This window comes from Bufo bufo, chromosome 3 (genome assembly GCF_905171765.1).
Source record: "Bufo bufo chromosome 3, aBufBuf1.1, whole genome shotgun sequence".
Taxonomy (NCBI): Eukaryota; Metazoa; Chordata; class Amphibia; order Anura; family Bufonidae; genus Bufo; species Bufo bufo.
In genome coordinates, this window is record NC_053391.1 from 123,588,997 (window position 1) to 123,661,085 (window position 72,089).

The 72,089-nt window shown below is 44.1% G+C and overlaps 1 protein-coding gene across 2 annotated transcripts; it reads left to right on the forward strand.

Annotated features, from left to right (window-relative positions):
- Nucleotides 1-344: 344 nt before the first annotated feature.
- CRK (CRK proto-oncogene, adaptor protein) lies at nucleotides 345-21,845 on the forward strand. 2 transcript variants are annotated; one of them, XM_040423532.1, is made up of 3 exons: nucleotides 345-676; nucleotides 5,828-6,360; nucleotides 19,643-21,845. In XM_040423532.1, exons 1-3 carry the CDS (start codon nucleotides 463-465, stop codon nucleotides 19,778-19,780), a joined length of 885 nt encoding a protein of 294 aa, XP_040279466.1. In that variant the 5' UTR covers nucleotides 345-462; the 3' UTR covers nucleotides 19,781-21,845. The 2 variants fall into 2 exon arrangements, with proteins under 2 accessions (XP_040279466.1, XP_040279467.1); XM_040423533.1 differs by having other exon boundaries at nucleotides 5,828-6,190; nucleotides 19,643-19,776.
- The last annotated feature ends 50,244 nt before the right edge of the window (nucleotides 21,846-72,089 follow it).

Below are 72,089 nucleotides of genomic sequence, written 5' to 3' on the forward strand. Positions count from 1 at the left end.
CTTTTAGTGTTTCTATATTGTACAGCCAAGTCACACAAAGCTTTTCTAAAATGCTTAGGTTCTCATCTAAAATCTTCTGACAACCTATTTTGTTGTACGTGTTGACGGACTGGTTGTCATCATTACCCTTTATTTTAGTCATTGGGGTGTATTTACATTTGGCGGGGGAACCGCAGCGGTTCTTCGCAGTCTCATAAAGCGCCCTCTACAGGAGGAGGGGGTAACATCATCCTCTGGCCACAGCAGTCTGACCTTAGCGAAATGGCGGCGCGCGGTGACTACGGGCCGGTCGCGGACAGATGACGCACTTCCGGTAGGTGAGGTCAGACCTTTCCTGTGCCGCCATTTCGGGTTTGGTGAGGTCGGGATCGGGCTGAGGTGCTCGTTTGCCGTGTCTGTCGCTGGCGGCGTCGGTAGGCGCCTAAAAGGCGGGGAAAGCGCACCGGGGAGCGAGCAGAGGCCATGGCCGGCAACTTCGACTCTGAAGACCGAGCGAGCTGGTACTGGGGCAGGCAGAACCGACAGGAGGCGGTGAATCTGCTGCAGGGGCAGCGGCACGGAGTGTTCCTGGTGCGGGACTCCGCCACCATCCCCGGGGACTACGTGCTCTCCGTCAGCGAGAACTCCAAGGTCTCCCACTACATCATCAACAGCGTCAGCAACAACCGGCAGTCCGGTGAGTGTGGGGGCCCCTGGGAGCCGGTGCTGGAGGTCGCAGGCTGCACGTGCTCTGGGGGGGTAGAGGGGCTCACCCTGCTCAGGACTCCTCTGCAGTGCCCCAGTATGTGGGGGCCAGGCTTACATGTTACATACATGTCCGTTTTCGGTAGGATCAGAAGGGTCTGGGGGCAGCTCACCGCGGGTGTAATAGGGCATTACCGTTTCAGAAAGATTATTTATGACAGAAGTACTTTCTGCATCAGTGTGTCACCATTTTCAAGATCCCTGCTTGCTGTCAATTAGTAGGAAACTTCATTGTTCCAGTTAATGGCTCGTGCACACGTAGCTGTTTTTGCGATCCGCAAATTGTAGATCCGCAAATCGCGGATAACCGCCGCATGCATTTTGCACATCGGGACGTCCTGCCCTCTGTTAGAGCTGCCTGTTCTTGTCCTCAAAGTGGAGAATAGGACATGTTTGATTTATTTATATTTTTCCGGATTCGGACAGGAAACCTCTTTTGTGGCCCCATTGAAATGAAAGGGTCCGCATCTGATCTGCAAAAATACATGGATCGGATGCGGACGGAGACTATGGTCAGGTACATGGGGCCTAAGTCTGTTGGTCTTGGTGGGTCCCCGCACAGCGGCCATGGGGTAGGTATGTGCCATGCAGCTAAAGTGGGGCGGCACATAAGTTTCCCGCAGGACTGCAATGCAACCAAGACCCCCGCGCAGTGATGCCCACCGCGGTTGTTAGGCTGGGTTCACATATGACTGGACAGCTGTGGAGTCCGCTGGCTTTTCTGTGCAGAAAACTGCATTTAACACGAGGTTTTGTTACGTCTTGTGAACCCGGCCGTAGATTGGTGAGTGGTGCCTGGAGGAACCCGGGTTTCCCAGGGTCCGGCCACCGCCAAGCGCTCTCCCCATACAAGTGAATGAGAGCTACCTGCACTTGTGTAGCCACCGCTCCCATTCATGTCAATGGGGCCAACACAAATAGCTGAGACAACGCTCGGCTCTTTTCGGCGGCTCCATAGAAATTAATGGAGGGCTGCTGCACCCTCCACCACCTTTTCCTGCTCCGTTCTCGGCATGGGTCCCAGAGGTGGGACCTGCACCTATCAGACAGTGGAGGCATGCTCTAGTGATATGCCCCCGTTGTGATGGGAATACCCCTTTAAATGTTGATTGTCAGTAGCGCCTTTCAGCTGTACTGCGGCTTCGTGCACACATTCGTGTCCGTATTTCGGTCTGCAAAGAACACATGGACAGAATACGGATGGCTTCCACTCGACTATTCTGGTTTGCATCACGGGCCAGAATTGGGCATGTTCTATCATTTGTGAAATGGCCAGATGGATCCACAAAAGATACAGATGTGTGCATGGCCCCAAAGAACTGAGCGGGTCTGTGTGCTATCCGCCAGAGAATGCAGAACACGCGTGGATAAGGAACCTGGTCAAGTGCATGAGGCCTTAGGCTGGGTCTCCACGGTGCTACCATGATGCCATTCAGTGGCCGCGGGAATTTGCAGGTTTATCAGCTATTAAGCCTCATTTATTAAAACTATAAGGAAATCCGTCTTAGTTGCCCATAGCAACCAGTCAGAGCTCAGCTTTCACTTCTTACGATGTTCTGATAAAATGAAAGGTGAGCACTGATTGGTTGCTATAGGCAAAATGAGGGCCAAGATCTCGTGAGAGGTTCATTGCCTTCAAATTTGTGCAGCTAACAGCTGATTGTTAGGGTTGTGGCAGCCCCATGTAATAAAAATTTGATAAATGCATTGCAATACCGGATCAGTCTCTCTGGTATCATCCGGAAAAACGGATCCGGTATTACATTTTTTGCATTTTTAAAGGTAGGCGCAGACCGGAAATCTGGATTCGATTTGCCGGAACACTTAATGCCGGATCCAGCATTCTGGCATGTGATCAGTATTTTTGGCCGGAGAGAGGGCTGCATCATGCTGCGGTATTTTCTCCAGCCAAAAGACGTAAGAGGGACTGAACTGACGCATCCTGAACGGATTGCTCTCCATTCAGATTGCATTAGGATAAAACTGATCAGTTTTTTCCGGTATTGAGCTCCTAGGACGGAACTCAACACCGGAAAACAAAACCGCTAGTGTGAAAGTGCCCTTACCTGATAGATCCTGCGCCATTGCTCTGGTTCTCCTGGCTGAGCCAGTGACATCCCAAGTGACTGCTGCAGCCATCCCTGGCCTCTCCAGTGCACCCCTGAGGCCAGTGATTGGCTGCAGCAGTGACGTACCATTTACCTGCACGTCACCACTGCCTTGTATTCAAACAGTGGGAATTTTGAGAATGAAAAGTGATCTGATTGGTTACTGACGCTTTTCTTCATCATTGGTTTTTGTAATGTATTATGTGTCAGGTGTGTGTTTACTGCAGTTACTCGCCCTTCATTGTAATTCTGTCAGTGTAATGGGATATATATCTTGTATACCCCTGTCCAGATCAGTCAGGTCTTCTTGGTGTTTCAGATAGTCATTGGGTGCGGTTTGTTTCGGGTACATGCCAGATCCCCTACTTGTGTTACGTTTCTTGTTGGGGGTCCTAAAACTGAGCAGAACGTTGGTGTGAACCCAGCCTAAGCATGGCGCTAGTCCTTACCCTGTTACGCTCAGTTCACACTCATCAGGTTTTCATGGTCCTAAGGGAAACTGCCTCCCATGGGGCCTTTCTTGTCCCGGCCACGTGAACAGCAGTGCAGCCTCCCATTGAAAACGGTGTGAGGCGATTTTTGTCATGAAATCCTTGGACGATTCTTCTGCGAGAATACTCCCTTTGATTGGCCCAATCGCACCCAAAAAAAGGTGGGCCTGTTGAAAGTCTATGGTATTTCAGATGTTTCAGCTTCTGTGTTAGTTTATTTGCCTTAGACCCCATGCACACAACCTTATCCATCGATGCGCTCTGTAAAATAAGGATGTGGTCCGTGTGCGACCTGCATTTTATTTGTGGACCCCTTGTTTTCAATGGGTTCGTGGTCCACATTTTGCAGATATAGGGGGAGATTTATCTAACTGGTGTAAAGTAGAACTGGCTTAGTTGCCCATAGCAACCAATCAGATTCCTCCTTTCATTTTCCAAAGGAGCTGTGAGAAATGAAAGGTGGAATCTTATTGGCTGCTATGGGCACCTAAGCCAGTTCTACTTTACACCAGTTTGATAAATGACCCCATAGTCCGTCTTTCTGTGGAACAGATATACATACGCAGAAAGCACAGGGATAATCCGTGTGCTCTCTGCATTTGTATGCCCGTTTAGCAGAAAGACAGAATATGTACTATACTTTCACACTAGCGTTGTTTGAATTCGGCGTTCACTTCAGTCACCGGAACTGCCCGCCGCATCCGGAAAAACGTGTAAAAAAGGATTACATTTGAATCCTGATCAGGATTTTGATCACAATGAAAAAATGCATTGGAAAAAAACGGATCCGCCATTTATGGACTTTAACTTTTTTTCTCACATTTTTCGGGTTTAACATGCAAAAGCCGGATCCGGTTTGACTGAACACACGGCGCCGAATCCGGCGTTAATGCAAGTCAATGGGAAAAAGGCCGGATCCGGCGTTCAAAGTGTTCCGGATTTTTGGCCGAAGGTAAAAATACAACATGCTACGGTTTTCTGAAAAGCCTGATCAGTCAAAAAGACTGAACTGAAGACATCCTGATGCATCCTGAACGGATTGCTCTCCATTCAGAATGCATTAGGATAAGGCTGGTTTCACACTTGCATTGTCCGGATCCGGCGTGTACTCCATTTGCCGGAATTACACGCCGGATCCGGAAAAACGCAAGTGAACTGAAAGCATTTGAAGACGGATCCGTCTTCAAAATGCATTCAGTGTTACTATGGCACCCAGGACGCTATTAAAGTCCTGGCAGCCATGGTAAAGTGTAGTGGGGAGCGGGGGAGCAGTGTACTTACCGTCCGTGCGGCTCCCCGGGCGCTCCAGAGTGACGTCAGAGCGCCCCATGCGCATGGATGACGTGATCCATGCGATCACATGATCCATGCGCTTGGGGCGCCCTGACGTCACTCTGGGGAGCCGCACGGACGGTAAGTATACTGCTCCCCCGCTCCCCACTACACTTTACCATGGCTGCCAGGACTTTAGCGTCTTGGCAGCCATGGTAACTATTCAGAAAAAGCTAAACGTCGAATCCGGCAATGCGCCGAAACGACGTTTAGCTTAAGGCCGGATCCGGATTAATGTCTTTCAATGGGCATTAATTCCGGATCCGGCCTTGCGGCAAGTGTTCAGGATTTTTGGCCGGAGCAAAAAGCGCAGCATGCTGCGGTATTTTCTCCGGCCAAAAAACGTTCCGTTCCGGAACTGAAGACATCCTGATGCATCCTGAACGGATTTCTCTCCATTCAGAATGCATTAGGATAAAACTGATCAGGATTCTTCCGGCATAGAGCCCCGACGACGGAACTCTATGCCGGAAGAAAAGAACGCAAGTGTGAAAGAGCCCTTAAACTGATCAGTTCTTTTCCGGATTTGAGCCCCTAGGACGGGCCTCAGCGCCGGAAAAGAAAAACGCTAGTGTGAAAGTACTCTTATCCGCAAAGTTTTGACCAAGGACCCATTGAAATCAATAGGTTCGCAAAAAATACTGATGCAACATGGGCTGCATCCATATTATCTGATCCAGGATTTGCAGTGGTGTGCATGGGCCCTAAAGTTGTGCCTATCGGACCATATGAACTTGATAGACATGGGCCCCCTCCATGTGCTGGGACAGAAGCCGAGCGGCTCACGTTCTGGTGGACTCAAGCTGTCATTGAATTACAGGGATGGCCACTCATCTGAATGTCCGCTATGTAATGCCACATTAACCTGCCCATCTGCCTAAACATGGCTTCTTACAGCAAAATCAGCCGCTGGTTGAGGTTCTGTGAGACAAAAACCTTTTGGAAAGGGGATTTTCAGTCACAGATGGTTTATAATGTGGCTAAGCTTGAAGATTCAGCCATCATGTAATGCAGCTTGGGGTACACGAGGTTGGGCAGAGGTCTGGCCGTAGGAGGCAGGCCGCTCCAGGAGCCTTCTGGTAAAGCGTGCATGTTTTTTGATACATAAGGTGCTGTATAGAAATATGTTCATTATTTCTGCTTTCTTCCCAGGGGTGAGTCAGTCCCGGTTCAGGATAGGCGATCAGGAGTTTGAATCGTTACCCGCGCTATTGGAATTTTACAAAATCCATTATCTGGACACTACCACTTTAATAGAGCCCGTTTCCAAGTCTAAGCAATCCGGAGTGATCCACAGACAAGAAGAGGCAGAGTATGTGCGGGCCCTCTTTGACTTTAATGGTAATGATGATGAAGATCTTCCATTTAAGAAGGGAGACATCCTAAGAATTCGGGATAAACCTGAGGAGCAGTGGTGGAATGCTGAGGACAGCGACGGAAGGCGGGGCATGATACCTGTCCCTTATGTGGAAAAGTACAGGCCGCCCTCAACTGCCGGGTCTGCTATGATTGGAGGTAACCAGGAAAATTCGCATCCACAGCAGCTGGGCGGGCCGGAGCCAGGGCCCTATGCCCAGCCCAGTGTCAACACTCCGCTGCCTAACCTCCAGAATGGGCCCATTTTTGCCAGGGTTATCCAGAAGCGAGTGCCCAATGCCTACGACAAGACAGCCTTGGCTTTGGAGGTATATAATGGGTACAGCTGTGAAGGAAAATGATCTCCCAATTAATTTTCCTGTCTTTAGGCTAAATTATAATCTGTCCATTCAGTATTACGTGTAAGAACCACCGAGGCTCCACTCGTTATTAGTCAGTTCTTAATATTGTGTAATTATTTGCACTGTATAAATCTGTAAGGTCACCTGATTGACACAAGCACAATGCCAGGGATGGCCAACCTGAGGCTCTCCAGCTGTTGTAAAACTACAATTCCCACCATGCCCTGCTATAGGCTGATGGTTGTAGACAGTCTGGGCATGCTGGGAGTTGTAGTTTTACAACAGCTGGAGAGCCGCAGGTTGGCCATCCCAGCCCTAGAGCCTGAGTTTGGTGGGAGGGGGGTATACTCTGCCTGCCACCTGGCGGCAAAGGACATTTAGGAGAAGCAGTGTGAGCCTCCTGTCGGCAGCGACGGGGCTCCCAAGTCAATGAGAATAGCTGACGGCATAATACTATTCTCTCATATGTCCTTTTCAGTTGGATGCCAGCCATAGTGGATTGGGGCTGCTCGGATGCAGCTGTGGATTGGGGCTGCTCGGTTTATGCTTTGCCGCTATGTAATTCTATGTGCGACTATTGACTAGATTTTCTGGAAAGTAGCAAAGGATCCTATGAGAGACTATGGCAGAGTCCTTTGTGTCTTGCGTGTTAAGAAGCAAATAAGGAAGTCCCAAATGTTAACGAGTATGAGCGGGGAGCAGCAGCTCAGACTAGATTCCATGTTGACTCATGTTCATTTCTGAATAATTTCTGCTGGGCACATCTAGGTTTATCACTCTTTTTTTATACTGGTGATCAGCAGACTAATGTACACGGCCACTACCCGGTCTGTTATGTGCATTGGTGGACCGCAATTTGCGGCCTCCAATGCATGGGCAACACCGTGCGGTGTTCTATATTTTGTGGTGCGGAGGTACAGAGCGAAACCCCATGGAAGCATTCTGTACTTCTTCCGAGCTTCCTTCCGGATTGCGGACCCATTCAAGTGACGGGGGCCGCATCCGTGATGCAGTGCACAAATGGCCGGGGCCCGTGTATTGCGTACATTCGTGTGCATGAGCCCTAAGAAGATTGAGCAGGAGCTCATGAGATCCATTCTTTCCACATGTGGAGATGGGCAGAGTATTGTAGACATTGAGAGCTAGTCTGATGATTCAGGAGGCAACCTAACTATAGTCCTCCTGCTGCGATTTGATTTAAAGGTATATTCAGACATTGAGGTTTGGATGGTAACTAGAGATGAGCCTTTAGGGGCTTCCGTTATTCATTCTGTCCTAATAGAAGTCTATGGCCTGCATAACAGATCCGTCTGGTTTACGTTATGCAGGAGAAGACTGTATAAAAAATGCATTTGAAAAGGGAATGCTGTTTTACCACAATTTGCAAGGCTTTGTGGTTTTTGCAGGTGGAATACGTGCAAAATAAACAGGTTTCACTTGTAAAAACCAGTTACACGTCACAAAAATGCTGCAGATCACAGTCAAACTGCACTTCAACCACAACACCTAAATATACTCTTGTGGGAATTTCTTGGAGTTTTATCAACATGGCCTCCATCACCTTCTAGAGTGTGAGTAGGACTTGGATAGCTGCTCGAGGCCTCGCTATACTGTGCTCTGGCTGTTGTCATTTTACGGTGATGAGATGTGCCGTCTGGCTTCTCGGCCTGCCAGCTTATCGTATGGGATCGCTCAAGAACTACCTATTGTAGAGCAAGAACTCTGTCCACAGTAGATGGTGATGACGAAATTTGGCTGAGCAGCCTGACAGAGGTTTGTATTGTGACTATTGTAGCCAGTTTCTGCTCTACATGAGGTAGTTTTGGAGCGATTGTACATGATATGCTGGCAGGCTGAGCAGTCTAACTGGACATCTTATCCCCGTAAAGTGACTGCAGTGCTGGCAGGATAGAGGCCCCATCCCCAGCAATTGTAGAAGTGGAGGCAGCCCATCACAGTCACATTCTAGGACTGGTTGGAGCTCATGTTGAGAACCCCTTTATGGGTATGGTTGCATGCTGTGGATTTTGACATGATGCCGTTTTGGATTTGTAGAGATTCAAAAATCTGCAATGCAGGTCAAGTATGGAAAAAGGTTTGTGTTGAGAACAACCCCTTTTATTGAACCCCCGTAAATGACCATGGAGGTTGGATGTTACGTTGTCGTGACCAGGACTCTGTGACGCTCCCACATGAGACGGCTGATACTGCAGTGGATCCATAGAGCTAGCGGCAGAACAGTGGTGACATCCAGCTCCATACTACTGGCTTGTCGTTCTGGGAGTAGAAATGTTTGTAACCTGCCGGCATCAGTAAGTGGGCATTGGCAGATTGTTCAGACCTACCTGCAGTGTGTAATGCCCAGAAAACTGCTCCTGCTGGGATGTGCGATTCCACACTAGCTCAGACTAGGACTGGATGTACACCCCATGGCTGATGTATGCTAAAAATCCACCCACAACCAACAGGGTTTCCTGCATCTGGTGGCCCAGAATAGTCCTTCAGGGTCTGTAATGATGTTTGGTTGCATGGAGTTGGACGGCATAGGGGTTTATATATGAATCGGCTTTAGCCCCTTAACCCATAACGCGTTATATATACAGCATTATGTGCCCGCAGGTGTATGGAGCAGGCCTCTGCAGTGACCTTGCACCATACGTGCCGTATGCCGGCTGTTTCATACAGCCTGCACCAGGACGCACTAACAGGGAGCGGCGATGCGGTTCCCTCTGCCTTCCAATCGGAGCCCGCGCAGTGAAATTGCGGGGCTCCGATCTGTTGCCATGGCAGCTTCTGAAGCGATCCAAGCCTGCCATTGCATTCTCCATGCTGAGCTATGCACAAGGCATAGCTCAGAATGGAGGGAGTAAAAATCCTATTCACCCTAATAAATCTCTATTAGGGCTTATGCACACGGACGTATTTTGTTTCCGTGTCCGTTTCGTGTTTTTTAGCGAACCGTATGCGGAAACATTCATTTCAATGGGTCCGGGGGGGGGAAATGGAAGGTACTCCGTGTGCATTCAGTTTCCGTATTTCTGTTCCGCAAAAAAAAGAACATGTCCTTTTATTGTCCACATTACGGAGAAGGATAGTACAGTTCTATTAGGAGCCAACTGTTCAGTTCCGCAAAATACGGAATGCACACGGATGTCGTCCGTGTTTTTTGCAGACCGCAAAATACATACGGTTGTGTGCATGAGCCCTTAGGGTGAATAGGAGAGGACATCAAAATATCCCATGTACGAGGACCCCCTATGGAGGCTAATGGTTATTTAAAAAAAAAACTATATATTAAAAGCTTGAATCACCCCCCCTTCCCAATTTTACATGTAAAAATACATAAACAATAAAAAAATAAACATATTGGGTATCACTGCATCCAAAAATGTCGGAACTATTAAGATTAAAAAAAAAAATTCTTGTGCGGTGAACGCCGTAACAGGAAAAAAAATATGAAAAACGCAATTTGCCATTTAATTTTTTTAAATTTTGTCCTCCCAAAAAATTTTATAACTATAATCAAAACATATATACTACAAAAATGGTATTAATAAAAACTATTCATTACGCAAAAAACAAGCCCTTATAAAGCTCTGTAGAACGGAATATAAGAAAGTTTAGCGATGCAAAGAAAATGTAGATTTTTCAAAGATTTTTTATTTTTTAAATGGTAAAACAAAAAAAAAAAAACTGAAGTTTGGTATTGCTGCAGAATAAGAACGTCAGGTCATTTTTAGTGCATAGTGAACGCTGTGATGTCGAAACCCCAGAAATCTTAGTGGAATTCTTTGTGTTTTTGTTGTTGTTTTTTCAATTTTGCCACACAGAATTTCTTTTCCCCGTTTTCTAATACAAGACGAGGTAAATTAAATGGTGGCATTAAAAAATGCATCTTGTCCCGCCAAAAAGAAGCCCTCGTATAGCTATGTGAACAGGAGATTAAAAAAGTTTTATGGCTTTTGGAACATGAGGGAAAATAAAAAATGTAAAAATTAAAATAGGCCCGGTCTTTAAGGGGTTAATGACCAGCCTTTTTCTGACTAAGCGATTTATTTTCTTTTTTTTTCTTTTCTTTTTATCATGGTCAGCTTCCAAGAGCTTTAAGGGTCCGGCCACACTGAGCGACCATCATCCAGTCGGGTTGCGGACGCCCTGCAGTCATGAACCTCGCGTCCAATAAACCTGCAGCTTCCTTTCATTAATTAATGAAGACTGCACTGTATACTCGATCTTCGTTAGTACATGGCCGCGCGGCACCTTCAACACCGCATGGCCATTAACAATGATGACTAGCTAGACAGTGAGGTCTTTATTATTTAAATGAAAGGAAGATGTGGGCTTATTGGCCGCACAGTTCATGGCCACAGCTCGACTGGATCATGGCTGCTCTGTATGGCCGCACCCATTACTTTTTTATTTTCCGTATATTTAGCTATATGAGGGCTTTTTGGAGACATGCCTGGGGCCTACACTAGGCCCCAGCCTGTCTGCACTGACATTGGCACCCTGCAGTCTCATTTGCGTGGTGCCGTTTGGAGACGAATGGATTCCGCTCCCTCCGTAACTGCTTACATGTGGCGGGTACCACAGCCCAAACGGCACTCTTGCCGGTCCGGGCTGCTGAGGATAGCTCATCAGTATCTAGAACCCAGACAGCCCCTTTAAGGCTTGTTGCCTGTCTGACATGGTGTTTAGAGCTCTTCTCTTGATGGTATATTACCATAACCCCTGTGTGCCCGGTGGGTACAGTGCTGGTTAATTGTGCTAAAGACCTGCCTCTGTCATCTCACTACATTATGTCCCAACGAAGTTCACTGATTGCGGATTTAATTTTATTAAAATCTGCTTACATACATTGGTTTCTCTGCTCTGTTCCGGTGGGATTAGCAGTGTCCATGTGAACAGGATTAGTTTGGACCCCCCTTCCCTTTACAGTTAGGAAGCAGCTGGAGCTTTACATGAGTGTTTACTTACTAATCTTCTGATTCATCTTTTCTTGTTTGGCACATTCCTGTCTAAATGTAAAACAGTAAAGCTGTGTCATGTGGTCGGAAAAGCTGTAAATGTTAAAGGGGTTTTCCGGCAGTAGAATATTGATGACCTTTCCTCAACAGGTCATCAATAGTGAATTCATTAGGGTCGGAGATTGCCACTGATCAGCCCTCCGGTGAGTGTGGCGGCCCCCTCTAATCACAGTGCCGTACATTGTATAGTGGCTGTGCTTGGTATTGCAGTCCTGCCCCTTGAATAAGGCTGAGCTGCACATAGGCCATGTGACCGATGAACGTGATGTCACTGACCTAGGAAGAGCGCCATGGCCTCTTTGAAAAGCTGGTCAGCAGGGGTGTCGGGAGTCAGACCCCCACCGATCAGGGGCTGTGATATCCTCAGGATTGGTCATCAGTATTCTATTCCCAGGCAGATCAATGTGGCCCTTAGACAAGTTACAGTAGACCTGAGCTGACAGGTTTTTTTCTTAGTAGCCCAGTAGTTGGATCTTTAGTAGAAAACCACCTCCAGATAATATTGTATGTCTGGCTTCAAGGACTTGTCTAGCTCTGAATTAATGGACACTTCACTGTGCATTGATGGAAAGAAAGGCCCACTTGTATTTTTCTTATTGTACCTAAAATAAAAAAAATAAGCAGTTTATTTATCCCATAGCTTTGTGTCTACAGCTCCTATGCAGACCGGGGTGTCCGTATGGCAAAAAAAGTGTGTGCAGTCATTGCCATGTATCCTGTTCTTCTTGACAAGGCCTCTTTCACATATTAGTGAATCGGACGTGTTCTGTCCATGTTCTTCACGGACCGCCTTCCGTACCCATTGACTTTAATGTGTATAGTCACACATCAATGGTTTTCCACGGACTGTAGGTCTGTGGTGACACCATGGAAGCATACACTATTTTCTGTCCATAATTTTGCATTCCTCACACATTAAAGTCTATGGGGCTGTGAAAACCACGGACACATTGGCAGCATCCCTGTTTGCTCCGTGGTTGATGGGACATGCTCTAGAAATGAGTTTTAAGCCTAGCACTGGCGGTGGAATATGGATGACACACGGAGTATACATAGATTTTTCATAGACCTCTTCACGGATGGACCATTGACGGATGTCATCACAGACATGGGAATGAGGTCTTACCCGCCAAATAGAGATGAAAAATACTTTTGTGCCATCTGCCATGTTAGCTAAGAAATATAAAAAAAATGAGATTCCTCAGTTTATACTTTTTTTAATGGCTAACTGAAAAGAAGATGACAAAACTGCAAGCTTTCGAGACTACTCGGGTAGGGCTGAAACAATTACTCGACTTAATTGATTAACTCGAAACGCAAAAAATTATTGATGCAAATTATTTTCATCCATGATTCGTTTGTGCCATGTGACCACCGAGTGTGAGTGAAGAGCTTGCTATTACTCGCGCTCTGTGGTCACCCGCCTGCCCTCAGTGCTGCGCTTGATCCTGACATACACACATCGTCAGGACGTAGTGCACCTAAGTACCGTATGCACTATGACCCGATGCTGTGTGACGTCAGGTCCCAGTGCACCGCGTGAAGAAGGGGATGGAAGATCTCTGGAGTGTCGGCATCACCCCTACAGGAAAGGTAAGTATTTTAGTTCACTGGCGCTGTGACTGGGCACTGATGGCTAGGAGGGGGAGTGGGGGCAGCTGGTGGCATTGGAGGGGCAGCTGGTGGCACTGCTGGAGGAACTAATTGCATTGGAGTGGGGGAGCAACTGATGGCACTGAGGGGGAGCTGAGGGCACTAGAAGGGAGGAGACTAATGGCAGGGGGGCTGAGTTTTTTTTTTTTTTTTATATAGAAAATGTTCTTTTAATTTGTTTTTTCTTATTAGAGTACTCGATTAATCATTGGATTAATCAGTAGAATACATGATTACTAAAATAATCGATAGCTGCAGCCCTATACTCGGGTCTCTTCATCAGGCATGGTACCATACCTAATGATGGGTCTTAAATGCTCAGTTTTGTCATGTTTTCAGTTTGCTATTAAAAGTTATTAACTACTGAGATCTCATTTTAATATTTTCGTATAAAGATGGGAATGCACATGAAATAACGGCCAGCAGCTAACTACCGTAGTTCTTTTGACAGCTATTTGGATGTGACCATGCTTTGGCCAAGTTCTGAATGTAGGATATTTCTACATTACTTTTTTTTTTTTTTTAATGCATTTAGATAAAAAAAAAAAACAAAGGTGGATATAATCTTTAAATGAGTTTCTTATAGTTCAGTTTGTGAGCTTACAGCAATCCATCGGTTTCCAGACCTACATATGGATGTACTTATCATACTGCAGGGTGGTACTTCAACAGACACTGTACGGTAAAGCCTCTAAACCCGCGCCTAATACCGCAGTGCAGTAATTGATTGGATTAATGGGCACTCGAACATCCAAGGCTGTATCTGGAATATTGATATGGCTTAGTGCAAGTATTGTGCTGGTGGTGGGGAGGTGTAGTTGGGAGAACTGGTTTTGTGGTGACTACCTTAATATTTGGCGAGCCTCTAATAATGTGGTTGAAAATATGAATATTAATCATTAATATACAATTTATTTATAGTATAGCAAAATGTAGATTTGACTAAAACTAAAAAAGTCAGATAAAATTCACAATTAAAAAAATCGATCAGTGTTTGTGTATTGTCAATTAGTTCGGTATTTTTATAATAAATGAGCTTGAAAGAAATGTCTTCGGTGATTGTGCAATGAAGCTTGTGCCAGAATATATAAAAAAAATAAAGTAAAAAAGTGATAAATTATATAAATAAGTTGATGAGTCTTAAAGAATCATTATTTTTTAGTGCTGATATAAAGATTGCTAGCGATAGGTGATTGTGTCTTTTTTTAGTTTTTACTTATTTGTTCACTTGAGTCCATTTATACAGTGCAGTATTGTTGCTGAGCTCCGTAATTATTTCAATACTGTATATTGATGTTTGCTACTAAGTAGCTAGATTACCGTATTGGTGTTAGCGCTGGGAGCAGTTGCTGCTTTCGCCGGCCGTTTCTCTCCCTTCAGTCCGCGGTGTGGTAATTGTTTCCTGAAGTTGGCGTCCCATGTGTTGATGCGCGGGGCTGTAGGAATCTCACCCCAGCTGGATGTTCGCCCGTTTATTTCTGCAGCCAGCGATATTCTCTCATGTGTGGGTGATGATTTTTTATCCTTGATACTTTCGGCATATATATTACAAACAGCAGTTTCTTTAGATTGCATTCATATAATCCCCAAATGCGTTTCAGAGCTTACACGCTCCTTCAGTGGTACATGAATGCAATCTGGGCTGGAGGTCTTTAAATAATGGTTCCATCAGGTGGGAATCCTTTTATGGGGGTTACTTGGAAAATCTGGGATGGATCGGTAGTTGTTGTTTTCCATTGTACTTCTTATAGAAACAACGTGTCGATTATACATAAATTCTATCTAAAGATTGAACGATATATGATGTGTTTAATGTTATATATAGGGTGGCACATATGTTGTACAAGGTAATGGATGTAATATGCCTTATCTTTTGATTTCATGTAAAATCGCTATTTGTGGTTTTGATGCGTTTTTTGTTTGTATTTATCAATTAAGGAATTTTTTTCCCCACTCCTAGACATGTAAACTATATGTGACATCTGCAGTTTTTGATCAATTTTTTATTTTTAGAGTAGGTTTTTATATTTTCATTTTTTACACTTTTTTTTTTTTTTTCAGGTGTGAAATTGCAGATGAATTTGGGGGTGGTGGCCTCCCACAGGAGAGCCTGACCTCGATGTCTCGTCCATGAAGGGCACCCACCCCATGTCTACAGTATTTATCATTATCCTTCTGTCTGCAGACATAAATCACTGAAATCAGAATGACCAGACACCAAGTAAGGGTTCATTCACACATCCGTATGTGTTTTGCGGATCCGCAAAACAGACACCAGCAATGTGCGTTCCGCATTTTGTGGACCGCACATCGCCAGCACTATAATAGAAAATGCCTAATCTTGCCTGCAATTGCGGACAAGATAGGACATGTTCTATTTTTTTCGGGAACAGAAATGTGGATCCGGACAGCACATAGTGTGGCCCCATAGAAATGAATGGGTCCACAATTCCGTTCCGCAAAATGCGAAACATAATTGCGGACGTGTGAATGGCCCCTAAGGCTACTTTCACACTAGCGTTTTGGCTTTCTGTTTGTGAGATCCGTTTCGGACCGCTTTTGAGAGCCCATGACGGATCAGTTTTGCCCTAATGCATTCTGAATGCTAAGGGATCAGTTTGCCTCCGATCAGTCACCATTCCGCTCTGGAGGCGGACACCAAAACGCTGCCTGCAGTGTTTTGGTGTCCACATGACTAAGCAGAGCCAAATTCAATGGGGACGGATCAGTTTTCTGACACAATCTGGCACAATAGAAAACGGATCCGTCCTCCCTTGACTTTCAATGGTGTTCAAAACGGATCAGTCATTGCTATATAAGATATAATACAACCGGATCCGTTCATGACGGATGCATGCGGTTGTATTATTGTAACGGAAGCGTTTTTTCCAGATACATGACTGATCCGCAAAAAACGCTAATGTGAAAGTAGCCTAAGGAGTCTGAGCCCCACTATACACAGTGCATGTAGTCTTTACACATCACTGAAACACAAGGGGCCCATTTATGTTTTTGGTGAGGGGGGGTTTTTTTGATTTTTTTTTTGTATTTTGTTACTGAGCTGAGTCATTTCAGTATAATTATCAGAAAATACTATCTGGCATGTATAATTTACCGTTACCTTGTCCTCTGCTGATAATAACATTGCGACCTTGGAAACTGCTTACTGAAAAAAGCACTGTGTAAACGCGCCTTTATAGCAAGTAAAGTAGTACGGTGGATTTACAGCGCAGAAAGTTCTGGTACTTCTAATAGTTTCCTCTTTATTGGATTCCAGATCGATGAATTGCAGTATTTGTTTAAATTGAAGGGCAGTTTTTGGAGAATAAGTTCTCAGTCTTACACATGTTAGCAGTTTATCCGGTGGCTTTGGAATATGTAGTATATAATATATTAATAATTGTAATTCTCCCACTCAATACACAGTTCACGCCTTAAAGGGAACCTGCCACCGGGATTTTGCCTTTAGAGCTGAGGACATGGGTTGCTAGATGGCCGCTAGCACATCCGCAATACCCAGTCCCCATAGCTCGGTGTGCTTTTATTAAAAACCAATTTGATACATATGCAAATTAACTTGAGAGGAGTCAGGGATAGACTCATCTCAGGTTAATTTGCATGTGTATCAAATCACTTTTTTTTTACACAATAAAAGCACACAGAGCTATGGGGACTGGGTATTGCGGATGTGCTAGCGGCCATATAGCAACCCATGTCCTCAGCTCTATACCCAAAATCCCGGTGACAGGTTCCCTTTAAAGCAGATTTGTACCTATGACACCGGCTGACCTGTTACATGTGCACTTGGCAGCTGAAGGCATCTATGTTGGTCCCATGTTCATATGTGCCCGCATTGCTGAGAAAAATTCATATATGCAAATGAGCCTCTAGGAGCAACAGGGGCGTTGTCATTACACCTAGAGGCTCTGCACTTTCTGCAACTGCTGCTCCCTCTTGATTGACAGGACCAGACATTATGATGTTTTCACTGCCTGGCTCTGTCAAAGCGCAGAAGATTCGGCAGTTACAGAGAGAGCTGAGCCTCTAGGTGTAACGGTAACGCCCCTGTTGCTCCTAGAGGCTCATTTGCATATAATAAAACATCATTTTTCTCAGTAATCCGGGCACAACACAGATGCCTTCAGCTGCCAAGTTCACATGTAACGGGTCAGCCAGTGTCATAGGTACAAAACTGCTGACAGATGCCCTGTACTGATGGGTTCTGTCCGCTCTTAGCTGATTGGAGCGGGATCCTGCCTGTGCCCACACTCATCTCAGCTCAAGGCTCTCATACCAATGTGCTGTGCCAGAATTGGCTTGGGGGGAGCGCAGGCAGGACAGCGATCTGTGCTCCCTGCTATGCAGAATTCTCTACAGCAGCAAAAGTCCGTACAGCGCTGACAAGCCATCGCTGTACGGAAATTATGATTTTAAGGCTACATGCACACGAACGTTTTGTTTCCGTGTCTGTTCCGTTTTTGTTTTTTTTGTGGATAGGATGCAGACCCATTCATTTCAATGGGTCCGCAAAAAAATGCGGACAGCTGTCTGCGTCAGTTCTGTAGCCCCGCAAAAAAAATTGAATATGTCCTATATAGGGATCGACCGATATTGATTTTTTAGGGCCGATACCGATAATTTGTGAACTTTCAGGCCGATAGCCGATAATTTATACCGATATTCTGGGAATTTTCATTTTTGAGAAAAAAAAAATTCCTACACAAATCTGCTGAAATTTAATGTTTATTGTTAATGTGTATTTTTTTTGTTTATTGTTAATGTGTATTTATTTTTGTTTTTTTAAATCTTTTTCATTTATACTTAATATTTTTGTGTTTTTGTTTTTTTTTACTAACTTTTAGCCCCCTTAGGGACTAGAACCCTTGTCCTATTCCCCCTGATAGATCTCTATCAGGGTGAATAGGAGCTCACACTGTCCCTGCTGCTCTGTGCATAGTGCACACAGCAGCATGGAGCTTATCATGGCAGCCAGGGCTTCAATAGCGTCCTGGCTGCCATGGTAACCGATCGGAGCCCCAGGCTTACACTGCTGGGGCTTCGATCGGAGGAGCAGGGGAGAGGGGATCCTGTGGCCACTGCCACCAATGAGTAATACTGGGTGGGTGGGGGGGGGCGCACTGCGCCACCAATGTTTTTACTATTGGGATGGGGGGCGCACTGCGCCACCAATGATTAATACTGGGGGGCTTGGGGGGGGGCGCACTGCGCCACCAATGATTAATACTTGGGGGGGGGGGGGGGGGGGGCGCACTGCGCCACCAATGAAGATAAGTCTCTCAATCATTCATATACAGGAGGCGGGAGCTGGCTGCAGAATCACATAGCCGGCTCCCGACCTCTATGAGCGGTACCTGCGATCCGCGGCACCTGAGGAGTTAACTACCGCAGATCACAGCTACAGTTCATAGAGGTCGGGAGCCGGCTATGTGATTCTGCAGCCAGCTCCCGCCTCCTGTATATGAATAAATGAAAGGCTTATCTTCATTGGTGGAGCGGTGGCCACAGCCCCTCCCCTCCTCTTATGTTCTCTCCCCTCACTGGCGGCAGCAGCAGCACAGGGGGAGGAGACACTGCTTCCTTCTCCCCTGTGCTGCGGAGGGAACACAGAGAGCGCTGAGAGCAGCGCGTTCTGTGTTCCCAATACGTTATCGAAATATCGGCAAAATAGATGCCGATAACGTTCAAAATCCTCAATATCGGCCGATAATATCGGCCAAACCGATAATCGGTCGATCCCTAGTCCTATATATCCGTTTTAGGCATTGTCACAATGGATCCGCCCAAAAAATCATATGGATGTCAACCGGTTTTTATTTTTTTTGTGGATCCCCAATTTTCGGACTGCAAAACGCATACGGTCGTGTGCATGTAGCCTAAGAAGCAGTACTGTCATGAACTTTGGGTACTTTTTTTTTTTTTTTTTAGTTGCAAAACAACATACTTTAAAAATTGTTACAAAAACTATTTTGGGGTTATTTAGAAGAGTTTAATAGCAGCTTATATAAAAGTTTAGTTACCCTTTTAAACTTGTACTTCTTTATGAAACCACTTGTCTGTTATTTAGAGGAGATTTACCACTATTGTCTGGTGCAGAACTGGCACCACATCTTTGGCATCACAGAGTTGATAGAACATGCTCTTGAAATGGACGGAGCGTGCCCCAGCAGAACCCGTGACGTCAGTCATTACTATGACTTGCATGTATTTTACTATTGCAAGTTAGAGGTTCTTCATAGTTCCATAGGTACAAATCTGCTGACAGATGCCCTTTAAAGGGAACCTGTCATCGGGATTATGGGTATAGAGCTGAGGACATGGGTTGCTATATGGCCGCTAGCACATCCGCAATACCCAGTCCCCATAGCTCTGTGTGCTTTTGTGTAAAAAAAAAGTGATTTGATCCCATTCTTCGGATCCCCAGTGGTCATAAATTTATCACCTATCCTGTCAATAAGTGATAATCGTGGTCCTGGGACAAGGACTTTTTTTTTTTTTGTTTTTTGCTCATTTTCAAAGGACTAATTTTATTTTATTTTTCTCCCCTACAGGTTGGTGACCTAGTAAAGGTAACAAAGATTAATGTCAGTGGTCAATGGGAAGGAGAATGCAACGGAAAATATGGTCATTTTCCTTTTACACACGTGCGTCTGCTGGATCAACAGAACCCTGATGAAGACTTCAGCTGAGTGTGACCTGGAGCCGCTTGTAAAGTGCGAACAATCAGGCTCTGTTTCCCTCTTTCTCCATCTGCCATTTAGACTGCCTTCCACAGGTCTCGAGATATTTAGCCAGAGAAAGTAGTAATACCCAGAATCCCCCTCGATTGCAATCATTCAGTTCCTATGAGATTTGGCAGTCAGGGTACGAGCTTGGATTGTGTCTTGAAAGTAGGCAGAATATAACCACCAACCCATGGCAATATCTAATAACCTGCAGATGCAGTGAACTGCACGATTGCTTCTAGCGAGGATTGTTTTTTTTGTTTTTTTTATAGAACAAGAGACTTTTTATAGGGCCTTTAATGTATCTTCCTTACTCACTTTCCAGGTTGGACCTCACCAGCTTATAGTACTGACACTTGGGTAAACGCTGTCTCACCATTTTGGTCCCGTCATTGTGTCCATTCAGGCCAATAAGCCTATGTAGCTCATTTTTCCTTCAGCCGTTCCCAGTATTATTTTACAAGGTCCGAGCTGTGGGCTTCAGTCGATTTCCTGACAGCCTGGACCAACACTCTCATTTTCCTTTCCTTGTGAATGTTCTTTACTTACCAAGTACCAGGCCACAGCAGAACGCCTGGCGTGAGCGAGCGACCTAAGGCGAGGTGTTCTTAAACCAGTGCATTTCTGTGACAATATAATCCCATCATGTGCCTCAACCCTTGGATTCTTTTGTTGCCAATAAGGACATTTTCTTTTTTTGTCTTTTCCTAAGATCTAACGAAAGTCCCGTCATAATTTGGCCTCTGGGGCACGTTCCCTGCAAACCCTTCTTTTAGAGGTTTTTTTTTTTTCTCTTTTCTTCCTACGGGGAACCAGTAAGAGTACACTAACTGTTAATTATGGAAATGATGTATTTTATGTTGATATGTAGAAACTACTAAAATAAAGACAATTTAACGAGAGGGGTGGTTGAAAGGATAACTGAATCACTGTGGTATTTCTGCCTTCATGTTGCTTTGCCATAAAAGCTCAGTGTATTTTAGAAGTCCTCCCTGAATGCTCCCCATGCTTTTATCTGTGCCCTTTTAAAGAGGCGTTTAGATGGAATTCAGAGATTTTCTTTAGAATGCACATTTACCATGAGCATAAGGAATTTATTTTATTATGACTAGTCTATGTGTAAATGCCTACTTTCATTAAATTGAGTCCCTACATCTGTCTCACTTCTTGTGCAAGGAGAATGGACAGAATACCATAGACTTTTTTATTTATTTTTTACTTTTTGACTTGGCAGTAAAAACTTTCATAGATCTTTATGGACATGAACACAAAAATCTTAGGCACCAGTTGGTTAACTGGTTGCTAGGGTTTGTCTTACCGTGATTGTGCCGACCTTTGCAAAAGGGGGTTGTCCGACCTTTGCAAAAAGAAACCATACTCCCCTCACCAGCCCCCTGATCAGCCAGCACAGAGGCTCCAGTGGTCCCCCCGAATTTTGCTGTACTACTGGTATTATGGCTCCCATTACGGAGCGCTGATGCCAGTAGTATGGCATGCGACTGCCAAGGCCAATTATTGTCTGCAATGGTCGGTTGTAAACCGTGTGTTTTCCCCTTAAAGGTCTGGTAACTTCTATGATCTCTCTAGCCTTGGAGGCCAATTAAGTGCACAGTTAAGTCAGGAATATTAAATTGTTCTATATTGTGTTTAGTTCACATGGACTCCTTTTGAGTAGTCGATTTGCTGAGTCTTCTGGCAATAACTTCAGTTTGTGCCTTCCTTCAAGGTTGCCTGTTAAACAAAGATTTATGCATTCCTTCTTAAGGTGGCCATACGCATTTGGTAGATGTCGGCAGGACTGGCCGGCTAGGTAATGTGTGTTGGTGTTCCGAGTGGGGGGCAGCCGTTTGGTGGATTTCAACATACCACAGATCCTTTATTCTCAAAGAAGTTAAGAGTTTTCTTGTCTAAGAATTTGTGGCGTATTGCTAGGATATGCCACAAATGTCTGATAGGTGCAGGTCCCCACCTCTGGGGCCTGCTTCTATTTTGAGGGCTAGGTTCCTGAAGCAAATGAGCGCACACCACACATGCGTGGCATGCTCTCTATTCACCGCAATGAGACTTGTAAAAATAGCCAAATGTGCTTGGCTATTTTCGGAGCAGCCACTGCTACATTCCCCGCTATGGGACTGCTGTAAATAAGTGAGCCAGCCCTTGGCTATTTTCAGAATTCCTATGGTGATGCATGCGTAGCTGCTCTTCCTTCACTTTGGGGGGGCCCCGGTTCTCAATATGGGAGCAGGTCCCTTGCACCTATCTGACATCTGTGGCCTATCCTAGCGATATGTCACAAATGCTTAGGTGGGAATACCTCTTTAAACAGTCGGTCACCTCATTTTCACCAACATAACTAACACTGTCCCATAGAAAATTGCAAACGCTTTCCAAGCATACTTGTGTGCACCATGTGTCTGTATTCCATGTCCAGGAAAAGCACTTTTAGGCTCCATTCACACGTCCGCAAAATGTGTCCGCATTCGTTCCACAATTTTGCGGAATGGGTGCGGACCCATTCATTCTCTATGGGGACGGAATGGATGCGGACAGCACACAGTGTGCTGTCTGCAGCCGCAATTGCGGAGCGCGGCCCCGATTTTGGGTCCGCAGCTCCGCAAAAAGATAGAGCATGTCCTATTCTTGTCCGCAGCTTGCGGACAAGAATAGTCATTTCAATGGGGGTGCCGGGCTGGAGTGTTGCGGGTCCGCAACACACCACGGGCGTGTGAATGCAGCCTTATTCTGCTGGGGAAAAAAACAGCTCCCTAGTGCCCAGGTGAAAGTGAAAGTAAAAACAGCTCACACTCCTGACTATTTCTAATGGCTATATCTTCTGATATAGTGGATATAATGCTGTGGTTCTGGTATAGTTTGAAAGGTTGGAATGCCAGCTTTTAAACAAGGTCAGGCTGGTACCGATCCGAAGATTTGAGCAGCTAAAGCAGCCCTCCCGTCTTCAGTCTGGTTTGCTTTGGGCACTTAGGAGCCGTTTTCCAACAGAATAAAAGTGCTTATCCTAGACATGGAATACAGACACACAGGTATGCTTGAAATGTGTATGCAGTCTTCTATGGAGCAGTGCTCTTAGATATATTGGTGAAAAACAGGTGACGGACTCCCTTTGAATTGCAACTAGAGGCATCTGGTAACAGCCTATGGAGAAGACATGCACACTCAGCCCAGCCATGTGTATGGGATGGGGGAATACCTCTTTCTGCCAACACCTATATAAAGTGTATGGTCAGCTTTAGCTTTAGTAGTCTTGCTTTGTTTGGAGCTATTTTCCAGTTTGGCCTTTTTAATCATGAGTGCTGTAGAGATGATTTGCTTGGTTAAAACTCCATTACATTTCAAGTTCTTTATTTGTGGGACCATTTTGCTGCACCTTCCTCAGTATAGTGAGTATACCAGTTGTTTCCGTTTGACGTTGTGTTTTTTTGCCATAGTTTTGATGACACTGACCTGTTTTTTGTGAATATGCTGCCATTTTCAGATTCTGTCGGGAAGGGACATGTAGGCCTTTGGAGCCGGTTAGATCACTCTGACACCCTTCATAGACCATACAATACAACCCAAAAAATGGATGCTGAAAAGGTCTGCACTGTTGCCTAGCTCGCGAGACCTGCCCAGGTTTATGTACAGCTATAAGGGCTACATGAAGCCTCCACAGTGAAGATGTGCAGATGGATGCAATATCTTACTTTGCAGACTGAGCACATGTTCTTCCAACTAATACACACTAAGTACTGCACTGTCTAGTAATGTAATAGAAGTTACCGGGCCTCTGAAAGTCTGTTGTCTGATACTGACACTGTTTGTTTTTGTTGTTTTTTTGTGCCAGACCAAATCAAATGAAGACTGATGGCGTGAATGATTAGAGATGGAAAACACTAACTTTCATTGTAGAACACTATTGTATATATTTGAAATGACTGGTGCTCCTGTCAGATAAATGAACTAACCAAAGTTGTATGTATTCAGATCCCTACTAATCCATCTCTTCCAATAGCCTTCGAGGTATCTTCCCACATGTTGTAGACGATTGGCCTGCGGCGTCATGTTAAATCCCCTGCATGTGAATTTAGGCTGCAGATTTGCCTCTGGTTTCATTCGATGCATTGCAAAATTCACATGTAGCTCATGCTAATCTGCCATTTAAGTCTTTCCTTCTGTGGGAACATACTTTTTTAGAGGGTTTTTTTTTTTTTTTTTCTGTTTTATGCAAGTAAAGCTTATTCTTTGTGTCATGAAAAGCTCTGCAGCTTTCACTTTGGGTTCCAGTTTTTGTGCCTTTTCCAGGTCTGTTTGCAGTCAGTGGATAGGAACGTTGTAGTTTGCCTGCAGAGGCTTAGGACCTGTGTAGACCCAATAGTTTTCACAGGATTTACTATAATTGGCTCCCAGAAGATCTTCTAGTCTGGACACACACAGATCTGCATCCCTGAATGTTTGCTACTACGTATAAACACATGAGATATATCAGGCTATTTATGCACTGGTATCTCGACTGTGTATAGTCAGTGTAACAAACCCTCAGTTATTTGTTTTCAGCATCTGAATTTGAGCAGGAAAGTATCCACTGACAAATAGTAGTTTCACCCCCCTGACATTTCATGCAGTATTTGAAGCCAGTGTCAGAAGTGGACTGTAAGGCCCATTTCACACCAGGGGCGAGAATTCCGTGTGAGTGCAATGTGTGAGGTGAACGCATTGCACCCGCACTGAATCCGGGCCCGTTCACTTCAATGGGGCTGGGCAGATGAGCGGTGATTTTCACGCATCACAGCATGTTCTATATTCTGCCTTTTTCACGCAACGCAGGCCCCATAGAAATGAATGGGTCTGCATGAAGATCGCAAGCAAGTGCGTATGCAGTGCAATTTTTCATGCATGGTTGCTAGAGGAGAGGGATGAAAGCAACCCCATACCCCATTAAAGTGTATTCACTGTATTTTCCCTTATAACATGGTTATAAGGGAAAATAATGGCATTCTTAAAAGAGAATGCTTACTAAAATGTGGATTGAGGGGTTAAAAAAACAAAAAACTCTCCTCATCCAATTGATCGCACAGCCAGCATCATCTTTCTTCTTTCAGGACCTGCAAAAGGACCTTTGACGTAATCGCGCTCACCACGTGCGATTTAAGCATTCTGTTTTAAGAGTGCTATAATTTTCCCTTATACCCATGTTATAAGGGAAAATAATAAAATGAATAGAACACCTAACCCAAAGTTCAGTGAAGAAGTTCGGGTCTGGGTACCTCATTGTTTTCACGCGCGTGCAAAACGCATTGCACTCACGCGGTAAAAACTGAACATAGGAATGCAATCGCAGTCAAAACTGACTGCAATTGCGTGCCTACTCGTGCGGTTTTCCCGCAATGCACACACGACGCATCCGGAGCAAATCCGGGACGTCCGTGTGAAAGAGGCCTAAAAGGAGTGAAATTCTTTTACAGTGGTTGTCTCACTTCACTAAGTGGCCATAATGTAGAGAAAGTTAATACCAGGCACTTACTAATGTATTGTGATCGCCCATATTGCTTCCTTTGTTGGCTGGATTCATTTTTCTATCACATTATACACTGCTCGTTTCCATGGTTACAGACCACCCTGCAATCCATCAGTGGTGGTCGTGCTTACACATTTATAGGAATAAGCACTAGCCGATGTACTGTCCTATGGTCCCGGCCACCAGAGAGGCCAGCACTTTTTCCTATAGTGTGCAAGCACGACCACTGATGGATTGCAGGGTGGTCTGTAACCATGCAAACGAGCAGTGTATAATGTGATAGCAAAACGAATCCAGCCAACAAAGGAAGCAATATGGGCAATCACAGTACATTAGTATAAGTGGCTTGTATTAACTTTCTCTACATGATGGTGTTTTTTTTTTTTTGTTTTTTTTTTTTGTTTTTTTTTCTTATTATTACAACAGGGTGGCCCACGAAAAAGTAGCCCACCTCCACTATCGCCAAATTAAACAGCCTAATAGTAAATCTGTCTTAGTTGTCCATAGTAACCAATCAGATCTCAGCTTTTATTTTTTTTTCAGAGCCCTGTAGGAACTGAAAGCTGAGCTCTGATTGTTTGCTATTGGCACCTAGGACAGATTTACTATTGGGCAGTTTGATTTGGAGGTGGGCGACAATGTATAAGGCTTCATGCACACGACCACTGTGTTCTCAAACCACAGAACGCCATGTGCAATCTGCATTCCCCCCCCCCCCCCTCACTCCTCTTTACTAGAAATGACTGTTCACGTCTGCAAGATGTACAAGAATAGGACTTGTTCTTGTGTTTTTGCAGACCTATACAATTGAATGGGTCCTTGTGCTATCTGCAAAAAAATGCGGATTGGACACGAATGCAAAACCAGTCCTTTGTGAGGCCTAACTCTTTATCGAGTAGTCACTAAGGTTGGATGCCTGGGTGTGCAGGGATCAATGTAGCCTCCACATCTATGGTCTGTCGGTCATGGGTAGCGCGTTTCAATACTGTCTATTACAAATACACATTTTAGTGCATATTGATATGAGTGATCATTGAATGGTTAATGTACTCAATTTTAAGTATTACTTAGAAACCACTTCTGAGAAATTTCTGTAAAATTGTACCCTTGATTTTTGTATCATTAAACATGGTTATCGGTTGCAGTACTGACTTGTTGGATTTTTCTTACGCCAAGGTTTCTCTGCGATGTGACATGACACAGCTCTCATACTAAAACTTCGGGCATCACGTGTGACCTTGTAGATATAGGAATGCCCAATGACCCGCTCAGTTTACTTGTGGACTATACCTTTCACCTTGATGTCTTCCAAAGAAATTCTAGTATGGTTTAAGGAGGAGCACAGAATGTGCTGGATAGAACAAAAGGCCGTACTGCATCACCAACTAATCCAGGATGCTACGGGTCACTCTTCTCAGGTTTCTGTCATTCCAAATGTCCTCAAAGTTTTTATCACTGCCTTAATATTGTATTTCTGCACAGGCTGTACTCCAGTGGTGCACTGAGAATTTTTCATTTTAGGGTGCTTTCTTCATATATTGGCCCTCGCCTTAAAGTTGTCCACACATTGTGAATAGTAGTCGTCAAATTATTTGTGATTTCTCATTCTTAATGAAAACCATGGTAGGCTTGAAAACGCATGGAGTTTGCATCTGTTATTGTCTTAACTTTTAGCCTTTTTTTGGTCATATTTGCTGAGTTTTCAAGAGGAAACATGAAAGCTGTAGTATTTCAACACACTTGGGGGAAATTGTTAGCCAATATTTCTATGGGGTCTGCAGAATGATCCATAGGACACTTTTTTACGATTTCCTATTGGTGTAAGCTTAGGCCAAATTAATTGCAATGGTACACGTGCCATATTAGCTGGTGCAGTGCCCTGGACACCCCTTTCCCTCGGTTGGTGTAGAAGCGCACCAATAAATAGGGCACATTTCTTGATAAATCTGACACACTTTTCTTCATTATGCTTTGTAGATTGTAATAAATTGGACTTGTGCCCTTGACTCATCTTGCAGCTCTGGGAAGTGTGTAATAGCCACATCTTACAAGTTAGCTTTAATTAATGTGTCTCCATACAGGTGCGCTTTAGAGGGAATCTGTCACTAGCGACTAACATAGCCATCAGTTTGCATAGCTATGGTTTACCCTATGAAAATGCTTTTTCTTTTGTTGATCCGAGGCGCCATTCCTAAGTTTTTCTTAATATGCAGATTAGTCCTTTAATGCAATGAGGGCGTTGCCATTGCTCTTGTTGCACCCAAGCTTCACTCCTTTGTGGCCAGCCCCTCCCTGGCTGCTTTACCACTGCCTGGCCCTGTCAATCAAATGCCTAAATTGAATTTTAAGAAAAATGATCACAACTCGGGAACGGAGTCTCTGATCAACAATACCTAAAACAGCCTTTTAATCAGGCCCCCCGCTAATCTATCTATGCAAACAGATGATAGGGGAGTCGTTGATGGCAGATTCTTTTTAAATTATCATTTATATATCTTAAGTTATAAATGTATCAGCAAGTAAATTCTCCCTCTGTTCCTGCCATACCTTGAATGTAGAAGAGCGTCCCAGCCATGTAAAGCAATGTGTTCTGCTAGTAGTAATACCGGGAAGAATATCATGTATAATTTAACAGAAAGGCTATTGCTGATCTTTTTTTTTGATCACTCAAGCCTTTAATGCTCTCGCTTGTAGGCTAGCTTTTCCTGTTGAACTCTGCTGCATTTGGCTTTTCTATACATGTTCGTCTAGGGAAGGACCTGGAAGGAATAACAACGAATACTGTTGATTGCTATATTTGATAAGAAAAAAAAAAACAAATCATTGACTTAATATAGTTTATTTTACATAGCGTCATTTTTTTAAACTAAGTGATTCAACCTTAGCTGCTGCATTCCTTACTTATTTCAGTACTCCGGCATGTTATCACTAATATTTTATACTACAAAGTGTCTGGGTATAATCTCTGTAAACTTTTTTTTTTTTTTTTTTTTTTTTTCTGGTTCTAATCATGACCTTGCATCTCTAATATTTTATTGTGTTAATTGGAAGGGGCAATGTGAAGTAAACATGTAAAATGTGCCATTGTATATTAACACTATACACTTTTTCCACCAGTACAGAACTTTTTATAGCATGTATGTATATTCATAATATGCTTAGTAAATAAAGATATGGAGAAATCTGTGTGCTCTTGTACATGTCCTTTAATACTGCATGACTAATTGAGCTGATTTGTTGCAAAGCTGGTCCAAGATGAAGTTATACTGTGTCACCTACACACCATCGCAGCACATGACACAGATGGGACTGTCGCGGTGAGGCCTCGTGCACTGATTGCATGCTGTCCACAAAATACGGATAACGTCCATGTTACATCATTTTTTTTTGCGGCCCTATTTACTTCACTGCGTTTTGCGCTCAAGAGTAGGACATGTTCTATCTTGTGGAATGGACATGCGACTGCTTTTGGAAACCACATGGATGATCCGTGTGTCTGTTCCAGAAAGAGACAGAACACGTCCTATACTTGGCCTCAAAATGTAATCTACAAACCTATTGAAGCTAATGGGACCGCAAACAAAATTACAGAGATGCAGCACGGACTTTGTTCGTATTTTGCGGACCGCAAAGTAAGGTTGTGTGCATGAGGCCGTAAGCTATTGTCAGTCAATTTCGGATTTGCCTTCCATTCAGGTTGCAAAACGAACATGAATGATATCCATCCCCTACACAATCTACAAACCACAGATGCAAACGTTGCCGCTGCCACCTACTTAGTTTGTCTTGGCTTCCTTGGGATAAGGAAGTAACAAGGGCTGCCCCCCATCGTCTCCAAATCTATATTGTGGGGGGGATTTATAAAACTAGTGTAAAGGAAAACTGACTCAGTTGCTCATTGCAAGCAATCAGATTTCGCCATTCAATTCCCAGAGGAGCTCTGAAAAATTGAAAGATGGAATCTGATTGGCTGTAATGGTTAAAGGGAACCTGTCACCTGCAAAACTCATATTAAACCGACCACAGTACCTTACAGTATCCCCCAGTGTGTTGCTAATAATGTTCTTTCCTCTTTGTGTTTCTTCATACTTGTTTTAATGTCGGTTGGCGCTGTCTCCGAGTCAGGCTTGAAGTCAAGGGGGCAGCGGCCTCCTTGCTTCAAATAAAGCTAAGCCCGCCCCTTACCCCTCCTCTACAATTAGATTGACATGCTGCCGGGATCGCGCTCTTCTAGTGCATGCGCGGTACGCTGCTTGTTACAGCGTGACGGCCGGGTACGCGTGCGATCAAACTGTCCGGCGCATCCGCAGTCAGCAAAATGTAGGGGGGTGAGTGAGGATCGCGCTGTAACAAAGCGTACAGCGCATGCGCTAAAAGAGCGCGATCCCGGCAGCATGTCCATCTAATTGTAGAGAGGAGGGGTAAGGGCTGGGCTTAGCTTTACTTGAAGCAAGGAGACTGCTGCCCCATTGACTTCAAGCCTGACTCGGAGACAGCGCCAACAGACATTAAAACAACGTTTTTAACAAGTATGAAGAAACACAAAGAAGAACATGATTAGCAACACACTGGGGGATACTGTAAGGTACTGTGGTTGGTTTAATATGAGTTTTGCAGGTGACAGGTTCCCTTTTAACTAAGCCAGTTTTCCTGTATACCAGTTTGACTAAATCTCTCCTGTGTATATATTACGTACCCTCTGACAAAAAATAAAAATTACACAGCGTGGGAGTCGAATGAAGATTTGTGTGTAAGGGTACATTCACGCGACTGTAGTGTCAGATACCTGTCCATGTGCGTGCCACAATTTGTGGACCGCACATAGCCGGCACTGTGATAGAAATGCCTATTCAAGAACAGGACATGCATCAGTCTTTTTTTGCGGGGCTGCAGAACGGAACTATGTGTGCCACCGTGTACTGTTCGCATCTCTTGTGGCCCCATTGAAATGAATGGGTCCGAACCCGTTCTGCAAAATTGTGGAACCGTTCATACGGTCATGTGAATGAGCCCTAGTGATATATTTAAGTTATCACAATATTAGAGCAATAGGATAAGTTTATTGGAGAAAACTGTACAATTAAAGAAAAAAGGGGCTCTAGGACCCTGTTGGGCTGCCTCTAGCCTGGATACAAGATGAGATACGGTTGGGCATGCAGGCATAAGGGTTCTGTATGGTATTCTGCAGCACATTTGCTGACAGAAGTTGCAGCTGGATCTGTACATCCTGCAGACTCATTGGTTGCTGAAGCGGTCATCTCAGCTGATCCACTCAATGCTGGATTGCTGATAGCTCTGGTGACCAGGGAGGCCACAGAAGTGTTACAATCTGGTGCAGACATTCCTGAAAAACCCTTTGTATGTGTGGACGGCATTATTCTGATGAAAAATGCCATTTGGAAGCCCTGCCATGTGAGACAACACATGTGGCTGCAGATTTCGCTGAGCTGTCCCTCATATCACTACTAGGGTGACCGACTGTCATATGTGATGGATCCCTAGATCAAACATCAGCAGGGGCTACCCCGCATGGAAAGTAATTAAATTAAACTAGAAAATTCCCTTGAAACATCCTCTTTAAAGGTATTCCGTCATAAAACTCTGTTATGGCCCGTGGTAATGGAATTGTAATAAAACCTGAATATCGAACTTGTAAAACAGAAGTTCGCTCATCCCTAACCAGCAGTTGTCACTCCACAGCAAAGGCAGGATGGAGCACTCATCACAAGGACTCAAATATTCAAACCCAAACAGAACCTAGATTTGTTGCAAAAGAATATGGTTCCAGTCCATGTTTCTCGTTCACACCACCACTGCAAATGAAGGTGACAGTTGCTGGTTGTCAATGGCAGGAAATGTAATTGGCACCGTGACACCAGATTTCCTTCTGCTGAGCACCTGGAAATGGTCCGGGAAGAGACAGGGGTGTGTAATAAGGGTGCCAACTGTGTCTGGATGGACAACAAACCAGGAAACGTTTGTGCTTGTTGGCATATCAAACAATCCTCTCTACTGGTGGCCGAGTCCTCAAGTAACACTGCTCCCAACACCCTACATGGTGGACAATTCATCCAAACGACTATCCTTCTTCTCCCAGTCCAGTGATGCACACCCCTCTTACATTCTCTCAACTAGGCAAAATGTTTTCAAGTGCATCTTAGAGGTATCTAACAGTCAGTGATCTCTCACAAACAGCTGCACTATCCAAAAGTAGCCTCTGGGAGCCTTTTTATAGGTCAGACTACACCTGTAATCACTTATCTGCCTGAGACATAACTGCATGCCGAGTTTTTCAGCAATCCGACATTTCTGTAGTGTAGTATTTTTTTTTTTCTTCCAGTAAGAGTATTATATATATACAGTGGGGGAAATAATTATTTGACCCCTCACTGATTTTGAAAGTTTGTCCAATGACAAAGAAATGAAAAGTCTCAGAACAGTATCATTTCAATAGTAGGTTTATTGTAACAGTGGCAGATAGCACATCAAAAGGAAAATCGAAAAAATAACTTTAAATAAAAGATAGCAACTGATTTGCATTTCATTGAGTGAAATAAGTATTTGAACCCCTACCAACCATTAAGAGTTCTGGCTCCCACAGAGTGGTTAGACACTTCTACTCAATTAGTCACCCTCATTAAGGACACCTGTCTTAACTAGTCACCTGTATAAAAGACACCTGTCCACAGAATCAATCAATCAAGCAGACTCCAAACTCTCCAACATGGGAAAGACCAAAGAGCTGTCCAAGGATGTCAGAGACAAAATTGTAGACCTGCACAAGGCTGGAATGGGCTACAAAACCATTAGCAAGAAGCTGGGAGAGAAGGTGACAACTGTTGGTGCGATTGTTCGAAAATGGAAGGAGCACAAAATGACCATCAATCGACCTCGCTCTGGGGCTCCACGCAAGATCTCACCTCGTGGGGTGTCAATGGTTCTGAGAAAGGTGAAAAAGCATCCTAGAACTACACGGGAGGAGTTAGTTAATGACCTCAAATTAGCAGGGACCACAGTCACCAAGAAAACCATTGGAAACACATTACACCGCAATGGATTAAAATCCTGCAGGGCTCGCAAGGTCCCCCTGCTCAGGAAGGCACATGTGCAGGCCCGTCTGAAGTTTGCCAATGAACACCTGAATGATTCAGAGAGTGACTGGGAGAAGGTGCTGTGGTCTGATGAGACCAAAATAGAGCTCTTTGGCATTAACTCAACTCGCTGTGTTTGGAGGAAGAAAAATGCTGCCTATGACCCCCAAAACACCGTCCCCACCGTCAAGCATGGGGGTGGAAACATTTTGCTTTGGGGGTGTTTTTCTGCTAAGGGCACAGGACAACTTATTCGCATAAACGGGAAAATGGACGGAGCCATGTATCGTGAAATCCTGAGCGACAACCTCCTTCCCTCTGCCAGGAAACTGAAAATGGGTCGTGGATGGGTGTTCCAGCACGACAATGACCCAAAACATACAGCAAAGGCAACAAAGGAGTGGCTCAAGAAGAAGCACATTAAGGTCATGGAGTGGCCTAGTCAGTCTCCGGACCTTAATCCAATCGAAAACCTATGGAGGGAGCTCAAGCTCAGAGTTGCACAGAGACAGCCTCGAAACCTTAGGGATTTAGAGATGATCTGCAAAGAGGAGTGGACCAACATTCCTCCTAAAATGTGCGCAAACTTGGTCATCAATTACAAGAAACGTTTGACCTCTGTGCTTGCAAACAAGGGTTTTTCCACCAAGTATTAAGTCTTTTTTTGTTAGAGGGTTCAAATACTTATTTCACTCAATGAAATGCAAATCAGTTGCTATCTTTTATTTAAAGTTATTTTTTCGATTTTCCTTTTGATGTGCTATCTGCCACTGTTACAATAAACCTACCATTGAAATGATACTGTTCTGAGACTTTTCATTTCTTTGTCATTGGACAAACTTACAAAATCAGTGAGGGGTCAAATAATTATTTCCCCCACTGTATATATATAGTTGCAAGAAAAAGTATGTGAACCCTTTGGAATGATATGGATTTCTGCACAAATTGGTCATACAATGTGATCTGATCTTCATCTAAGTCGCAACAATAGACAATCACAGTCTGCTTAAACTAATACACAAAGAATTAAATGTTACCATGTTTTTATTGAACACACCATGTAAACATTCACAGTGCAGGTGGAAAAAGTATGTGAACCCTTGGTTTTAATAACTGGTTGAACCTCCTTTGGCAGCAATAACTTCAACCAAACGTTTCCTGTACTTGCAGATCAGACTTTTTCAGTTCAGCAATATTCTTGGGATGTCTGGTGTGAATCGCTTTCTTGAGTTCATGCCACAGCATCTCAATCGGGTTGAGGTCAGGACTCTGACTGAGCCACTCCAGAAGGCGTATTTTCTTATGTTTAAGCCATTCTGTTGTTGATTTACTTCTATACTTTGGGTCGTTGTCCTGTTGCAACACCCATCTTCTGTTGAGCTTCAGCTGGTGGACAGATGGCCTTAAGTTCTCCTGCTAAATGTCTTGATAAACTTGGGAATTCATTTTTCTTTCGATGATAGCAATCCGTCCAGGCCCTGATGCAGCAAAGCAGCCCCAAAACCATGATGCCCCCACCACCATACTTCACAGTTGGGATGAGGTTTTGATGTTGGTGTGCTGTGCCTCTTTTTCTCCACACATAGTGTTGTGTGTTTCTTCCAAACAACTCAACTTTGGTTTCATCTGTCCACAGAATATTTTTGCCAGTACTGCTGTGGAACATCCAGGTGCTCTTGTGCAAACTGTAAACGTGCAGCAATGTTTTTTTTTTGGACAGCAGTGGCTTCCTCTGTGGTATCCTCCCATGAAATCCATTCTTGTTTAGTGTTTTACGTATCGTAGATTCGCTAACAGGGATGTTAGCATATGCCAGAGACTCTTGTAAGTCTTTAGCTGACACTCTAGGATTCTTCACCTCATTGAGCAGTCTGCGCTGTGCTCTTGCAGTCATCTTTACAGGACGGCCACTCCTAGGGAGAGTAGCAGCAGTGCTGAACTTTCTCCATTTATAGACAATTTGTCTTACTGTGGACTGATGAACAGCAAGGCTTTTGAAGATCCTTTTATAACCCTTTCCAGCTTTATGCAAGTCAACAATTCTTAATCGTAGGTCTTCTGAGAGCTCTTTTGTGGGAGGCATTATTCACATCAGGCAATGCTTCTTGTGAAAGGCAAACCCAGAACTGGTGTGTGTTTTTTATAGGGCAGGGCAGCTGTAACCAACACCTCCAATCTAATCTCATTGATAGGACTCCAGTTGGCTGACACCTCACTCCAATTAGCTCTTGGAGATGTCATTAGTCTAGGGGTTCATATACCTTTTCCACCTGCACTGTGAATGTTTACATGGTGTGTTCAATAAAAACATGGTAACATTTAATTCTTTGTGTGTTATTAGTTTACGCAGACTGTGATTGTCTATTGTTGTGACTTCGATGAAGATCAGATCACATTTTATGACCAATTTGTGCAGAAATCCATATCATTCCAAAGGGTTCACATACTTTTTCTTGCAACTGTAGATCTCTAATGCTCTCTTCACATCCAAGGTGTGGCAAAGACTCTGTTGTTCATCAAGAGGCTCCGGACAGAATACAGGAAGGAATGCTTCCCTGTTTTTGTTTACTGAAGACGGGACCTTGGGTATGAAGAATGGCATGGTGTGGAGCAGAATTCCATCCGGAAGGAAATGCAAGTATGGAAACTTGGACGATAAGGCTTGGAGTTCCCCCAGTCTTTTTGCAGAAGTGATGGCTGTTAGAAAGAGTGCTTTGTAAGAGAGCCACTTGAGGTCAGCCTCTTCCAATGGTTCAAATGGAGAAAGGGTCAGTCTTTTCAGAACCAAGGAAAGATTCCAGACCGGAAACGGATCCCTATGCGTAGGATTAAGTCTTCTGACCGCTTTAAAAAATCTGGAGAAGGTTTATGTCCTGGATGTCGGAGACTGGCCATGAAAATATTTATGTTTCCTCCATCCTTCAGTTTCTCCAAGATGGATTCCAGAAAGGGCTAAAGCCCAATACCCTAAGATCACATATGACCGCTATTAATTCCATGACTGAGAATAAATACCTCCATCATCCGTTGATCGTGAGATTTTTTAAAGCGGTCAGAAGACTTAATCCTACGCATAGGGATCCGTTTCCAGTCTGGGATCTTTCCTTGGTTCTGAAAAGACTGACCCTTTCTCCATTTGAACCATTGGAAGAGGCTGACCTCAAGTGGCTCTCTTACAAAGCACTCTTTCTCACAACCATCACTTCTGCAAAAAGACTGGGGGAACTCCAAGCCTTATCGTCCAAGTTTCCATACTTGCGTTTCCTTCCGGATGGAATTCTGCTCCGCACCATGCCATTCTTCATACCCAAGGTCCTGTCTTCAGTAAACAAAAACAGGGAAGCATTCCTTCCTGTATTCTGTCCGGAGCCTCTTGATGAACAACAGAGTCTCTGCCATACCTTGGATGTGAAGAGAGCGTTAGAGATCTATCTCCAAAGAACAGGAGAATTCAGAAGCAGTGAAAACCTGTTTATTCTTTTCTCTGGCCCAAGGAAAGGACTCTCTCCTTCCAAAGATACCCTTGCAAGATGGATAAAGTCCATGATTCTGGAAGCTTATTCTCTGGAGGCCATACCTCCTCCTTTCCCCATCAGAGCGCACTCCACCAGAGCCACAGCCACTTCCTGGGCAGAGATGGCGCAGGTTCCGATAGAAGAGATTTGTAATGCGGCATCTTGGTCTTCATCTCTCACCTTCGTGAAACACTACTGTCTGGACATCAACGCTAGGAGCTCAGCCTTTGGCACTGGAGTATTGTCGGCAGCTCTTTCTGAAACCCCCCCCCCCCCTTTGAGATCTATAAAAATCCCATTCTGTGCTGCCGGAGGACGAAACGGGAAAGGAAAAATACCGGGATTTTACTTTCCTTGAGTCCGGAGGCAGCACAAGTATACCCTCCCTAATAAATTCTTTTTTTTGGGCATCCACTATTTGTCGGAGTCTATTCTTTTAAACACAAGGAGGCATTGTGGGAGAGGGCATCTTATATATATATATATATATATAGGAACGAACCTAAAGGGCTTGGTAAACATTTCATGGTGTTTATGGCTCTATTTACATTACATGATGGCTTATTATATAGGAAAGAATTGCAGACTACGCATTTAAAGGGGTTCTTCGGGATTTATATACTGATGACCTCAGGATAGGTGATCAATATGAGATTGGCACTGGTTCATATTCTTGGCACTCCTGCTGATCAGCCGTGGCCTCCTCGCAGCTTACCCCTGTCGTATAACAGCTTTGCTCTGTATTGCAGTTCAGTCACTTGAATGGGACTAATAAAAGTGACTTCACATGGCCTAGGAAGAGGCCTTAGTGGTCACAGAGTGCCACAGCCTCTTCTTACACTAATTTGGCATCTCTTGGGTCTAAGGGCTCTGTGGATATGTCAGCATAGTTACTGGGAGATTCATACTTGCGCTAAAAGAATAGGATTGAATAGCAACCAACACTGCTACAAAAACACAGTACCTGCAGGGGAACCAATGGTACAGGGGGGGCAGCCTATTGGTAACTTCACGCAAGCACTTTTGGTGTAGGTTTTTTAAATTAATGCTACTTTTTAATTAGGTTTTGCTATATCAAGGAAACATGATGATGATCTTTATTTAGAGGCCCTTTTACATGGCCTGAGGATAAGCGTTTGTATGAATGCTTGTTGCTGATCATTGTCCCACGTAAAGGTGCTGCTAATCACCTGATGAAAGCAGTGTAAACAGGGATGTGCTGCCAGTAAGGAAATTGTATGGGGGATGAACAATCATTCTAAATAACATAACGAAAACCTCAATAAATTAAAAAGTTGTATAAATTTTTATTTTTATTGCTTTTTTTTCTCCTCACCAAAAGTATATTATACATGTGTTTCACAGCCCGAACAGTTGCAGGCTGGTGTGAAAACAATGTCGCATGGACAACTTTCAGGATAACAATAAAGGAATGTTAGGGGAGTTAAAAATCAAAATCTCTTATTTAGATCCATCTTTAAAACTCAGGGGAGTAAACCTCGGTGGCAGGCTCACGTCCGGATTATTCGGTGTATCACAGTTGAACCACAGGTTTAACTGACCCACTCTCACAGCATCATAGACACTAGGGATGAGGGAATCGAGTTCGGGAAATAGTTTTTTACAGTAGAAATTAATTTATGAAGTTATTATGCGAAGTCTCGCGAGAATTAATAACTTCGGCTCATCGGAGCCAATACATTCTGATACTGTACGGAGAGCTAGCGCCATACAGTATTCAAAGTATTATGCGAATCGACTTAGGATGTTTCATCCGAAGTCGATTCGCTCATCCCTAATAGACACCAACATTGTGGTGCAAAAGTTTTAGGCAGGTGTGGAAAAAATGCTGCAAAGTAAGAATGCTTTAAAAATAGTGCAAAGTGAACAAACAAAAGAGAAATCTAAATCCAATCAATATTTGTTGCAACCAACCTTTGCCTTTAAAACAGCATAAATTCTTCTAGGTACACTTGCACACAGATTTTGAATGAGATGAGAAGGGAAGTTGTTCCAAACATCTTGAAGAACTAACCACAGATCTATGGATGTATGCTTGCTCAGACCCTTCCATCTCTTCGTGTAATCCTAGACAGACTCCATGATGTTGAAATCAGGGGCCATAACATAACTTCCAGGAGTCCTTGTTCTTTACGCTGAAGATAGATATTTGGAGTCGTTGTCCTGCTGCAGAATAAATTTGGATTAGATCAGATGTCTCCTTGATGGTACTGCATGATGGATAAGTATCTGTATTTCTCAGCATTGAGGACACCATTAATCCTGACCCAATCCCCAACTCCATTTGCTGAAATGCATCCCCAAACATAAAAGGAACCTCCACCGTGCTTCACTGTTCCCTGCAGACACTCATTTTGCTTTCTGTTACAGCCCAAATATTTATAATTTTGACTAATCAATCCAGAGGACCTGCTGCAATTGTTCTGCACCCCAGTTCCTATGTTTTCTTGCATAGTTGAGTCACTTGGCCTTGTTTCCACATCAACGGTATGACTTTTCAGCTGCAATTTTTCTGTGAAGATCAATTCTAGCCATACTTCTCCAAACAGTAGATGTGTGTACCTGGATCCCACTGGTTTCTGCCAGCTCTGAGTTGATGGAACTGCTGGGTATCTTTTTTTTTTTTCAATATTAGTTTTTATTAAGGATTTTCGAAGAAATCACATTATACATTAGTGGTATCACAGTACCAGCATAGATTCATACATTGAACACAATGAAAATAAAACTAAACACAGGGAAATCTAGGGAAAGGTACAGCATCATATCTGTTCCATATTAGTGAAATAGTAGTTTATGTGTATATGTATATAGTAATTTTGCCAGAAGTACAGTATTTCGATTTAGACCAAATTTCCCATACCCTTAAGGACCCTCTGGGATGTTGGTATAGATATGATAATGTTTTCTCATACATGTATGTGGTGTTAATTCTTTGTATCACATCAGAGATTGACAGGGGCAGTTTCACTCTTCCGATTATAAGTGATCGATAGTTTTGTTGCTAGGAATAAATGTGCCAGAACACATCTACATTTGCTAGGAATGAAGTCTAATTCAAGATATAATAAGGCTAGGGAAGAGGAGCGGGCTATAGAGTTCAAAGCCAGATCAGTCACAATCAAGAAAACCTCTCTCCAGAGTTTATCAAGCTTAGGACAAGATGATAAGATGTGCATTAATGTACCACTATCTCCGCACTTCCTCCAACATTGGTGTGATGTACCTGAGAACATGTGGCATAGTCTGTCTGGGGTATAGTACCATCGTAATGTGGTCTTCATGATGGATTCATAATGTGTAGTGCATTTAAGAAGTTTGGCAGATAGTCGTAGGGCTGCCACCCATTGGGCATTCAAGAAGGATTTGTAAAATTCGGACTCCCAGGAGAGAAAGGGTGAGGATTTAGTAAAAGTCACCTTATTAACCATCATGACATAAATAGGTCTGAGGGGCAGATTATTCAACCTAGGGGTTGACCGTATTTCAAATAGGGAACGGTTGATGTTAACAGAAACCCGGAACTCTGATTGGACTAGATGCCGAAGTCTTAGGTACTTATAGAAATCTTTAGTCGGGGTATTATACTTATCACATAGATACTGAAATGAATGAAGGTTAGACATGGTTGCTACCTATGATACTTTTGTTATTCCCAGAGTTATCCATGTGCCTAATTCTATGTTAGGAATAAGAAGAATCAAGGGACAGAATCTCTAGAATAAATGTGGGGCAGCGGCTGGTTAGAGCATAGAATTTTTTCCAGTGTTTCAATGCTGCGTCTACAAGGTATGGGTATTGGGTAAAAGAGAAAGAGGGAAGAAGTGAGACTAGCAATAGAGACCGCAGAGATGTCTGAGGGACAGAGGACGCTTCTATATGTACCCATTGTTTACTAATCTCCCCCTGCCACCAATCTTGCAGTTGTACATTGGGCAATCCAACACCCCCCATAAGCCCTTTGTTTATATAGCAAGGGGGCAGGTATTCTTGGCTTTTTACCCGTCCATGTGTAGGTGTTGATCAAACGGGTTGCTTTAGTAAAGAAGGATCTGGGAACCAGAATTGTGAGAATCTTGAAAATATACAGAAGCTTAGGTACTACAATCATTTGAAAGGCAGCTATTCTACCTAACCAGGAGACCTTTTTCAGGGTCATGGATGAGAGTATCTAGTATGGTATATAGTTGGTATATAGTTGGATTTATACAGAGCTTTCGTGGTGTAGGTGAGTTTTAGGCCAAGATAATCTATCTGGTTGGTCTGCCAGTCTAGAGAAAAATTTGCTTGAAGGTATTGTTTCTCTACTGGTGGAATATTGAGGGATAAGATTTGAGATTTTGTTCCGTTAAGCTTGTAGAAGGAGAGTTTTCCAAAGGTCTTTATAAGTTCCATAGCTGTATCTAATGATTTTTTTGGTTGAGTGAAGGTTAGGATTATGTCATCCACGTATAATGAAATGTAATGTGAGCGATCATAGTCACCCCAGTTATATCCGGGTGAGTTCTAATAGCTTGCGCCAATGGTTCAATTGATAATACAAATATGATAGGGGAAAGGGGGCACCCCTGTCTCGTTCCGTTCGTTATGGTAAGTGGATCTGATAAAGTGGAGTTGGCGAGCACCAGAGCGGAAGGGGCAGAATACAACGCTGAGATTGCATTAAGACACGCACCCTCAAAACCCATGTGCCTCAGTACATAGAAGGGAAACTACCAGTTCACGCGGTCAAACGCCTTCTCAGCGTCTAGTGTCACCAACACCGCAGGGGACCTCCGTCTCTCCAGAGCATTCAATATATTAACAATCCTTCTAGTGTTTTCATAAATCTGTCGGCCTTTTATTCAGCCTGTTTGATCAGGAGAAACAAGGTGTGGGATCAACGCAGCAAGGCGATTGGCGAGGATCTTGGCATATATTTTTACATCTGAATTTAGCAGGGAAATTGGCCGAAAGTTATGAGGGATTTCCCCTCTTCTATAGCTTGTTGTATGGTGTGAGTTAAGTGTGGGGCCAAGGTGTCTCCGTATATGTCTTGTAATAAGTGTTTGAGAGCCCATCTGGGCCCGGGTCTTTGTGTGGGGGTAGGGATTGGATAGTTAATAAGACCTAATTTCGGTTTAAAGGTGCATTTAAGTATTCCATTTGGGATGTGGTTAGTCTGGGGAGACTAGGGGGGTCCAGATATGCATCTATAGCTATCTGTTGTGGGTGGATGGAGGGATTCTTTTCCTATAAGTTGTATAATGAGGCATAGTAGGTCTTAAATTCATTGGCGATTCTACCTGGGTCATATATATGAATGCTGAACACGTCACATTGAAGGCTCATGATCTCTCTCCACATAAATGCTCGTTTGTGGGGGCTATTCAGTCCCTTAACATTAAGCAATGCAATTTTAAAGCGAACCTTTCACCAGGATTTCACTTAATAAACTATTACCAGTACCTTATAGATTATCCTCATTGTGTTTCAATGCATTCTTGTCCCGCTTTCCTGGGATGTATATTCATGAAAAAAACGACTTATAAAGTCCTCGTCTCCAGCTCCTGCAGTCACGCTAGAAGTCAAGGGGGTAGCCCTTCCCTTACTCCGGGCTGTAACTCCCCTGCCCTAACCCCTCCTCTAAGTAGTGTAACTGACACCCGGCTCAGTCGCCGGGACCGCGCTTGTACTGGCGGCGCATGCGCCGTCGGTCTCAGTAGCAGCACGCCTGAAGAACAGAAGACAGGCAGGCATCGGGTACGGACGGTGCATGCGCGCTTCAGTTACAGGATCGCGCTTCAGTCCGCGCGATAGACGGGATCGCGCTGCTACTGAGACCGACGGCGCATGCGCCGCCAGTACATCATATATCCGCAGCCAGTGATCATGGTTTATTGGAGTCACTCATAGCCAATATATTTTGGCTCCATCCACACACCTGTAGCCAGTATATTTTGGCTACCATCCATACATCACATACACACTCCAAGGCTATAGGATAGAATCCTGCAGTAAATGCAGCCCTGCCTAAAGAGCCGTGTCCAAGTGATAAGCAACAGCTCTATGCGTTTCACCGTGACCTGTAATTGTCACGTATCTTCAGGAGCTATTTAATGACTGTGTCAAGACAATAACCCGCACTGTGGTGTGCTATGGCTTTGGCGCTGTGATGGCCGCGCGCGGCAAATACAACGCCGAGTTCATATGGCCTAAACCCCGCCTATCAGGAGGGGTGTGCCACGAACATCTCCAATCAGAGGTGAGGGGCGGGCTCGATAGCTCCGCCCTCTGACTGGCCGATGCCGTCATGATTATTACCCTTCCTGGAGCATGTAACGCTTAGCGCAGTAGAAGGGGGAATGAAGATCGCGGCCCTCATATTGTCACCTGATCCCAAGCGTGTCCACTGGCAGCGATCCATCTGAATATGTATTAGCCAGAAAAAGTAAGTGCCGATCCCCCTCTGATCACATGTGACCGGCGGGGAGGGGCAACCTGATACAACAATAAACTCTGACAGTGTAACTGTAGTATGCAGCTGACCAGTGTACACAAAACACATGCCCAGATACATACATAGCTGAATCCCAGCTGAGCATATAGGATATATGGCCAACGTACCTATCACTATATACACACATCAGAACATATGAGGTGTATGATCAGTGTACATGAATGCCTGTCAACGTATGCACAGCTACATCAAAAGAAAAAGTAGAGAAGAATTGGAAAAGACGGGAAAAACCGTAATATCATGAAGCAGTATGTAGGAGATATATAACTCTAATATAAGATGAAGCACAAGAAATATCTCAAGACTGATTTTTCTAAGGTTTTATGGACTGATGAAATGAGAGTGAGTCTTGATGGGCCAGATGGATGGGCCCGTGGCTGGATTGGTAAAGGGCAGAGAGCTCCAGTCCGACTCAGACGCCAGCAAGGTAGAGGTGGAGTACTGGTTTGGGCTGGTATCATCAAAGATGAGCTTGTGGGGCCTTTTCGGGTTGAGGATGGAGTCGAGCTCAACTCCCAGACCTACTGCCAGTTTCTGGAAGACACCTTCTTCAAGCAGTGGTACAGGAAGAAGTCTGCATCCTTCAAGAAAAACATGATTTTCATGCAGAACAATGCTCCATAACACGCGTCCAAGTACTCCACAGCGTGGCTGGCAAGAAAGGGTATAAAAGAAGAAAATCTAATGACATGGCCTCCTTGTTCACCTGATCTGAACCGCATTGAGAACCTGTGGTCCATCATCAAATGTGAGATTTACAAGGAGGTAAAACAGTACACCTCTCTGAACAGTGTCTGGGAGGCTGTGGTTGTGGTTGCTGCTGCACGCAATGTTGATAGTGAACAGATCAAAACACTGACAGAATCCATGAATGGCAGGCTTTTGAGTGTCCTTGCAAAGAAAGGTGGCTATATTGGTCAATGATTTGTTTTTGAATGTCAGAAATGTATATTTGTGAATGTTGAGATGTTATATTGGTTTCACTGGTAAAAATAAATAATTGAAATGGGTATATATTTGTTTTTTGTTAAGTTGCCTAATAATTATGCACAGTAATAGTCACCTGCACACACAGATATCCCCCTAAAATAGCTAAAACTAAAAACAAACTAAAAACTACTTCCAAAAATATTCAGCTTTGATATTAATGAGTTTTTTGGGTTCATTGAGAACATGGTTGTTGTTCAATAATAAAATTAATCCTCAAAAATAAAACTTGCCTAATAATTCTGCACTCCCTGTACAGTTGCAAGAAAAAGTATGTGAACCCTTTAGAATTATATGGATTTCTGCACAAATTGGTCATAAAATGTGATCTGATCTTCATCTAAGTCGCAACAATAGACAATCACAGTCTGCTTAAACTAATAACACACAAAGAATTAAATGTTACCATGTTTTTATTGAACACACCATGTAAACATTCACAGTGCAGGTGGAAAAAGTATGTGAACCCTTGGATTTAATAACTGGTTGAACCTCCTTTGGCAGCAATAACTTCAACCAAATGTTTCCTGCAGTTGCAGATCAGACGTGCACAACGGTCAGGAGTAATTCTTGACCATTCCTCTTTACAGAACTGTTTCAGTTCAGCAATATTCTTGGGATGTCTGGTGTGAATCGCTTTCTTGAGGTCATGCCACAGCATCTCAATCGGGTTGAGGTCAGGACTCTGACTGGGCCACTCCAGAAGACGTATTTTCTTCTGTTTAAGCCATTCTGTTGTTGATTTACTTCTATGCTTTGGGTCGTTGTCCTGTTACAACACCCATCTTCTGTTGAGCTTCAGCTGGTGGACAGATGGCCTTAAGTTCTCCTGCAAAATGTCTTGATAAACTTGGGAATTAATGTTTCCTTCGATGATAGAAATCCGTCCAGGCCCTGACGCAGCAAAGCAGCCCCAAATGTTGATGCCCCCACCACCATACTTCACAGTTGGGATGAGGTTTTGATGTTGGTGTGCTGTGCCTCTTTTTCTCCACACATAGTGTTGTGTGTTTCTTCTAAACAACTCAACTTTGGTTTTATCTGTCCACAGAATATTTTGCCAGTACTGCTGTGGAACATCCAGGTGTTCTTGTGCAAACCGTAAACGTGCATCAATGTTTTTTTTGGGACAGCAGTGGCTTCCTCTGTGGTATCCTCCCATGAAATCCATTCTTGTTTAGTGTTTTACGTATTGTAGATTCGCTAACAGGGATGTTAGCATATGCCAGATACTTTTGTAAGTCTTTAGCTGACACTCTAGGATTCTTCTTCACCTCATTGAGCAGTCTGCGCTGTGCTCTTGCAGTCATTTTTACAGGACGGCCACTCCTAGGGAGAGTAGCAGCCGTGCTGAACTTTCTCCATTTATAGACAATTTATCTTACCGTGGACTGATGAACAGCAAGGCTTTTGGAGAAACTTTTATAACCCTTTCCAGCTTTATGCAAGTCAACAATTCATAATCGTAGGTCTTCTGAGAGCTCTTTTGTGCAAGGCATTATTCACATCAGGCAATGCTTCTTGTAAAAGGCAAACCCAGAACTGGTGTGTGTTTTTTATAGGGCAGGGCTGCTGTAACCAACACCTCCAATCTCATCTCATTGATTGGACTCCAGTTGGCTGACACCTCACTCCAATTAGCTCTTGGAGATGTCATTAGTCTAGGGGTTCACATATTTTTTCCACCTGCACTGTGAATGTTTACATGGTGTGTTCAATAAAAACATTGTAACATTTCATTCTTTGTGTGTTATTAGTGTAAGCAGACTGTGATTGTCTATTGGTGTGACTTAGATGAAGATCAGATCACATTTTATGACCAATTTGTGCAGAAATCCATATCATTCCAAAGGGTTCACATACTTTTTCTTGCAACTGTACATCCCAGGAAAGCGGGACAAGAATGCATTGAAACACAATGAGAATAATCTATAAGGTACTGGTAATAGTTTATTAAGTGAAATCCTGGTGAAAGGTTCGCTTTAAGTACCATTGGAGAAGAAGGGTGAAATGCTCAGCATGTCTAGGGGTCTAAACTGGAAATTAATGCATAAGAGGGTTTAGCCTCTGTATATGTAGGTGAATTGGACAAAAATGTACTGTACCGGAATAGGTGCATAAACAAAAAGATGAAAAAAGATGAAAAACAAAACATGAACTTGCATAAAATAGAAATTGAAGTTCGCTGTCAGCATAGTGTTAACTGACACTTATGTCTGAGGGGAACCAGATAACTCACGGTTAACGACCAGATATATCAGTTCAGCTTTAAGCTCACTTGTACAGCTAGTCGGGATTTCGGCTTCTGGACTTGCGCTTGGAGGAAACTACTTTCCATCCTTGGAGTAGATGGGTTGGTACAGATTTGTACTTCTGGGACCGGAATGTTCCATTGTTGCAACAAAAGCTTGCCTTCTTTCAGGGAGGAAATGGATTGTTGAGCTCCCCCGTGTTGTATTAAAATCTTCGTAGGGAAGCCCCATCTATAGTGCATAGCATGGTCTCGCAGGGCTGCGGTTATGGGAGCCAGGGTCCTTCTTTGCTGCAAGGTAGCCGCAGACAAGTCCGCAAATAACTTGATCTCCTCATACGGAGAAGGCAGGGTACCTTTGTTTCTGCTGGCTTGGAGTAGAGCCTCTTTTATTTGGAAGAAATGGATCCTGGCTAGGACATCTCTAGAAGTGGTGGGAGGTAGATGTTTAGGACGTGCCACTCTGTGTGTTCTATCAATAAGGAGGTCACGTTCGGAAATTGAAGGGATCAAGACTTACATCAGTCCTTGAAGGTAGGATCGTAATTCTTGCGGCTGGACTTCCTCAGGGATCCCTCTAATTTTGACATTATTTCGATATGACCTATCTTCAAGGTCAGTGAGCTTGTGCTTTAATTACCTAAATTTCATCTGTGAGGTCATTATGGGCATCAATGAGTTGGTTATGTGAGGACGCAAATTCTCCAGGTTTTGTTTCAGCATGTGACATTCTGCCATCTAGAATGAAGGAAGGAACCGGCACTCCTTTATACTGCAATTAAATCAAGTTTATTCGCCACTCATAGAAGAGGTGACGCGCTTTTCGGCACATGCAAGTGCCTTTATCAAAACAATGTGAGCAGCAGTCTGCTCACATTGTTTTGATAAAGGCACTTGCATGTGCCGAAACGCGCGTCACCTCTTCTATGAGTGGCGAATAAACTTGGTATAATTGCAGTATAAAGGAGTGCCGGTTTCTTCCTTCATTCAAGAATCCGGAGTGACTTCCGCTAACCGCGCACCCATACCTTCACGCAGTGCCGCCCAACTATTCATAACCATTCTGCCATCTAGGTCTGAGATTGAGGCCTGCAGAAGGGATATGAGCGGGCCTATATTATCCTTACATAGATCTGTTGAGTGCCAGCAGCATATCTTTAAGGAGGGAACCAGAAGCTGGCATATCTGAGGTAGGGAAGTCCTGAAGTGTTGTTCCAGTGTGCCCCCGGGGTGTTATTGAATAAATGGAGACCCATTTGGAGCGGCGTGTTGCTCATGCTGGAGGAGCTGCTGATTATGGCGGCTGTTGGTGAGAGAGGCGTGGGGCGCGTGACCTACGGATCGAGGGCTCCCTCTGGGGCTATCATGCTGCGAGGAGGTAGGGGAGTTGTCAACTCCATTCTGAGGACTCTCAGTGGGTGGTGGGGATCAAGGGCATGACTCTGTACCTTCTCCAGGCTCATCTGTAGCGGGTAAGTAAGAGCCGCGTCTTGCTGGTGAGGAGTGAGTGCCACCGCTGCCATTTTGTCCTCGCTCTTTCTCAAAGAAAAAACTCCCTTGGACCTTAATAGATCTCTTTTCCCTGGTCATCACTGACGTTTGAGACATGGCGACAGTGAGGAAATAACAGGTTTCCAGGGCCGACTGCTGATTAGTCGCTGCTGTACTGGGGGAGATCCGCTCTTAAGCAGCCATCTTCCACGGCAACATGCCACGCCCCCCAGAACTGCTGGATATCTTATGATTTTGAAGGGAAGTAAGTATGATGTGTCTTTCATCTGCTGCACTGTTTCAATGGTCACCCTCTGCGGTTATGGTCCTCAAAGTGGTCAGGATTAATGGTGTCCTCAATGCTGAGAAATACAAGCAGAATCTTATCCATTATGTAATACTATCAGGGAGGAGTCTGATTAGCTACAGATTCTGCAACAGAACGATGAACCATAACATACAGACGATTTCTTTTAGGAACTATCTTCAGTGTAAAGAACAAGGAGTCCTGAAAGTGATGATATTACCCCCATAGGGCCCTGATCTAATGATCAAGTCTGTTGGGGATTACATAAAAGGACAGAAGGATTTGAGCAAGCTTACATCAACAGAAAATCTGTGGTTAGTTCTCCAAGATGTCTGGAACAACCTCTCTACAGAGTTCCTTCAAAAACTGCGTGCAAATTTACCCAGAAGAATTGATACTGGTTTGAAGTAAAAGGCTGGTCACACCAGACATTGATTGGATTTAGATTTCACTTTTGTTCATTCACTTTGCATTTTGTTAATTTATAAAAAATGATCTATTAACACTTCTATTTTTTAAAGCATTCTTCATTTGATGCATTTATGTTTTGTGACATTATGTAGTACCCACGCAGGAGGCGTACAGACACTTGTATGCACAGTTGATATCACAAAAGTACAATGAACAGATACTCCCTGGTGGGTATAGCATACATCAGATCTATAGGAAAGTGAAGGTAACAGCATGACCGAATCAATAATATTAAAGGTGATCCCCCTTGGAAATATTATAGGGCAACATAAGACAACCTATGGGAGGAGTAGGAGGAGGACAGCCATGGCTGTCAAAGTTTCAGATAAGGGTCAACAGTGTCACCTTGGACTGCTGCAGTCTTTTCATTCATTGCCATTGTATCCATGCAGTGTATAACCTCAGATATATAAAGAGTTTCAGTTCGCCATTTGGCAGCAATATAGATGCATGCCGCTACAAGAAAGAATTGTGCTAGTTTAAATGGCGCATGTTTTAGTCCTACCGGTTTGTCCCTAAAAAGCCAAATAGAGGGGACTTTATAGAAGGTGAGCCCTAGAACATCAGAAATAACTGAGTATGTGCTTGTCCAAAAGGTGCTAACCATAGGATAGGCCCACCAAATATGGTACATAGACCTTATGGAATCACATCCATGAAAGCAAAATGGCGAAACCGTGGGGTAGATACAATGTACTTTTTCAGGAATCAGATAAGTTCTATGTAGAACCTTAAAGGATAACTGTCACATTTAGACCCTGTGACAAACTTCCATTTGCCACTGGGCATTGTAGAAAACTTATGGCTAGCCTCCTGCCCTACGACTATGGCCCCGGGACATATTACCCTTCAAGAACAGTGTAACAGAACTATGCCGCATGTCTGGACTGTTAATAGGACCGAACGCGGTTGGAATTTGTGACAGACCCATCCGTATGGATTAAAAATGGCACCCAGATAGCTAATTTTATTGTATTTGTGTAGTCTGAGCGGCATTCCCCTAATGATATGCCCTCAAACTTGAGCTATCTGGGAATAGGTTAAATGTCTGTGTTTGCTGGGAGGGTGTGACATTGTGTGTTTGGGTGGTGATTCCTGTCCTGTTGTTCCCACATGTGTATTGGTGATTTCCCTTTGTCCTGAGAGATAATTGAATTGCTCTTCGGGTGTCTCCAGGGCAGAGAGGAGGAAACCATGATGCATTGTGGGGATGTGTTGTGTCTGTGTATCCTGAGTGCTACGTATCTGTCCTGTGTCACAGTCTTCCTTCTGGTCCCCTAGGGGCGTGTACACCAGATGGGGACCTGCATAAATACGGGCGGGTAGCCCTCAATAAAGTGTTCATGTTCTTCTTGATCCCTCAAAACGTAGCCTTGTCTCGTTATTGGAGGGAATTGCTGTATCACGCTGGGATTGCTATGCTCTGCATATTCCCTGGAGCTTTGATCTCTTTCTTCTTGTCCCTGATACCCTCTCCTGGAGGAGAGATCTTTCCCACACGGTCCTGAATGCTGTAGGTTCATTCAGGGTGGAAGGAAGACGGCGCGGCTCCAGTTAAGCTACGGCGGTTGTGGGGTCTGCGGTGGTTGTGGTGTCCAGTGCTGTGCCTGTGGTCCTCGGAGCAAGCTAGGAAGCATCCATTAACGGAAGGTGATCCGTTACAAGGTTCATCCTGACGAGGGTTTTGACTCCCACCAGGCAGTTAGTCCTGGAGGATTCGGTACGGCAGTACGTACAAAAGGGGGCACTGGAGGAACTTCCTCCGCGCGAGCAAGGTCGGAGAGTTTATTCTCCCATATTTCTGGTCCCAAAGTCATCAGGGGATTGGCGTATGATCATCAACCTACGCTATTTAAACCGTTTTATCAGAAAGAAGCGTTTCCGGATGGAAACCATTCGTTCAGTTCTAAACATCCTGAACCCAGGAGATATGATGGTGACGATAGATCTGAAGGATGCTTACCTTCATGTTCCCATCTATCCAGCGCACAAAAAATACCTCAGAGTTGGGGTGACCATAGGCGGTGTAGTCAAGCACTACTAATTTGCTGTGTTGCCCTTCGGCATCTCCTCTGCCCCGCACACCTTTACAAAGGTGGCGGCTCCTGTTGTCGCGCATTTAAGGCTTCTAGGCTTAGAGGTCGTCACCTATTTAGACGACTGGCTGCTAAAAGCCGCATCCACAGTCGTCTTGCAGACTCACCTCCAGCAAGCTCTCCACACTCTGCAGACTCTAGGTTGGCTTATAAACTGGGCCAAGTCACAGTTGATCCCATCCACCACGAGAACATTCCTAGGGTTTGTGATCGACTCACAGCAGATGATCCTGGTACTGTCGCCACAGAGGAAAGAAAGAGTAATAAAAGCGGCAGAGTTTCTACTTCCACTCAGACGGGTGTCTATCAGGGTTCTCATGAGGATGTTAGGCCACATGTCAGCATCTGCGGAGGCAGTTCCGTGGGACTTATGGCATCTACGCCCACTTCAGGAAGAAGTGTTAACGGGTTGGAGTCGCAAGCCAAAGGACTTGGACTAGATGCACTCCCTGTCTGTAAAAGCCTGTTCTTCACTCGTTGTATTACGTTGACCACAGACGCCTCCCTTCTAGGTTGGGGAGCCCATCTGGAGGACAATCCAGTACAAGGTACCTGGAGTCCTCAGGAGAGACTCCTCTTTTCCAATTTGAGGGAGTTGAGAGCGGTCAGACTAGCCCTCAATCATTTTGCTCCTCTCATCCGCAGTCAAGCGGTGAGAGTCCGGACCGACAATACAACAGTAGTGGCTTACCTAAACAGACAGGGAGGAACGAGATCCCAGACTCTCCTGAGGGAGGTGGGACTAATTCTCGCTTGGGCAAAGACCAACCTATCCCACTTAGTGGCGGTTCATATCAGAGGAGACCTCAATGTAGTGGCAGATCGCCTAAGTCGGGGCCTTCCCGTTCCAGGGGAATGGTCATTGAACAAGAACATCTTTTCCAGGATTGTCCAGCGTTGGGGTACTCCGGAGATCGATCTGATGTCAACTCGATTGAACGCCAAGGTGAACAGGTTCTGCTCCCTTTACAAGGAGGACAACCCTGTAGCGATAGACGCTCTGTCCATAACTTGGAGGTTCAGGCTGGCTTATGTGTTCCCTCCAATTTCCATGATACCAAGGGTATTGATGAAGATCAAGCAAGAACAGACCTCAGTGATAGCCATCATACCATTCTGGCCAAAGAGGTCTTGGTTCACCCAGCTCATGCAGATGAGTCAGGGCACATATTGGAGACTTCCCCTAATACAGGACCTAGTGTATCAGGACACAGGTCCCTGTCTAGATCTGAGGAGGCTCAGTCTGACAGCCTGGAGATTGACAGGTCCCTTCTAGATGCTAGAGGGTTATCTGCGGAGGTCTTGAGAACAATCTCGCACTCCCGGGCGGAGTCCACAAACAGGAAATACTCCAGGATATACAAGATTTTCATTCTATGGTGTACTGAGAGAGAGGTAGTTCCCTTAGATGCTCCTCTCTCTGCGATCCTACAGTTCCTTTAGGATTGTCTAGACAAGGGTCTAAGCCCATCTACACTCAGAGCTCACGTCTCTGCTTTGTCGGCATGTATTGGTAGGCCGATTTCTCAAGACCACCTAATCAGGAGGTTTCTTAAAGGAGCTCAGAGACTTAAACCTAGCATCCTGAGACCGACCCCTGAGTGGGATCTAACAATAGTGCTAAAAGGGTTGTGTGTTCCCCCCTTTGAGCCATTAGAGGAGGTAGACTTGAGATCCCTATCTCTCAAAGTCACCTTTCTATTAGCCATTACCTCGGCTAAAAGAATTGGGGAACTTCAAGCTCTAGGAGCGGCAGAGCCATACCTAACTTTCCTCCAGGACAGGGTCCTGTTGAGGTTCCTGTCAACCTTTCTGCCGAAGGTGCCTTCATTTGCAAATATTAACCAGAAGATAACATTACCAAAGTTTTCCCCTGCTCCAACGTCTCCAGAGGAGGAAAAGTTACTCACCCTGGACATTCTAAGGGTTCTAAAAATATATTTGCACAGAACAGCGGACTTCAGGAGATCTGAGAATCTCCTTCTAGCCTACTCAGGGAGAAACAGAGGGCTTAAAGCCTCCAAGCCCACTTTGAGTAGGTGGATCAAGGACACTATCCGTCTGACCTTTCTGTCACAAAATCTGTCACCGCCGTCATTTGTATCTGCCCATTCGACCAGGGCAGTATCCACGTCGTATGCTGAAAGGAAGTTAATTCCTTTAGACCAGATTTGCGCTGCCGCCTCTTGGAGTCCACAGAACACTTTCATCTCTCACTACTGCATAGATTCAAGGCGAGCAGAAGGAGCTCCCTTTGGACACTCTGTTCTAAGTGCTGCGATCCCTTAGAGTGAGGGAAATTATTTGTTGGTATATACAGTATGTTCACACGTAGATTTTTGCCCTCCCAAATTTGTGTGAGGTCCTTGCTACTTCCCCACTTGTGCTGCTGGTTAGGACGAAAGGGAAGCGTCAATTTTGACGTAAATTTGTTTTCCCTTAGTCCTAACAGCAGCACACAAATTTCCCACCCTTTGGGTTGTGTGGATTACTTGTTAAAGAAAGCAACCCCGTCCAGACAGGGGGCGGGTTAAATAGGGGTGGCATCAATTAATTAATTTATGATACTTGGCAGAGATTTTTTGTTCAATAAAAATTCTGCCTGTCCTGACCAGCTTCACAGGGGCAAATCCCCACTTGTGCTGCTGTTAGGACTAAGGGAAAACAAATTTACGTCAAAATTGATGCTTCCCCAGTTTTAGACACTCGATCGCCATGTCAACATCCATGTCAGTAATACCTCTATTAAGGTGGTCAAGAGATTCCTGGGTCTCCCCTGATAGGTTGGCTTTTGCAAGAAACATATCCATAGAGGACAGAGAAGCGGAGGTCGATGTTTATATAGAGCCTGATAGAAACCACAAAAGGTGTCATAAATCCTATCAGGATTGCTAATAACCTGGCCTTCTCTAGTCTGGATTTTAGTGACCTGATTTAGGCACTGATGATATTTCAGTTTTTTAGCAAGGAGCTTATCTGGTTTGACGGCCCATTTATAGTATTTGGCCTGTATCCACCTCAGGGTTTTCTCAATCCTGTGAGAGAGTAGGGCGTCTAGCTGCAACTTGGCTTTGATGGCCTGATGGGAGGGGTGTTGCTGGTGGGTACAGACCAAACGGCTAAGGCTACTTTCACACTCACGTTTTGGGCGGATCCGTCAATAATACAACCGCATGCATCCATCATGAACGGATCCGTTTGTATTATCTGTAACATAGCCAAGATGCATCCGTCATGAACTCCATTGAAATGGGAGACGTATCCGTTTTCTATTGTGCCAGATTGTGTCAGAAAAAACGGCTTGGCTCAGTTCCATCAAGCGGACAGCAAAACGCAGAATGGAGACTGATCGTAGGCAAACTGATGCATTCCAAGCGTATCCTTTTCCATTCAGAATGCATTAGGGCAAAACGAATCCGTTTTGGACCGCTTGTGAGAGCCCATGACGGATCTCACAAACGGAAAGCCAAAACGGGAGTGTGAAAGTAGCCTAAGCTTGGTTTTTAGGATGACCTGGGCCTGCTACCTTTCTCTCTTCCAATTTTAAGCTAGAGCAATAAATCGGCCTCTAATATAGGCCTTATGTGAAAGCCAAAGCCAATGGGGGGGTAGTGTCATCGGTGGAATTTTCCTCAAAGAACCGCGTGACATCTGCAGATATCAGGTCTTGAATAACAGGGTCCGTAATTAAAGCCTCGTTTAATCTCCAAGGAAAGGGAAGGGTGCCCCTGGGTATAAAGTCAAATGCTGAAAAGACCATATCATGATCTGACCATGCTGATACTATATGTCTAGAAAATAAAAGCTTGGGCAATGAGGCAGCTGTGGACAGTATCATATCTATTCTAGAATGACTAAGGTGGGTCAGGGAAATAGTAGGTATAACCTCTTGCCGAACCATTATGCTCCTGCCATGCATCAGCTAAGGAAAGATTGTGGATAATACTAATTGTTCTGTCTTCATACACGTTCACACAGTGTGCAGTCTGACATTCAGTATAGACCATTCCTGTCTTCCAAATAAGAGGACTGTTCTCTGTAGTCTAACTTGTTTATTGGTCAACAGGATTGTGAATTGTGTAAGTAAAACATATAGAATAGCATGTACAGAAATACATTGACAGAGAAAGCAGATGTCCAAAATGGCTGCCTATACATAGATTGCATGACTAGCTAACAGAAATAACTTGCTGAGTGACACTTATACCTAGCTATACAGCTCTGCATAACATACTGTCCCTGAAACAAAGGTAGATCTCACTCACCAGATATACTTGCACAAAGATGGTGCAGTTTAAGAAGGAGAACTGCATGGAACAGCTCTGCTGATGTCCTGTAGTCTGTATGTAGACTGAAGAGTGGGCTTCTCCTTCCCAGAATGCCTAGCACTACCCACAATGCCTAGCACCTCCCACAAAGCAATAATCTTCACTAACAAGAAAACAAGGTGCAATACATTTTTACCACTGCTAGATGGTGCTGTTACCTAATTAATAACTACAGGAGTACAGAAATTGCAGCAGAATGAATTAGAAATGAAATAGACGTGAACTGAAATGAATCTCTCTCTGCTGGAGGCAGAACACTAATTATGATTTGTTTTTGATCCTGTGTACGAGTGGAGCTAGTGACATGAGATTGGTCCAATGTGGTATTCATCATGAAATTGAAATCCCCACACCATATGAGATGGCAATAATCTAATGGGCCTATAACTGTCACCATGGTCTCAAGATACTCAATGGGGTGTTTGTTTGCAAAATAAGAGTTGACTACACTTTTGGGAATGTCTTGCAGAGTGCCTAACAGAATTAGGTATTGACCCTCTGGGTCACTTATAGACCTTTGTACTTGGAAAGGGAATGTATTTTTGATCAGCGTTACAACTCCTCGAGTTTTAGAGGTGAAATGAGGCTGAATAGAAAGTGTATTGTGGGTAGAGGAATGCAGGGGCGGAGGTGGTGAAGTTTGACTACTGCAGGCAGATGATATCAGGAGCATGTTTTACATAATCTAGGAAAGCTTTTTTGCGCTTAGTGGGGGAATTAAAATCCTGCACATTATGTGATAGTATACAACATATCATAGACCGTGTAAAGACTCTAGCCCTTTATTCTCTGTCCATGTCTCCATCAGCCCATCCCACCCCCACCTGCCGCTCATTAATGAAGTGAATAGTTTGGGACCTTAGCAACATCAGAAAAGAATCTGAACAACACAAACATGGTATAAAACGGGTAGCACATATCAACCAAAATAAAACATTTTGTCTGGAATGGGGATCCCGCAACATAGAATCCCAAGACCAACAGTGGAAAGGCAACATGGTAATCCATATCACTGCTCGAAGTTCTATGAATAAGAATCCAAGTATAGGACTCTCAGCAGTAACCCTATATAGGTAAGTATATGTCCCGGCACCACAATGTGCATCCTCGCCCTTGGAGACGATTAGAAGTAATGGCGCCTGAACAAGAAAAAACATGAGAAAAATAAAAATAGAAAAAAGAAAAAAAAAAATATGTAGGAAAAACCGGAGTATAGTTAGGCATGCAATCCAGCTGGTAGATTCAACATATGTCCATCACGCTCACGCCAGCAGGAGTTCAGGTGGTAGGTGGTAGTGTCGGTGGAGGACGTTGTTTAGTGATCCACGAACACATCGGTCTGGGGGTCTGAGGTGGTGCGGACTCCATCGAGATGCCCACCCTACTTAGAGCGTCATTGCCTTCTTCCAGGGACCTGACAAGGTAGGGCCTAGAGATGTGCGTAAAGGCCAAGGAGAATGGAAATCCCCATTGGTATCGCACCTGGTCGTGTTGGAGGGCTAATGTGATGGGTTTCATAGCCCTACGGCGGAAGGCGTAATGTCTGAATACAGTTGCATTGTGGAGGGGTAACCTGGGAGGGATGCCAGGTTGCAAGCGGCATTCAAGATTAGATCACGGGCCTCTGGGTGTTGAAGCTGAAGTATAATGTCCCTTGGGATATCAGGGCTTTTAGGTGCCCCCAGGGCTCGGTGGATTCAGTCAATGCAGAATAATGAGTCCTCCTGTTGAGGCAACAGGGCCTTGAATAGGGTCATGGCTACCTCCCTCACTGAGGCTTGGCTTTCAGGGACCCCTCGTATGCGAAGGTTCACTCTACGAGATAGGTTCTCCAAATCTTCCAATTTGAGTTTTAGAGCATCCAGTTTAGCAGCATGGTTGTCATGTCTTGCCTGTCTGCAACCACAGCGTCTACCAAGCTCTCGGTTCGGGCCTCTACATCCACGTCTCTCTGGCCCAGCTCATGTATCTGCCGCGTGAATTCGGCTACTGCCCGGGCTAGTCATCTTTAAAAATGCGTCTAATATTTTGGAATAACTCCGATTCCGACATAGGAGGAGTCTGAAGAAATCACAACTCCCAAAACAGCTGCTAGTCAATTTTTACAGATGCACCATATAATCTGTTATCACATACTGCATTACAGTGTGGTACTCCGGCTGCTCTTTTGAGAACAAGAAGATTCTCAAGCGCATCATCAGAATGGCTGGCAGAATCACTGGTACTCAGTTACCATCACTGGATGACATCTTCACTGCTCGTTGCAGCAACAGGGCAAAGATTATCTGCAGGGATCCAACTCACCCCAGCCACAGCTTTTTCACTCCCCTACCCTCTGGTGGGCGTCTTAGAGCCCTACATGCCCGCACCACTAGGCTGAAGATCAGCTTTTACCCCAAAGCAATCAGTCTGCTAAATGCTCAGAGACTATTGCCCCTTCCAAGGATAGAAACTACCACAGACTGAAAGTGACTGCTGCATTCGTGACCCCATGATGATCTCTTGTCTGCAGTGGTGTCTGAATCAGTTTGTATATATATTCATAAGCACTTCCTACTATGCTCTTGATAGATAGATAGATAGATAGATAGATAGATAGATATATGCTGTGAACTGTGAACAGTAATGCTTTTTAGTGCAATGTGTTTCTTTTTTTCCATTGTAATACTTTAATTTAAATGTCAGTTCTTGTTCCTCTGTCCATGGCATCTAGGATTGCTCCAAACAACATTTCATTGTATTGTACATTGTATTCATTGTATTGTACAGTGACAATAAAGGCATTTTATCTTATCCTAACTGGAGACGGGAGCTTGGCGTTCCTCGATCCAGCTCTTTACTTCCTGCTGGAGAGGAGGGGTCTGCCATCTTGGACGCCACTTGCGAGGCGACGATAAAGGCTGAGATACGACAGCGCCAGGTGCCTTTTTGGACTTAATCATAGTCCTTAAGGTGAGGGGGGTCCAGGTAGATGTAGTGGAGCTGCTTGGCAGTGCTAAATAGATCCATTAGCAGTGTATGGCAAGGAGCTCACAGGGCACACATCCGCTCCGGTGAACTGTGCGCATGCGCCCCTACAGCTGTGTTTTCTTCTGCAACAAGTCTCCTTGGTGGGCCATGAAATTACACACACTTGTTCCTACACACTGTTACGTTCCTTGCCATTTAGATATTTCCACAAACAAAACCTCCAGATGTTTAGGGATATGGGGACAGATTTATGAAATTAAAGGTACCTTTACACAAGTAGATGATCAGTAGATGATCGGTAATTGAGTGACGAACGAGTCGTTTCTTGGTGTAGTGAACGTTTTAACAATGAACATTTAGACGCACCGATTATCGCTCACAAAATTGCAATTTCGATCGCATATTCCCTCGTTAGTAAAGCAGACAGTTGCATTTACACAAAGCGATAACTTGAGTGGCGTACTTAAACACAGCCACGGTGTACTCTTCTGTAATCGTGCATGCAGTGGATGATTCCCGTTTACATGTATGAAATCGTTAACTTCCAACGATGATTTGTGCCCACACAAACGATCCAACCAAAAATAAATCTACTGATTGTCTGTTGTTGCTCTATCGTTCATTGCTTTTACACTGCTCGATAATCTTTGCAGTTTCACTCGAGTTAATGATAATTTACATGTTCATCGCCTCGTGTAAAGGTACCTTAAGTTTGTTGCTCAAGTTTTCTCTAAGAGCTACCTCCAAACACAAATTTTGTTTAACCTTTTTATTTAACCACAAGAAAAATAACATTGGAGCTGCTTGAGTTTTTTTCCACAATGCATTTGTTTTTATGGTGTTGTCAAGATCACGACTCAGAATATGAGCTTAAAGGGTCACCCAAATTTTAAAGTCAACCTCTCTGGGGGATATTGGGGGAGATTTATCATAACTGGTGCAAAGGAAAACTGACTTAATTGCCCATAGCAACCAATCAGATTCCATCTTTCATTTTTCAGAGCTCCTTTGCAAAATGAAAGGTGGAATCCGATTGGTTGCTATGGGCAACTAAGCCAGTTTTCCTTTACATCAGTTTTGATAAATCTCCCCCCTTATGTTTTAGAGTCATGGACACTATTTGCTGGGCCCAGTTATTTTTAGGGCACTGCGTGCCAATAATTATTGAAGGGGGCACTATCTGCATAGTACTAGTATTTTCATGGGGACTTTTTCTGTAGTATAGTATTGGGGAACACAGATGGCACATTATTGGGGTGGCAGCATGGGGTGTTCAGAAGGTGGGAAGATGATGGAAAAGTAGGAAACTAAGATGTCTGTCAAACTCTGCAGAGACAAGAGATGGCTGAAAAAAATCATCATGGTGGTCTGGTGTGAAAGGAGAAGATGAGGAAAGAGAACATGGCGATGATGGCATCTACCTTCCTGGTTTATTTTCCCTCTACCCAATCTGTGTCCAAGTTATTGAACCTCTGTCGTGGCTATCTGACATTTCCCAGGTCTGATTGTACGACCTGAGGTTTGGATTCGCTTGAGGACCTGGGAGAGGTGTACAGCGACCGGGCCACAGGGGCGCGTGAGAGCGATGGCCTCATGGGTGTAGAAGTTGGTACTCACAGTTTATCAGAGCTCCCTGGGCCGTCATGCAGTGACGAGAAAGAAGGCACCAGATTCCTTAGGGGCACACTCTGGTGTTGAAGGATCTGCTGCCAGATATTGGTTGAGGTGCCCTTGATGGCATAGGGTTAAAGGTGCTGGGAAAGCAGGGTCCTTGATGTCATGATGCCAGCACCCTTGAGTGCAAATGAGTTTGTAAAATAAAGAGGAGTCCATTTGAATAAATAACTAGAACATTTACTGAGAATCACTTGCCTTGAGGTAGATGTACAGATTATTGCAATGCAAAGCAGTTAGTTGTATCTGTAGTCCAGGCTCTTGAGGTATTGACTCTGGTCACACTCAGGCTATTGTAACTTCTGGGTGACTGTCTATCTTCGAGATGTGGAGTATACAGTCGTGGCCAAAAGTTTTGAGAATGACACAAATATTAGTTTTCACAAAGTTTGCTGCTAAACTGCTTTTAGATCTTTGTTTCAGTTGTTTCTGTGATGTAGTGAAATATAATTACACGCACTTCATACGTTTCAAAGGCTTTTATCGACAATTACATGACATTTATGCAAAGAGTCAGTATTTGCAGTGTTGGCCCTTCTTTTTCAGGACCTCTGCAATTCGACTGGGCATGATCTCAATCAACTTCTGGGCCAATTCCTGACTGATAGCAACCCATTCTTTCATAATCACTTCTTGGAGTTTGTCAGAATTAGTGGGTTTTTGTTTGTCCACCCGCCTCTTGAGGATTGACCACAAGTTCTCAATGGGATTAAGATCTGAGGAGTTTCCAGGCCATGGACCCAAAATATCAACGTTTTGGTCCCCGAGCCACTTAGTTATCACTTTTGCCTTATGGCACGGTGCTCCATCGTGCTGGAAAATGCATTGTTCTTCACCAAACTGTTGTTGGATTGTTGGAAGAAGTTGCTGTTGGAGAGTGTTTTGGTACCATTCTTTATTCAGGGCTGTGTTTTTGGGCAAAATTGTGAGTGAGCCCACTCCCTTGGATGAGAAGCAACCCCACACATGAATGGTCTCAGGATGCTTTACTGTTGGCATGACACAGGTAGCGCTCACCTTTTCTTCTCCGGACAAGCCTTTTTCCAGATGCCGCAAACAATCGCAAAGAGGCTTAATCGGAGAATATAACTTTGACCCAGTCCTCAGCAGTCCATTCACCATACTTTCTGCAGAAGATCAATCTGTCCCTGATGTTTTTTTTGGAGAGAAGTGGCTTCTTTGCTGCCCTTCTTGACACCAGGCCATCTTCCAAAAGTCTTCGCCTCACTGTGCGTGCAGATGCGCTCACATCTGCCTGCTGCCATTCCTGAGCAAGCTCTGCACTGGTGGCACTCCGATCCCGCAGCTGAATCCTCTTTAGGAGACGATCCTGGAGCTTGCTGGACTTTCTTGGACGCCCTGAAGCCATCTTAACAAGAATTGAACCTCTTTCCTTGAAGTTCTTGATGATCCTATAAATTGTTGATTGAGGTGCAATCTTAGTAGCCACAATATCCTTGCCTTTGAAGCCATTTTTATGCAACGCAATGATGGCTGCACGCGTTTCTTTGCAGGTCACCATGGTTAACAATGGAAGAACAATGATTTCAAGCATCGCCCCTCCTTTTAACATGTCAAGTCTGCCATTTTAACCCAATCAGCCTGACATAATGATCTCCAGCCTTGTGCTCGTCAACATTCTCACCTGAGTTAACAAGACGATTACTGAAATGATCTCTGCAGTGGAAAGGTTTTTATGGGATTAAGTTAATTTTCATGGCAAAGAAGGACTATGCAATTCATCTGATCACTCTTCATAACATTCTGGAGTATATGCAAATTGCTATTATAAAAACTTAAGCAGCAACTTTTCCAATTTCCAATATTTATGTCATTCTCAAAACTTTTGGCCACGACTGTACATCAATAAAATTCTCTGTTTCACATGGCATGTACATATATTTTCCTTAGCTTACTCACAGTTTCCATTAGTATTGTCCACACTGTCCATAGTGGAATATGGCTCCAAATACAGTTTTGCGCTTAATTGCAGAAAACTAGGTACCGTAAACTAATCCTGTTTCCACTGTGTGCTAGTAGAATCCATAGGCTGACATATCACACTCATCTCTACCAGGCTTTCCTTATACTCTCTGCCACACTAGGTCACTTCTATTCAACTCAGAGGGGTAGCTACTTGTCAGCTCTCATTTATTTATGGGTTCAGCTGGTTCAGCCCTGGCCTTAGTTAGCCGGCTCCCTTGGGATTAACTTCCCTTGGCTACAGACTAAACTTCCACTGACCATACTTCAGTGTTCTGGTCTAGACTGACCTTGCTCTCCCTGAGCTAAACTCTATTCCCCTTGCACTTCCTGCAACCTGTTTTATATATAAGTATTTAGCACCAGCACCACCTAGGGGTGACTGAGTGTGTCTACATGTAAGGTGTAAGCCTGTTAAAAGGAATATCAGGACCACATGGACCACCAACCAAAAAATTGATAAATAAATATATATTATTTAATGTAATCTAAAATATCCAAAATTACATAAAGGCACCACACAATAGAGATAAAAATCACCGTACAATAAAGATAAAAACCTCCAATCAGGGTATCGCAATAATAAATAACACTATGAGCAGCAAAAAAAGTCTAGCAGCAGCAATAGGGAAAGTAAATGTCCAGCAGTGGAAATCTAGCAGCAAAATTGAATGTCCACCTATGTTGATACAATACTAAATTGTTTATCCGCTCTTATGATCAATATCACTCTTCATCACGTATGTTGCTATTTTTCCGTATCAATATTTTCGTCCAGAGATAATCTCTATATTATATATTGCGTAATATCACATAGGGTTTCAGTATATGCGAATGTACTTAACCACTCTACGCGTATGCAGCTTCTCCGGGGTACCTCTTCCTCTTTGACCTGCTAGGACCTATGCGGCGTCCCACGTGATCGAGCCGTCCTCTCGTGGCGTCCCACATGACAGCAGCAGGAAGCAGGGTGTGCTCTCTAGGTCCTAAAGCTCCTCCGCTCCGCTGTATTGGAAGATATGACGGTATAATCGTTAATTTGGGGTTCAGATAACTCCTTATCATCCCTGTATTCGAGCCGCATAAGTAAAGTGTAGATTCGTTTGCTGTCCTTTCATCAAACACGTTTTGGGGCTAATAAAACGCCCCTTCCTCAGTGGTTAGGCAGCAAATGCAATGATATTCCTTTTATAGGGTCAGTATTCTTTCCCCACAGGTGACTGGGAAAATAGGTAATCCTCAAAATCTGGGTTCTCGATCCAGCTGCTGACCTTCTGCTCACAATTTCAACCTCATCTATTTCTGTCTTTCACATTATATCATTCATGTTGCCTCTTTTTCCATCTTAAACCACAATATATACGCTATATAGGGTCATTTTCATACGAAGCCACTCCCCCTCCGCCGCGTCTGCCCGCCCTTAGTCTCTGCTCTAACCTCCCTCCACCCGTCCGTAATCCCGCGCATGCGCCGATGAACGCGATAACGCACGGTAAACTGCGATGCCCCGGCCCGACTGTGCTCGTTCATCGGCACATGCGCGGGATTACGGACGGGAGGAGGGAGGTTAGAGCAGAGACTAAGGGCGGGCAGACGCGGCGGAGGGGGTTTCATATGAAAATGACCCAGGGGCCTGGGCACCGGCCGTTGTAACGCCGCCCCTGGGCACCTTCACAGCCTCATTTCCATACGGATTAAAAGTGTTTTTCGGCACAACGATGCTATCAAGGAACTAACGGTAAGCACAGTTTTAATAGGGGGGATGCCGTGGACATAACACTGTTATTAGGTTAATAGGGTGAATCTGCGTGAAAGACTCCCTTTAAATATTCTCTCCTCTTTTACCTTGTTGATTCCCTTTATGTATTTAAAAGTTTCTATCATATCCCCTCTGTCTCGTCTTTCTTCCAAGCTATACATGTTAAGGTCCTTTAATCTTTCCTGGTAAGTTTTATCCTGCAATCCATGTACTATTTTAGTAGCTCTTCTCTGAACTCTCTCCAAAGTATCAATATCCTTCTGGAGATATGGTCTCCAGTACTGCGCACAATACTCCAAATGAGGTCTCACTAGTGCTCTGTAGAGCGGCATGAGCACCTCCCTCTTTCTACTGGTAATTCCTCTCCCTATACACCCAAGCATTCTGCTAGCATTTCCTGCTGCTCTATGACATTGTCTGCCTACCTTTAAGTCTTTTGAAATAATGACCCCTAAATCCCTTTCCTCAGATACTGAGGTTAGGACTGTATCACAGATTTTATATTCTGCTCTTGGGTTTTTACGCCCCAGGTGCATTATCTTGCACTTATCAACATTAAATTTTAGTTGCCAGACTTTTGACCATTCCTCTAGTTTTCCTAAATCCTTTTCCATTTGGTGTATCCCTCCAGGAACATCAACCCTGTTACAAATCTTTGTGTCATCAGCATGAGAAGGTAATATGGGATCAGGGCCAACTGTACAGATTTGCATAAAACTTTGTTCTAGCAGGAGCTCCGTACTGTATTAGAATGTATTGGCTCCGATGAGTCGAAGTTATTGCTTTGCGAAGTCTTGCGAGACTTTGCATTATAACTTCAGAAATTGATTTATACTGTAAAAAAACAATTTCCCAAACTCGCGAAGTAATAATTTTGGCTCATCGGAGCCAATATATTCTAATACTGTATGGAGCTCCTGTTCCTTACAGTATTAGAATGAAGTTTTATGTGAATCGACTTCGGATGTTTCATCTGAAGTCGATTCGCTCATCCCTAATCTTGAGCATCTGTTTGAGGGTCCCATTGTACTGTTCACCTAGACCATTAGTCTGAGCGTGGTAAGGACTGACTATCAGATGTTGCACCTGTATTTTCTTAATGCATTGCATTAAGTTCAACATGAACTGGGTCCCCGATGCGTCAGCATTTCCCTGGGAAATCCTACCCACAAAAATATGGTTAAAAAGGCCTCCGCCACCTTATCAGCTCTGCATGAAGATAGCGGTATGGCTTTTGGGTACCTTGTAGTGTAATCCACTTCCATTAGGATTAAATGCTTTCCGGAGCTGCTGGGTATGGCCAAGTGCCCTTTAATATTCACAGAAATCCTCTAGAAAGGTTCATCAATAATAAGCAAAGGGATTAGGGGAGCCTTGTGAACAGGTCTAGACTTCCCCATCCTTTGGCACATAATACAGGATCGGCAGTAGTTAGTGACATTATTCCCCATACCAGGCCAATAAAAATGTTGTTTTAAGTGGTCTTTTGTCTTGTGTATTCCCAGATGACCGCCTAGTGGTATCTCATGGGCTTCTTGCAGAAGTTGCTGCCTACACTGGTGAGGCACTACCATCTGCCTGCCTTTTAACCTTTCTGGCTGGGTACCACTAGAAATAATCTGCCTGTACAGTCAGCCCTAATCCCATATTACCTTCTCGGTGTCAGACTCCTCTGGGTCTTTTCAGCCAGCTCTCTTAGTTTTTGTAAAGTTATGTCAGTATGCAGAGGCTCCTGAAACATTGGCCTGTGTGTGTCAGGTTTGGCTGGTAAGACACCATCCTGTGTAATCTCCTGCATGAGCTGGAGGATGTCAATGGCTGCTGTTAACCCCCTTCTTCTGTAGTGAGAACAGCAGGGGTTTCAGCACTCAAAGGCTCTGAGTGGTGGGAACTCTGACTGTGTGTCAATGCATGTAGATTTCTCCCCACCTATATTCTGTTGGACAGGTATATGTGTCACAGATTCAATACCTGTACATTATGTTCTATACTCAGACATTTCTAGAACATCACTGAGTACAGAATTAGTACATAACCCTAGCATGTCACTGGATACAGAATTAGTACATAACTAGCATATCATTGGATGCAGAATTATTACCATCTGGAGTTTTGCAATATTCAGACTAATCACATACTACCAGTGATGATTTACATGGTGTTGTAGACATGCAAATGTCCTCCACATCATTGGTCTACACAGCATTTGCAGGAATCAAATGCAAGTCTTCGGGGGGATCATGTGTAAAACCCCCGGAGGGTCAGCTGGCAAGTGTTGGTAATCTGCTTATCCCCTTACAGCTGGTATCTGCAGGCTTCCGCAATTCTGGTGTATGGTTGGCAATATAGGCATCTGCAATTTGTGCTGCATCTTTGGGCTCCCGATCCAGGACAAATGGTCACTTTTCCATGGGGCAAATATGCAAAAATGAGGCTTTCCCCATCAGGTCCTTCAGGGCCATAAAGGTAGTGATAGACAATCCTTGGACAAACTGCTGGGAAGTGATGCTTAACCTATCTACTACATTGGCTTAGCTGTCATGAGGTCCATGCTGAAGAGTATACCTCTGTACTTCTGGATTAACACCTGCTTAATGGCCTCACAATGCCCATCTTTGTCTTGGGGAAGAAAACATGACAGTTACCCTTTAAGTTTTAACATTCACATGATAGTGCGCACAAAAATACAGTTTTGAAATTTAAAAATACAATTACAGTACAAACCAAAAGTTTGGACACACCTTCTCATTCAAATAGTTTTCTTTATTTTCATGACTATGAAAATTGTAGATTCACACTGAAGGCATCAAAACTATGAATTAACACATGTGGAATTATATACATAACAAACAAGTGTGAAACAACTGAAAATATGTCATATTCTAGGTTCTTCAAAGTAGCCACCTTTTGCTTTGATTACTGCTTTGCACACTCTTGGCATTCTCTTGATGAGCTTCAAGAGGTAGTCCCCTTAAATGGTTTTTACTTCACAGGTGTGGCCTGTCAGGTTTTAATAAGTGGGATTTCTTGCCTTATAAATGGGGTTGGGACCATCAGTTGCGTTGAGGAGAAGTCAGGTGGATACACAGCTGATAGTCCTACTGAATAGACTGTTAGAATTGGTATTATGGCAAGAAAAAAGCAGCTAAGTAAAGAAAAACGAGTGGCCATCATTACTTTAAGAAATTAAGGTCAGTCAGTCAGCCGAAAAATTGGGAAAACTTTGAAAGTAAGGGCTATTTGACCATGAAGGAGAGTGATAGGGTGCTGCGCCAGATGACCTGGCCTCCACAGTCACCGGACCTGAACCCAATCGAGATGGTTTGGGGTGAGCTGGACCGCAGAGTGAAGGCAAAAGGGCCAACAAGTGCTAAGCATCTCTGGGAACACCTTCAAGACTGTTGGAAGACCATTTCAGGGGACTACCTCTTGAAGCTCATCAAGAGAATGCCAAGAGTGTGCAAAGCAGTAATCAAAGCAAAAGGTGGCTACATTGAAGAACCTAGAATATGACATATTTTCAGTTGTTTCACTTCAGTTGTTTGTTTGTTATGTATATAATTCCACATGTGTTAATTCATAGTTTTGATGCCTTCATAGTCATGAAAATAAAGAAAACTCTTTGAATGAGAAGGTGTGTCCAAACTTTTGGTCTGTACTGTACATACAAATACAATGCACAGAATAACAGTTTGAAAGTAAAAAGGATACAAAAATGGAACTTGAAGAGGACCTTTCACCATAATAAAACCTCTAAACTAACTATACAGATGTCATGGTCTTACCTGCTTGCTGCTCTCCTTCGTTTGACATGTGCTGGCGGCCATCTTGGTTTCTGGTAGCCTTCCACCCTGCGGCTCCTCCTTCCCCTGGGAGGAGCTGGATGCCTAGCTCATATATATAGGAGGTCTGTGGCTTCAGTTCCTTGCTTGGTCCTCTTGTGTTCACATGCTTCTAAGACTGCTGCTGCTTCTGGTTCCTGATCCTGGCTTCGTCTGACTACCCTGCTGGTTCCTGATCCTGGCTCCGTCTGACTACCCTGCTGGTTCCTGATCCTGGCTTCGTCTGACTACCCTGCTGGTTCCTGATCCTGGCTTCGTCTGACTACCCTTCTGGTTCCTGACCTCTGGCTTCGCAAAGACTCTGCTCGGTTTCACCATCCGTTTGGACTTTTGCTTTACAGCTTTATTTTCAATAAAGCCTTCTATTTTCACTTATCTCTTGTTGTACGTCTGGTTCATGGTTCCGTGACAACAGATGTGTAGAGCGGTGCCCAGGGATCCCCCTGCACTTACTGTTATCCCCAGGCACCGCTCCGTTCTCCGGTTATAGCCTCCGGTATCTTCATAGTTAGGCTCCACCCAGGGGAATCTGACGCCGTCTCTTTCTCCTATGCTGTAGCGCTGGCCAATCGCAGCGCTCAGCTCATAGCCTGAGAGGTGTTTTTTTTCTCTCAGGCTATGATCTGAGCGCTGCGATTGGCCAGCGCTACAGCATGGAAGAATGAGACGCCGGCAGGTTCCCCTGGGTGGAGCCTAACTATGGTCCACATGCGGTCGGGCTGCTCCTCCAATAAAAAGACACGCCACAGTGTCAGGGGCTGAGCAGCTCCTCCAGAATTGCCACTTAATTTCTGTGTTTTTGTCTTGTTAGATTTGGGTGTGTTTATACACTCTGTTGCACCTGGTAACCTCCATCACATGGTCTGGCATAGGTGTGGCTCACAGCCTGGCCTCATTCACATTGTACTACCACAGTATTCATGCTGGGATTTTCTGTGGAAGCTTGGCTGTGAGCTGAATTATATCACCCCCAGACCGTGTTCACACCATAGTTAGAGCAGCGGCTAGGACCCTCTGCCATGCTGAGTGACCGTGACGTGGGGCAGTGATGGGCTCCGATATTTTCCTGACTGGAACATATTGGCGAAAGTCTCAGCTTTTAATACCTGCATTTATGACTTCCCAGTATAGTCAGTAGCATTTCTTGTTGGTGCATTTCCTCTCTGTGTTTCATATGTTTATTTGCTACATTCTGTGTAGTTTGCTTCTTGTGGTGCATGTGGACCGCGTCGACATCCTCCATTGTATGCATATTTTGCTGGGGTTAGTCGATTATTGCGGTCCACATGCGGTCGGGCTGCTCCTCAGATAAAAAGACACGCCACAGTGTCAGGGGCTGAGCAGCTCCTCCAGAATTGCCACTTCATTTCTGTGTTTACGTCTGTATAGTTAGTTTAGAGGTTTTATTATGGTGAAAGGTCCTCTTTAATACTGTACATTACAATATAGTAGAAGTCCGGTTGCGTGGGGATAGCATGAAAGTTGGCCAGATGATCAAACGAGCTTTCCCCCAAAGAAATGACAAGGGACATACACCTTAAGAAGGTCTGAAGATTCCACCACTAACTTCCCTTCCTCTGATATCATGGAGAGGCCAGTGTGTATTCTAATGGCCTTTTACGACTGAATGTTATGAGGTCAGCTTACCCATGGTCTTGGCTCAAAATCTGTCCATTAAGATATATTTTCTTGTGGGCATCAAAGCGACTTCATACTACCTTTATCCAACCTGTCATAATGTACTGTACACATGCATATCAAACATGGAGGGGTTAGAGGCAGTACTTGAGGAGTTCCTTAATTACTACATTTTACAAAGCCCTGATTGAGGCGATGTTAACACAGGTGATGCCGGTAAATGGCCTAAGTCCAACATGAGTAGCATACAGCCAAGTTATGAATTTGGCTCTGGTGGTTTTTTACATGTACAAGTGCAATGTGTTTTGTTTGTTTTTTGCCTTTTTTCCTGCAAAATTTTTCACACAGTGTGTCCTACCATTAGTGTTTTCTTCATGACATTTTTCACTATAGAGAAAGTGATGTGAAAACACTTGAAAAAATGCCTAGAGTTTCAGCATGCTGTCATTTTGAAAAGAAGCAAGAAAGACCAAAATGCCACCTAATTAACAAAAAATGCCAGTAGCAGTAAAAAGAACGTTTGTGTGAACAGCATTTCATATCTTCCTTAGACCTTCAGTAAACATCTGGAGGTGGCATTTTACTGAAAAACACAAAAAAAAAACGCCACTAAATACACCAAAGTGCGGAAAAACACCACTAAAAAGCTACATGTGAAAGCACCCTAAAGGCTCTTTTTCAGGAACCAATGATCAGGAACAAATGTAAACATGGCACTGATCACCTGACAAACAAGCAGGATCCACACCTGTCAGACATTTGTGACATATCCACAGGATATGCCATAAATGTTTAGAAATGCTTTTAATAATGCAGCCAATTTTGTCCTTAAAGAGGACCTTTCACCTTGAAAAACATTGTAAACTAAGTATGCTGCCATGGAGAGCGGCGCCCGGGGATCTCACTGCACTTACTATTATCCCTGGGCGCCGCTCCGTTCTCCCGGCATAGGCTCCGGTATCTTCACTCACTAAGTTATAGTAGGCGGTGTCTTCCTTTGTCCTGTGGGCGTCTCCTTCTCCTAGGCTGTAGCGCTGGCCAATCGCAGCGCAGATCTCACAGCCTGGGAGGTTATTTTCTCCCAGGCTGTGAGCTCTGCGCTGCGATTGGCCAGCGCTGCAGCCTAGGAGAAGGAGACGCCCACAGGACAAGGGCAGACACCGCCTACTATAACTTAGTGAGCGGAGATACCGGAGCCTATAACGGGAGAACGGAGCGGCGCCCGGGGATAATAGTAAGTGCAGTGAGATCCCCGGGCGCCGCTCTGCATGGCAGCATACTTAGGTCCTCTTTAAAGGAGTTGAGACCTACTTTCTTCTTGGCAAGTTCTCTGAGGCTGCAACCCCTGTTCTGTTCATGGCATTGCATTTGAACCTGTCACACTAAATCTGCTATTTTATCTTCAGGCAAAAGGTAATATAGTAGGAGCTTTGCAGATTACTACATAGTTTTAATGTAAAATATTCAGTATAACTTCTAATTTATTGATTTAACCCTTTGCTTGCTGTAGGTTTGAGTCCAATGGAGTACAGCATTCCTGTATGGGCATGGGAACAGAAAAGACTGTTAATCACTGAATGAGACCACAAGCAGTGTTATACCAGCAGTCCATACTCGCCTTCATCTCCCTCTCCTCGGCTGCTGCTCACCTGTCCACCTGCTCCAGTTCCGCCTGCGTCTTCCCGGAAGCACAGCCACTGGGTGGTGCTGCTACATTCACTCCATGCAGGCTGAGGTATGCCTCTTACCCGTCTCTACCTCTTTTTGCCCATAGGGCACTGGCTCCCTCTCTGGCTCTTAAAGGGCCAGCACGCATGCATCTAAATCTTCCCCAGCCTATGGCTGGCCACCACAGGGTATTTAAGGTACTCTCACCAGGGGGAGGATGCCTGAGCAATAGGTTCTAGTAGTCTAGCTTGTTCCAAAGGTGTGCCATTTGTCTTGTTTGCTCTCCTGTGTTGTGACTTCTGCCTTTCCCCAGATTTGACCCTTCATTCCCTGACCTGACCTCTGCCTGATCTCTGTACATACCCTGAGCTGCCTGCCCTGACCCTTGGACTAATTCTGGATTGTAGAAACTCTGCCTGCCTTGACCTTGGATGTCCCTGACTATGGTTTTGATGGTTTTTACTGAGCAGAGACTGCTCCAAGAGCAGGTGTTTCCCATGCAATGAAGTCTAGATCCCTGTATAGGAGTTAGAGTGGATACTTATATAACGCCCTTAGGAGTAGCCCCAATTCAAATCTGTGCAGTAAACACAGCAGATCCACAGCCACTTTGTAACAAGCAGCATATATCACAGGTTATACTGTAATCTTCAACCTCAAAACTAAACTTAAAACTGCTTGATACCATGATTGGAACACATTTTGTGATTTACATGGGGCAATTAGGCCAATTATCGGGAATTAATATTAGTACGAATGCTTGTTCTTGATAATAACCCCACATAAAAATGAAACGCTCCTTCATTGGGGGAATTCCCAATGCTGACACCTATTTCATTGTTACTGGGCGGAAGACTGTGCTGTGTAAACAGGGATCTGCAGCCCAGAAACAATGAATTTGTATGAGGTTGAGCGATCGCAGTACCGACAATTCATCCCCATACAGTGGAGGCGATTGCTGCATGTAAATGTAGGTTTTTACCTCCACTGATGAGCAGGCAATTATCGGGAAGGAACGATCCCTTCCCGATAATTGCCTGCTGAGTCAGCTAGGGTAAATGTGCCTTAACAGAACATTGTAGGCATTGTCAACATTGGGTCACTGTGAACAGACACTCTGTGAACTACGTAGATGACATTCCTAATGACCATGTTGATTTAACAGTGCAGGTGGAGGTCATTCAGAGCAGCGTCAGATGAATACTTAACATACTAGAGCTATTTCATTGGCAGAGTTCCCATTCCCACTGTGCACAGTAATTTAAATGAAGAGGTACACTGCAGTTGGGATATGTTATCCAAGTTCTATTTTAAGTGCTGGGAATGCAGGCAGCTTGTGTGACAGTACTGGAAGCAGCCATTACAGTCTCCTGTCTCTTCTGATAAGAGAGCAGTCCCAGTAATGATAATAAGAATCTGCCTGTCGGAGCCTACAATACCATAAACAGCCTATATAACAGCCATTTTTTTTAGTTTTCTGGATATAATTTATTTTTTTAAGTCACTCTGTGTGCTTTTGTCCTACTTCCTGTCCTAGCTCTGTAACTTCTTCTTTGCTTGGACTTTTAGCATGTCAAACAACCCTTGAGGACAGGAGTATTTTTTTAACTCCCTGCCTTCTTGAAGCCATAACTTTTTTATTTTTATGTGAGTGCATGTTTTTTGAGGGCCAAGTTGTACTTTCTAATGGCATCATATATATATATATATATTTTGGGACATGGTGGTGCAAGTGATCTTTATTTTTTTATTGTTCATTTTTATTATGGGTAAAGATTTTTTTTTAAATGTTTGTTTTTTATGCATATTTTAATTCCCCTTTGGGGACTTTAACAAGCAATTCTTCTCCCATAGACTGCAATGAATTACCATAGCAGCCTATAGAAGTTGCGCTATGTTACTGTGGAGACCTGCTAACTGCTGGCCTCCATAGGAACTACTGCTGCGGTTGCCTCAGATCCTTCAGAGGGACTCAGGCTATCACACGGAATGAATTTCAGGCAAAAACCAGAAATAGAAGGAATCGGAATCAGCACATAAATAAAATCCAAAAAGTAATTGAAGTAAATCTATAAAAAAACACATCCTCTACTGGCATGTTTCAACTTACTTTAGCGGTCTTAGTTGTAGCATCAGAGATGTACCGGAGGAGATGTGTTTTTTAATGGAT

What these genes read in the sequence shown, in the direction of transcription:
- CRK (XM_040423532.1), top strand. Translation starts at nt 463, where the DNA reads ATGGCCGGCAACTTCGACTCTGAAGACCGAGCGAGCTGGTACTGGGGC. An exon ending in CAGCAACAACCGGCAGTCCG is followed by an intron (nt 677 to 5,827) that starts GTGAGTGTGGGG and finishes CTTTCTTCCCAG; the next exon opens with GGGTGAGTCAGTCCCGGTTC. An exon ending in AGACAGCCTTGGCTTTGGAG is followed by an intron (nt 6,361 to 19,642) that starts GTATATAATGGG and finishes TCTCCCCTACAG; the next exon opens with GTTGGTGACCTAGTAAAGGT.